The following is a 71,881-nucleotide window of genomic DNA, read 5'->3' on the forward strand; positions in this document are numbered from 1 at the left end:
TCAGTATTTAAGCTGTCATTATTTAAGCCATTTTTCATCAACCATAACTTCTTTACTGTAAGTTACTGTACCTACAGGCAGTGAAGAGGCTGCCCACACTGGCAGCAGATGCAGCATGGTCTGACGCATATCAGCAGTGCTGGCTGTGACCATGGCTGGGCTCTGCCCTTCTCCCTCCCTGTGCCTGTTAGCTGGGGCAGAGCCCTGGGTGTGTGTGTAACCAAAACACCTTTGTTCTTTGGCTGCAAAAAAAGCACAAGTTATCTGGCAGGGCCAATCCCAGGCCAGAGGGGATTATAAAACCCCCAATGTGTGTCAAATATGGAAACCTGGGTTGGCTTTTACTCACTCTGAAAACACAGGGAATAACGTGTAAAAAGAGAGGGGAGATGTGAGAAGAAACCAGGTTAAAAACTCCAGTTTGAAGCCATTTGAAGCAGATAGGATAACCTTTCTGAATGAGGATCATGGGAGGACAGCAAAATCTTTTGTGCAAAAGGTACTTGAAGGCACTTGGTGCTCCTGGGCAGGAATTTCTTCCCTGTGAGGGTGCTGAGGCGCTGGCACAGGGTGCCCAGAGAAGCTGTGGCTGCCCCATCCCTGGCAGTGTTCAAGGCCAGGTTGGACACAGGGGCTTGGAGCAAGCTGCTCCAGTGGAAGGGGTCCCTGCCTGTGGCAGGGGTTGGAACTGGGTGAGCTTTAAGGTCCCTTCCAACCCAAACCAGTCTGGGATTCTATGTTTCCCAAGCAGACCACTTTTGGCAGGGCAGAGGGAAGCAATGAAGCTGCATTTACTGCAGGTGCTGCTCAGAGGACCCAAACCACCACTGTGATCCAGTGATTTCACACAGGCTTTGAGCCAGCACTGCAGGGCTTTTTCCATCGCAGTCTTCTCATTTTTGCATGTGTTACTGTGACATTCCTCCCACTAATACCTGAACCTGCCGCATCCTCCTGTGACAAAGGGTATTTTAATCTCCTTTTTATGGTGAGGGACTCCAAAGGCTATGGAATTTGTCCATAGTCACCTTCTAGGGCTCTGAAAGAGCCAGGAATAGGTTTGTTTCCCCATCATGGGCCTTAATCACCACAAAAATCCTTCCACTCCAGTGAAGCTGCTTTTGCTCCTGTGAGCATTAGTCCTGCAGTTCCCAGCCCTCCCGCATTTAATGGTCACATGCTGCACACTGAATGCCAGGCTGATCTTCCAGCCTTGTGTTCGCAGGCTGGAAGGGCGAATGCTGGCATGGAAAAACTCAGCTTTCATTAGGCACTGCCTGAACTCAGCTTAATCTCGTTGGAGTGAACATGGAAACGGCCATGCTGTCAACAGAGCTTTGCTGCTTTGGGTACCACTGGGGGATACGGCCACAGCAGAGAGTGTGCTGGCTCTGCTGAAGCCAGCAGCAGGCTCCCACTGGCTGGGAAAGTGTTTAAGCAAAGCCAAGAGAGAGCTGGAACTGCCGAGCTCACAGATACCGACAGCTGGTAAATAACAACCCTGCTTGGAAATGGTACATGAATAAAATGCAAGCGACCTTTGGTATCCTCAGGGAGCTTTGTGCTCCCTGGGTAGCTGGAGTTCAGGTGTCACTGCCAAAGCAGGGAGGGTTATGATTGTTTTCCCTCTGGTACCTGAGCTAGGACATCCTCACAGTGTGCCTTGCTTTATCCTGACTCCCGTTTCCAGGCCAGCTGTGGGACCTGATTTTCCACTGCGTTGGGAACTGTGCCCACACTTGTGTCTGTATTTGTGTGTGTATTTCTATGTACCAGCAGCTGCCTCTGCACTGGGTTTATCAGCAGCACTGGGCGCAGGCCTCCTTGCTGCTCTGGAGTGGAGTGATAACTGATGGTAGCAACCTGTGCCTCTGTAGAGTCATCGCAAGGAGCTGAACCATCCCACATCAGCCCAGGGGGTCTTCAAGCCCTTGAGGTTACAGGGCACATGATGGAGGGCCAGAATCGCCTCAGAATCTCAAATCTTCATTGCTTCCCAGCACATTGGAGCTGACAATGGTCTCCCTCTGCTTGTCTTGCAGCACAACATCAGGGAGATGTAGCTTGGGGCCCCTGCCTGTGTGTTGATGTGCCTGGGGCTGGGGTAGCTCAGATGTAGCTGTGGGTGCAGGACTGCCAGGTCACCGGGACCCCAATTACATTTGGGGTGTAGAGGAAAATAACTCACATGTGAAAGGAACATGTCTTCAAATGAGTGTTTTGCTGAATGCATTCACCTCTCTGATTCATTGCTCCAGTGCAGGCTTTCAGCCTCCTCAGAGGAGCTCATTGTTCACTCATTTTTGCTCTATTAATAAACATGCACAAGCACTTAAATAGAATAATGTACCTCGTGGAGACAAAAAAAAAGAAGAGCAAAACAACTTCGTGTGGCTACGGGGGGAGAAAACTGCACAGAGGAAACCGGTGCCATTCGGTAGATCCTTGGTTACTGAAATAAACCTCTCGCTCAGGCTTAGCTCCTCCGGCTTTGCTGTGTGGGGCAAGGGCAGTTGATACACTCCTCTTGTTTAAAGCACATAGCATCTTGTTCCCCCCAGATCTTTCCTTCATATGTTGTTATATTTCATTTCTAACTCAAATCTAGTGCTGGTTTTCTGAGGTTCTGCTTGAGTTGAGGTTAAAGCAGTGTTTAACAGGGGTCTGGATGACTCACAACACTCACTGTGAACAGTGGGAGGCCAAAGAATGTTGGAGCGGATTGTATGTTCAAAAGCTTATTTATGAGGTCTTTGTCCTTTTAGGTGAGGTTTCCTCTCCTTGAATGGCTCTAACGTGCAGTCACATCACTTGTAGGGGTGTTTGGGGAGTTACCTCCCCTTTTCTCTTCTCCGCAGGTTGCTCCTTGCACATTGCAGGGGGGGTTTCCACACTGGAAGAAATCTCAGAGCTGCACTGAAATGCTCTCACCCATTGCAGAATCACAGAATCCCAAGGGTTGGAAGGGACCTCGAGAGATCATCTGGTCCAACCCCCCTGCAAGAGCAGGGTAACCTAGAGTACATCACACAGGAACTTGTCCAGGCGGGCCATTGCAGGAGGTTTTCTCCTGGGCTGTGAACAGCTCTCAAGGGACCTGTCTCCTCTGAGCTCCTGGGTAGAGGTCGTATTTTGTACTCATGCTGGATTATGGCAGTGATGCCACTTTTGAGGAGTTCTCTTGTTCAGCTGTGTTTTGTTTCCAGTCATGTGCGTGTATAGGACAGAGGCACAGCCCTTTCCTGAGCACCAGCCATTCACATCCCTACTGCCTTGCCAGGGGCTCTGAAGAGCGGAGAGCACCTATGGTTCATCTTCTCCCTCTTGGAGAGTCAGAGCTGTCCTCTGCCACTCATTGCCAACAAAGACTGTGCCCCTCCTCTTCCTCTTCTGCAGCAGCCAGGGCAGCCTGGAGCTTCTCTGCTTCTGCTTGGCTTTCCCTATCCTCTCCCACTGTCTTCCCAGGGTGGTGTGCAGGAGGCTTTGCCTATCAGGATGAGCAGGAGCATCCTCAGCACCACTGGGAGCAGCCGGCTGGCTGCCTGTGGGCTCCCCTTGCAAGAGGGAAAGCAAAGGCTCTTGAAATGAGCGCAGTGTATTAATAAGCCAGGCTGCCCCACATAGCAGGAGCAAAAGTGGGACAGGCAGCACACTGCTAATTTTACACAGGCCCAGGGGGATTAGGGTTTTTTTTCCAGGGAGTGTGTTATCATTATTTTGTGTCCTAAAGGGCCTGAAATGAGGGCTTGTCAGAAGGAAGCCGCTATTAGAGGCTTCATCCCCAGCATCCCTCGCCTAGGTAGGGCTGGGTCTCATCACATGCCCTGCCCCAGGAACACCTCAGCCTGGCAGAAAGAGGTGTAAACAGAGACGCTGACTGCAAATCCCTGCCTGCAGCCCCCATCCCTGTCCTGTGCTTCTCCCAGCCTGGCATTGAGGAGGTCCATTCGCTCTCCTCTGGTCCCCAGGGGCACCCACACTGCAGCAGGGCTTGGCTGCTGCTTCTCTATCCCGGAACCAGGCTGCTGCTGCGGAGCGGGAGCTGTGGCCAATGTTAAGCGAGGGATGTGCTTCTGAGCATGAAGACTCTCAGTCAGTTAATTACAGAGAACATTTAAAGCTTCCATTTAAATCCCAGCGCTGCCTCTCTGCACCCTCCGACACAGGCAAACTCGGATGCCATCCAGGAAGGGATCAGGGGACCCATCAGTGGATCCCTGCTCTTCCAGGGCTCCTGGCTCCCCCACTGCACCGCTGGCATCAGCTAAGGATGCTCTGGGGTGCCCATCACTCTGCCCATATGGCCTCAGGCAAGTCTGGGATCCCAGTTATCCCTAAAACCTAGGCTGAAGGGTCCCATCCTGCAAGGAGCCAAGTGTGCCAACCCTCAGTCTTTAGTCAATGGGGTTGTTCACATGCTTCAAGTTAAACACTTCGTTAACTGCTTTTGCTTAATTAGGCCAGCCCGTGGCTGTTCCTTGTGGGACTGAGTGCCAAGTGAGGCACACTAGATCAGAACTGATATTTTCAAGTGAAAAGCTAAAATTGAAGCATTTAGCCCCCAGTTCTGCAAATAATTAAGCACATGGGTAATTACTGATTTCATTCCATTCATTGGTTTGTTGGTTTCAGTTGGGCCATGTGATGCTGGTACTTACTCGTCTGTGTAAGCATATGCGAAGTCGGGCCCGCAGGTTAAAAGATCTCATAGGCTGGGGAAATAGATCTTTGTATAGTGTCTAGCACATGGGGCCTGCAATGCCTGTCGTGCCTCCCTGGGTAGGGTGATAGGAATAATAATGCCATGTTTAAGTACTACTGACTTTTAAAGCTGCTGTGCTCAGAAACGTGGCTTGGGCTTTCTGTGCCAAGCGAGCCTCATTGTTAGTGGTGCAAAAGAAACAGCATATGATATCTGGGCAAGGAAACCTGTAGCTCTGTATCCACCTGGGCTATTGTTTTCCTGAGTGTGGATGTTAAAATGCTATCACCTTCACTTCCGCAGCCCCTCATCCAAAAGGAACAACCTGAAATGTGGGCTGCAGTAGGTGTTGTCTCAACAGGTCAGCAAGAAAGGCTTTTGCCGCTGTTCTTTTGTCTGTTTGCTTTTCCCTGTGTATGTTTCCTTTTAAAACCAGCCACTTATCAGCTAGGAAAGACTTAACTCTCGGTATCTCTTTGTTCCTCTGCAGAGGATTTGTCAGTGATGTTTACAGAGCTCATGATGGAGAAAAAGAGCTCATGATGAGGGAGGGGAGCATAGGAGGGAACTGAACTCAGGTGACCCAGGAGAGGGTCCTGCCACTCCACCAAGCAGCTGTTAATGATGCCTTTGATAATGTGCCATGCTGAAGGGACCATTACATGACTTCTATGCTGTATCCAGCCTTAAGCTGACTGTGTGTGCCCTCGGGGGTGGGGGGGTTCCAATGCCATGCTTTCAAACAGAGCCACCAGGAAGCACCTTGTGTCACAAACAAGGCTCATTAGCGTAGCTCAGCAATTAAACCCCGCTCAGCCTGCTGTCCTGAGATCCAGAACTCCCAGTTTATGGCCCGGGTGACTTTCGCTGGAGAGGAATGGGCTGACAGCTTGGAGTGGTGACATCGTGTCTCATGGGCAGGGCTCTTCGCAAGGGTGATCTTGCAGAATGTGACTTTTCCACAGTCTAACCAAGGGTATTAGCACTGACTAATTACAGGGAGAAGCCAGGGGCGATGGCTGTCTAGGAGAGGGAGCATCACAGGCCCCAAACAGCTGGGTAGTGCTGATGCTTTTCTCTCTCTGAAGACAAGAGCCCTGCTGGAGGAGAGCTCCCCATCTGGCAAGCTCTTCAGTTCCTGTAATAAATGCAAATGATATTTCTCTTAGTTCTTTTTTGCTAGACTTTAATGAAGTTTAGAAGGGACCGGATGCACGTGGCAAGACGTGTGCCTCCTCTTCACAGCAAACGTAGCATTTGGTTAGTGGCACTGTATTAAAGGAGCTGTCACCACATCAGTTTGTGTTCAGCTTCATGAACATTGTTTTCAGGAAAGAAGTTTCCCCCTGTTTGCTTCTCAGCCCAATGACGTTTTGCTGTTTGGCTTTGGTTCTAATTGACTGAGCTTATCTAGGAAGACTTTCAATGAGTTTAGGTATTGGCGCTGCTGGTTAGAAACTGTTCATCTTCATACAATATTATGCTTGCTGCTCTTAGGCATAAAGAGAATAAAGTGGCTTGAATCCCAAAGCAACTTTGAAGCAGGGGTTCTTCATGTAAATCAGGAGGTGGAGGATGCTCTTCAGGATCCAGCAGAGAGGGAAACACAAAGGAAGAGTTCCTGGTGGAGCAGTGGAAAACGAGTCACTCCAGAAGCCTAGGGAGGAAAAGGCACTTGTCAGGGTCAGGTCCTACCTCAGCTGGGAATTCACTCTGTGGGAAGTGTGCTCCCAGGGCCATGCCTTAGACAAATACAATAGCAAATGTGAGCTGTAGGCTTGTCATCACCTACTTCATATCAGCTGCAGATCCATGTGGACTGCTCACATCCAGTGCTGTCGGAAGTGCAAGAGAACTGCCCCCTATAGGTGGTGTGGTTTGTTCTGCTAGTAGTAAACACAGTGGGATTGCCACAGGTGACTGTGAGGGTGTTTGGATACCAACAAGCTTGGAGGCGCGTCCTTAAGCTTGTTCCAGGAGTTTGTGGCTGGGATCTGGGGTTTCTGAAATGTTAAGTATGAGCCTTTGTTGCCTAAAACGCCTTGGGAAGAGGAGGGGTGAGTTGGGATTGTGTGTATATATAGATACACACATTATATAGAATAGACATTGTGCATATATAGATATACACCTATCTATATATGTATATATGAAGCTGGGTGTGGTAAAAGATGATCAGGTATGGAGCTGAGGACTTGAAGAAGCATTGTGCTAGCCTCCTGCAGCCTCCTGCGTGATGGCACCTCTGCATCTTGTTAATCTATTTGCATCAGAGCTTCACTACTTGGTGCCTAAAAGGCATTTGTGGAGCTGTGATGGTGTTTTCCAGCTCTGTTGGCATGCTCTGTGTGCACCTGAGGGGGGTAAGAATCAGACTCAAGCTTCAGCACTCTGTGTTTTTGGAAAGGGTCAATGGTCCAGCAGGAAAAGGCTGACAATCTGGTCAGTCAGCATGGAGGGAGGTCATCAGATGCCAAGCTGGTCAGCATGCATGGGTACAGTACATGCAGCGGGTGCTGTGTGCAGGAGAGGAGCCAGGAAGGTCCATCTTGGAGGGTGAGGTCTCTGTGCAGTGAATGTCTGCAGAAACCTTTCTTTTTCCTTATTAAAACCCCTTTCCAGTGAGTGTGTGGGTCCCCATGGAGCTGATTTAGGCCCGTTAACAATAGACTCACTTTGCTTAATTAACCTTTGCAGCGTCATCCTGGGATTCCCAGGTGACCATGGCCACAGGTTGAAAACTGTATGTAGAAGGATAAGGTGCCTGGTGGTGATTATGGGTATAGAGCACAGTATCTGAATGAAGGAGGATTTACGGGTGTTTGTCATGTGGTAATCCCTCTCGTTTACCCCAGCTTGTAACTCTTTAGGAAACACTGTGTTCTGAGTGAGAGCCAATAATCCATCCACAGACCAGGTGGCCACAAGTCCAATTTAGTTCTGTGTTTGCTGCAGATGACATTGGGTTTGAGCCTGGGCCAAGCAGTGAGCCAGCCTGGAGTACATAATGGTGAGGCACGAGACCATGAGACCCCGATCTCTGCTGCCAAATACACGACAGCAGGAGCCGTGGTGTGTCTGGGGCTGTAAGATCAGCTTGTGTTGACTCTTCTAGAGCCAACATAAATGCTGTTTAATCTGTGTGTGGCTACTTTGAAATGTCACTGCCTTCTTGGCAGCAGTGACTCAAAGGTTCGGATGGATGGATGGTGGTGGGGAGGGAGCAAGCTGTGTGCATTGATGGTTAACTGCATGGCTTATCCCTTCCCAAGTGCATAGGATGTCCCAGTTTCTCTTTCTGTAGCCTGCTGCTCCCAGATGCCAGTAAATGCCTGAGGATCCCTTAGCTCCATGTCTCTGCACATGTTCAGGGTATCCATATGGAACAGAGATGTGTGGCCAGCGTGAACTCCAAGGATCAGGACTACGAGGTCCACTACAGCATCCGCCTTTGCTGCTGCGCAGACACAGACATTGGGTTTTCTTCTTTGCTTAGGAGTAAGGTTTTTGCCCTTTTTGGTTGTGCTGGACAGGACTTGCAAAGAGCACTGTAGTTTGCCTGTTCATGACAGGGAAATGCTGGTGAAATGAAGAGAGAAAGAACAAGGAGCATGAGAGGAAAGCCTGGTCTCTGCTTTAGGATGATGGTGCTGAAGGCTTGAGCAATCCTTTGGATTGTTGAACAACTCCTGTGATTAGCAGTGATTTTTATGGTGTCTTACTGATGTATTTGTGCTGCAGAGGGGGAGGCATTTACTGATGCTAAAGCTGTTTTTAATGAATCTCTGAGAAATAAATAAAATCATAATGCTATGTATGTGCACAAAGCCTACAGAGACCCCAGGCTTCCTTAGGAGTTCCTCAGGGTGGACATCATCCATCAGCACGGGTATGCAGGTGAGTGTAACCTATGCATGGCTTGCAGAGGAGCATTGGTTGGCTCCAGAGAGGCTTCTGCAAGGCGCTTGTTCCACCGATCATGTTTGTGAGAGCCTGGTCTCTCACAGGGAAGTGTTCCTGACTCAAGCTTTGGCTCACTTGCTGCTCAGTCTTTCAGACCTGTGTCACTTGGTGTCTGGTGGTGTCCATGCTCTGCATCCATCTCTGCAGCCCTACTTCGTAGCTTCCACAGGAGGCTGTTATTAGCAGTGCAGTTCTGGTGCGTGTTTGCTGTGCTGCCAGCATGGGATCAGCCATGGGGAGACCACTCATGGAAACCACAGTGTGTGTAGGAAATGAGACCATTCACGCTGTGCAAGTGTCCTGGGTTCATGACCAGGACCATAGTGTGGGGCAGGGCCCTCTCTTAGTGTTGCCTTAGCACCTGAGTGTTGAACCTCTCATTGCAGTGAGACAGGAAGGTACTGCTGTTCCCTGGGAACAGGACTCAGGCCTGGATGTAAAGTGAGGTTTTAGGTGAGTTAAGGGATTGAGGTCCCCAAAGGTCTCTCCTGCAGCAAGGAAGAGGTGGGAGCTCAGGAGCTGAGGGCTGGCAGCTGTCTGGGGCCAGGATTTATGGGCATTCCTTGGGCTGGCAGGGCAGGATCCATCCTAGTGCACCCAGCCAGGAAGCAGGACAAAGCACCAGGGGCAGCCCCCAGCCCAGAGCACCAGGCACCTCTGAGGGGATAGAATGGGCTGAGGCCATGCCAGGATGTCAGCCTTTGGGTCAGGACCAGGATCAGGCCTGTTTGACCCTAAGCCCCTGCAATCAAACCACCAGGAGAGGTGATGATGCTCTCATGGCCTTAGAGGTCCTATTCACTGTACTGCTTCTCATGGGTCCTTAACTTCCCAGCAAGGACTTCTTTCTCCAAGAATCTGCAAATGACAAAAGAAAGGAGGACAACCTCAGTGTTTGTTTAGTCAAGGAAAAGATGGGTAACTTCTCATCAGCGGGGAAGGATATTTGTCATCCCAAGGTGAGGAGGAGACTGGCGTGTTTCCACATGGAATCCAGGCAGGCTATACTGATATTATCACTTCATGTTGCAGAGTGGGTATTGCCTGGCAGAAATGTTTCAGGAGGTAGGAAAAAGCAGGATTGAGCCTAGCAAAGCCTCAACTCGGGCTCAGTGAGCTCTCGAATGTACATTTGTCTTCATTATTTCTTCACTGAAGCGTGCTGGTGTCTGATGGAGCATTATGGATGGGCAGGAGGAAGGAAGTGGTAGCAAAGCCTGAAAGCAAGCTACTGCTCTGGCTAATGAGGCACAAAGGAAATTGTGGCTGTAGTGGCAGTGAAGTCCAATGGGAGAGAATTGGGTTTAAGGTGGAGTGAGGGAGTAGAGCTTGCAGAAAGATCCTACTGGGTCAGACATAGAAAACCTTTCACTTTACAGCTTCTCCCCATATTCTTATCTAGAAAATGAATATTCACATGGGCATAAAGCTCAGAGCCACCACTGCATGGACGTGAAACACATTCAGCTGTGCTGAGGGTGATTGCTATAATTTCTTGTGGTTTTGATCCAAGGATCTGTACAGTCTTTGGAAGATGAGGAAGAGTAGGAACCAGCCTCTCACTGCGCGCTTGGGAAGGGCTGGAGACAGGTTAGTTATCCCCCACACCAGAAAGCAATACATCGTTTTTCACTCAAAGCAGGTTTGTGAAGAGACGTTTTGACTTTTCCAGTGTAATTGTGAAATCACAAAGCAGTAGTGAAGGCTGAGATGCTCTGCCCCTGTGGCACTAGTTTCCTAATTGCATTTTGGGTAGCTAGGATTGCCCCAGACATCACTGCTGGAGAATGATTCCCTGGGGCAGGACATGCACTGGGGCATACCCAAGTGCTGGACCCACAGGGAATGAGGGTTACATCTACTGCTCTGCTGCAGAGCATGGATCTTATGGTGTGAGCATCACAGCAGCCCAGTGTGGGTGCTCTCAGCGTAGGTTGCAGGAGTGCATCGTTTGCAACTGTCCCAGTTCTTCTCCAGTGCCTTAGGAGTCACACCGGTCCCCAGGGTGGTGACTCTCTGGCTGGTTTAAAACAAGATGGGTGGGAGATGGACCTGTTCTTTGTGGGGTGTGAGGCTGCAGTGCCTGGTCAGGAGATGGTTGTTGAAGGGGGCCTACAAGGAAGCTGCAGAGGGACTCTTCATCAGGGACTGCAGCAATGAGACAAAGGGCTACGGGTTTAGACAGGGGAAGTTCAGGAAGTTCTTTACTGTGAGGGTGGTGAGGCACTGGAATGAGTTGCACAAAGCAGCTCCATCCCTGGCAGTGTTCAAGGCCAGGTTGGACAGAGCCTTGGGCCATGTGATCTAGTGGAAGGTGTCCCTGCCCATGGCAAGGATTGGAGCTGGATGATCTTAAGGTCCTTTCCAACCCAAACTAGTCTGGGATTCTGTGGTTCTATGGTTGTGGGTGCAGTAAAACAGAATATGTTGCTCTCTGACATTGATTTTCTTGCTAGAAAACAGAGACTCCTGTGTGACTATTATCACACACTGATGAGCTGAGCATTTAATGCTGGCCATTTGTGGGCAAGAGATAAACCAGCGTTCATATCCCCATCGGCCGTATCAGGTAGAACACAGGAATAAATGAATAGTTTGGATCTGGCATGGCTGAGTTGCCAGGTCTCCCTGTTGGCACTGGTGTGGCAGTGCAGGGAGAGGGCTGTGCTTCCAGCCTGGCATTCTCCCAGGCAACCAAATTCATCTGCTCTCAGCACAGAGGGGCTGGTGCAGACTCAGCCATGGGCTGGACAAAGCCTTGCAGCGGCAATCCTGCTTGCTGATTGTGGAATTCCACACCGGAATATGGTGCTGCAGAGGTAAAACCAGCTGGGTGTCATGTGAAAGGGGGGGGGATTAGTGAGACTTGACAGCCCCTGCATACAACCATCAGCCTTGAATTTCATATTCCTTTAGAATGAGGAGATCAAAGCGCTGTGATTTGGAAGCAGCCAGCAGCCCGTCATGGTGCATTAGGAGTGAACAACAACGCTGTGTCCAGGTGAAAACAGCTTTTGTGTGATTCGGTATGTGGGGTTTAGGATGGGAATCCCCAAATGCCCAAGGATTAGGCACACAATGCACAAGTCCTTTGTGAGCTTGACTAAGTGCTCTGCAGCCTGGTGGAATTTGCCACCTGGGTTACATTCCCCAAAACAGGGAATGAAGAGAGGGGCACTTGTGGGGATACACAGATGGGGATGGTCAAGGGGATGCTGAGCTGCAGTTGGCACCTCTTACTCAGGAGCAGGTGCTTAGCTTGGGATCACATCTGCTTTGAATTTACAGCTGTGATGGAGGAGCTGGGATGGACAGGGCTGGCCTGGACAGCTATGAGAAGAGGAGGAAGAGGCACACAGTGAGTCATCAGGAGCACAGCAGTCACGTTAGTGCTGACCTCATGCTTCTCCATGTATGGCCTGGGCTACAGGTGAAGATGAATACACAACTGTTGTAGCCATCTATGCAAGGATTTCTGTCCCATGTTATCTCCACATTTCTTTTCCATGTATTTATGCAGTCTCTTTTTGAACCCATCCACACTCTTGGTGCTTGCATCCATGGGATTAGAAGTGGTGACAGTGTGTTGAAGTCTTTTAGAAGGACTAGCCCTGGATGCCAGAATTCCTGTGAGACCTCTATGCTTAAGTTACCTCTGACAGGATGCTCGAAAGTGCTTAGTACAAAGGCAGAGCTCTGCTTTTATTAGAGCTGCAGGTGCTGATGTGGCCGTTTAACAGGAGCAAAAATAACTTAAGCCAAAGATGTCCTTTTATTAAGCCATCACTATATCCTAGGTGAAGTGTTCTTATTCTATAAATAGATGTCACTTTGCCCTAGGAACAGCCTGACAATTTTGTTAACATTGTCTCTTTGCCAGCACCTACCACCTATTCTGTAGTGCTAAACCTGGAAAAGATCTTAGCTTATATACCCTGTCTCAGGTCTTTTGCATTCAGGTGCCTGTAAAAGCATCACATTTGGTATAAGGTCCAGTTATCACCTTATAAATGGACACTTTTTGGTTTTGTTTTGACTTTTCCCCTCCCATTGACTTGCATTGCTACAGAAAACAACAGCTGAATTGCATTTGGCTTCTCCTGCTTCCTTTCTCTTCGAGATGAGGTTACAACGACCTCATCTACCTAAATCAATAATCTGCACCCAAATCTAATAAAGATTTAGCAGGGCCTGTAAAATAGCATGCAGCCCAGATGGAAAGGGAGGTCCTAATGACCAGTCCTCTCATTAGCTATTTGTCAACCATTAATGATGAAAACAGGAGCAGTGTGTGGGGGAAAGGATGCAAAACAAGAAAGCAGAGAACCTTCCTGAATGTGAGGTGGAGACAAAGACTGTAAGTTGCGTGTGTACAGGTTACAGCAGAACACTGGAATGGGGAGAGGAAGGTACCTAAAAAGTGGGATTTCCATAGGAATTTACTTGCAGAATACCAGATTTTTATATGCAGAAGCCATTATCTTTATCCTACTCTATAAGAGAACATACTGAGGAGCTGAAATACATTTGGCTTCCCATTGGCTGGGCCTTCACCCCTTTACAGGTGTGAAAGTGCTAAACCAAAAAGCACTATTTCCTGGAACTGAATATTATATCCCCTTCCCTTTCCCCCCCATAAAAGAGAAATTGCCTGCGTGATAATGGGCCTGTCTCTTGATTTGTGGCAGTGAGGAAAAACCTGCAGTTTCCCAGTTCTTTGCTTTAATTCCAAGGCTTTTCATTCAGCTGAAGGAAATGAACATGGGAACTGGCCATCAAAGTTTTTATCTCCCACCAAATTGCTGGAGCACGGACTTAGGCAGTTGTGTGAGCAGAGGAATGTAATTCTTCATCACCGTTTATTGACCAGAAGCTGGCTTTGGGACAAAATGGGGCTTTTCACTAGTGTCAAGAACATGTTATTTTACATTTGAAAACTAAAACCACTTTTCCCCCCCTTTAGCTTTAAAAGAAAACTGTTTGTGTTTAAGTGGTTAAAGGTTAAATATTTTTATGCAGTTTGAAGCTTTTGTGCTTTTTGGGGAGGGGAAATACTGTTTTCAGGAGCTGGAGTAACAGAACAAAAGGGAATCGAGCATCTCTGGAGTCTGTGGTATGCATAAATATAATAACGTTCCATGAAACAATATTTCAGATTCCAGCAATGCAGAACATAGCAGCAATTCTGAAGAAAACAGGAAATAGAAGTAATTAGGCAGAGAGGAGGAAGAATCCCAAACATGACTTGGATGCCAAATGCTTTATAAAACAGTAGCCATGCATCTTCTTTGAGTATTTGCATCTTCCTCTGCAGGTGGAAAGTCAGAATCAGCTATAGTAAACTTGCACTCTCTGTAATGAATGCTGACTTTAAATTTGCCTATTAAATAGTTGCTGTCAACTCTTCCCCTTCTGCAGAAGGAACTATTCCACACACTATAGACCTCATCTCTATACCCTGCACTGAAGAGAGCACAGCCGCAGCCAGGGGCTCTTTGGCACGGTGCTTGTTGGAGCCAAGTCCCTCTTTAACAGCATCTCCTACAGCTTGAGCTCTGCAGCGTGTGAAGGAGAAAGGTGTCAGCAGTGCTTCTTGCAGGGCTGGCCCTTGCTATGCATGAATGGAGGCAGCTGTGCTGCATTTTCCCAGCTGCACTGAGGAATCCACAGCATCCTTTACCAGTTTGCTATTAGTGTTTAAAAGCTGAGCTGTGTTTCCTATTTGAAGTTGCCTGAATTTAGCTTCCAGCCATGGGTTCTCCTTAAGCTTTTCTCTGTAGATTAAAGAGCCCTTTACAACTGGTATTTTTTCTCCATGGAGGTGCTTAATACCCTGTAATCAAGTCACCCTTGGTCTTCTCTTTGATAAGCTAAACAAATCCTGCCCATCAAATTTCCCACTGGAAGTAGTTCCTCCTCCCCAGCCTTTAAATGCTTTCGCTCCCAGATTTCTCCGTGGTCTCAGTATTTTCAGTTTCCTCCAAGGAAGTGCAGATCCCAGAGCTGTGCATGGTCTTTCTGCATTAATCCCACCCTGGTTTATGGAGAAACATGGCTGCAGCTCCACAGCGGTGCCAGGGGAACACGTGTGCCGAGCTGTGTGACTATAACAGCAGAGATGACAGGAGAGGCACCTTGTTCCCACATAGACTTGCAAGGCATTGCCTGTATTCCTTGTTCCTCACTGTATAACTGTAATAAAAGCATTGTTATTAATAAGCCCAGCTTACAAGGAAAGCTGTGGATTGTCCATAGCAATGAGGACCACTTGCGCAGACCTGTGGGAATAGCATCTTTCTCAAGGACAGGTTGGACAGAACAGGTCTAACGTGAGGCATCCCTGCCCATGACAGGAGGCTGGAACTGGGTAATCTTAAGGTCCTTTCCAGCCTTGATGTTTTACAAGCAGATGTTCTCCAGGCAGTGCTGGATGAGGACGGACCCCACAGTGTGCTCTGTGAGTTCTGCTGTTTTGTCCTGGTGAAACACATCCTCTCTTTTGGCTTGGTGCAGCCAGCTCTGCTGGGGCCTGCTCTGTAGCTGGTAGGGTTTGCATGCCTCACAGGAGAGGTTCTGGATAAAACGTATTCACTTCCTTCTGCAAACACACTCCTGTTTGCATGATAAGTTTTCTCCAAGTTGTCTTTCTCCATCACAGCTGTGAAGGCTGATTTGTTTCTCTTTTTCTTCCCCTGCAGCACTAAATCAACAGGCAGTGATTAAAGAATTTAAGCAGCTCATTCATTTGCCAGTCCAAAATGTAATTTTACTGAAGCATCCCTAACTAGCTGGCAGCCGAATCACACATTTTGTAGTTCTGTTCTCCTTCATGGAGCAGGACAGACAACTGGAGACACCATGTTCAAAGACGTGTGTGGTTGTTCCCCCTCCTTCTTTCACAGGAAGGTCTTTTCCATTACATAGCTCTAGACCTGTATTTTTCCATTCACTACTTGCTACCGTTGTTCTCCCTTTGTTTCCGAAAACACACAAAATAAAAGGGAAAAATCCCAGATGGCTTTAGTGTTGTTTACCCCAGGAAACATTTCGAGCATTCAGTAATAAAACTGGGAGGAAATCCTTCACTTCCTTTATGCCTCCTAGCAAGTAACCACATCAATATGAAGTGAGGATGTTTTTGGGTACTGACCCAGTGTCACCGACCAAAACACAAGCATAAATACTTTCAAGATGCAGTCTTGAATCAGGCTGGTACATAAGGAAAAGCCACTTCTGTTTTGGAAAGGAATTCGTTCCTTCTGCAACCACTTTCTAAATTGCACTGACATTTAGCAATTAACATACAAAAGCTTTTGTATCCGCAGGATCATTTTTCATGTCAATAAACACATTCCTTTGCTTTTCGGTGCGATGTTTAATAATTCTCATTTCCTACAGTGGAAGAGAGCCCTTGTACTTTATTTGTATTATACAAATTACATGGGAGAAACAAAGCTATATCTGATCGCAGTTATTAAATTAAGAACATTTGCATAAATCCTTTTTCTTTCCCCCCCTTAATCTAGTTTGCTGTTGGTAAACAGTGTGTTATCTAGGTTTAGCAAAGCCTTTGGTTTCCAGCCAGGTTTTGGCTTTCCCTCTGTCCCTTTTGAAGTTCTCTTGGCAGGCAAGGTCTGCTTCTCCTAAGCTATCTGTCATCACACAAAGTGGATTCCAGCTTCAGACAATAAACGAGTTGCTATTCCAGATTCATGGGCTGAGCTGTCATTAAATCCCTGCTCCACTGCTCCGGGGTTTTAGGATGTGTCTCTCTTCCAGCCTTAGGCTCTGCTCTGGGAGCTCCTTTGAGGGCTCTTCATGCATTGCAGAAAGTTAAGCACTCAGTTCAGTGTTGCCCTTAGTGGTCTCAGGGCAGGATGTGTTGCTGTGCCCCATGGCTGCTTGGCACTGCTCACATGGAGAAAGGACTGTCTGGTCTCCATGGGTCCTAGAGTGCCCAAATCTGATTGAGGAGAGAAGAACAAATGAAGCATGATTGTTACTCTTTTCTTCCCCCCATGCCTGGAAGGGGGGTGTGTGTTGAGAGAAGCAATCCTTCCAGGATGTGGAGACCATGTCCTACAGAACAGGAGGCAGAAGGAATCCCGGACTTATCCATGAAATCTGTGTGCCTCTCAAAGGGGACCCCTGTCCATGGCTTGCTCTCAAGGTACTGTGAGACTTCTGCTCTATCTCTATGCACCATGAGGGGTGTTTGTGGTGGCACAGGGCAAATGTAAGCAGTGAACGTTGGTGTCTGCTAAACTTCCTTGTTAGAGCCTGCAGAACTGGATGGCCTTGAGGTCCGTTCCAACCCTAACGGTTCTATGATTCTATGTATATGGAGTGTTGATGGGAGTCTCCAGTTACCTTGTTTTTCCTTTCAGGTAGGTTGCCTGGGCTGATGGAGGGGTTGTGGATTTCAGTTGATGAAATACCCACCTGGATATGGCTGGGGCCGTGTCAGGGCTGGTGCTGCATGTAGGGATAGTCAGGGATTCTGGGAGATTATTCGTAAGATGGTTTGGTGGCTCTGTGTGAAAGGATAAGGACTCCCTTCCCATTCCCAGTGCAACTTGCTTTAGGACAGCCAGATTTCATTCTACTGCAACTACCTTCTGCTGGAGAAGTCCATCTTCCCCTCAGCACTGCTGTTGGTTATTCATGTTCAGTGTTATTTCTTTCATTACAAGGGAGGGAATTCAACAGCTATGTCTCCCATGCATGTCAGAGGTTTTTTAAGGAATGAAAAGAAGCTTGGTGCTTTTGACAGTAACCTTGATGACCACCTTGTAGACAAATAGTGGTGCTTCCCTCTACTGCTGCAGAGAGCCCAGTCAGATGCCAGTCTGGAAACATTTTGCTTTAAAAGCTTGTCATTTCGTTGCTTACTTTTCCTCACTGGAGATGCATTGAACTTCCAAAATAGATGGTGGCAGCCACAGCAAAGTTGCTCTGCTAAGATGTGCATATCCCACGTGGGACATTGCTCTGGCCTTGGGCTTGCTCCCAGGTATGTATGTCCACAGTGCTGTGCCGTCAGCAGCTCCTGGGTCTGCTTTATGGTGCCTGGTGCTGGGGTGATGGGCTGTGCTGCCTTGCAGCCTCTTACTTAGCCAGGGCTGGGGTCTGTCATGTGTTCCTTTGCTGCTCCATGGCATGGAGCTCTGCCCTGCTGCATGGGGTAGGAGGAGGGGGTTAGACATGAGGAAAATCAGGTAGCTGTATCTATCTGGACAATACTACCTCCAGCCTTGCAGGTATGGCTCACACAGTGTAGGTGTCGGGTCGTATCTCCATAGTGTTCACAGTTTGGGACTGGACCAACTGGACACCATGAGCACAGCCAGCTGATGGATAACCTGCTTCCCAAGGGCTAAGCTTGCTTAGAGACCAGCCTTGCAGGCTGCCCCCGAGCATCCCCATTGCCTGGTGACAAAAGGAGGAATTGCCACCACGAGGGACTTGACAAATCCCGGAAAGAAGGGTCCAAGAAGTGAGTGCGAAGGGAGAACTCCTGTATTTGTGGTGTCCAGTCCAACTGCCTTTAAAGGCAACAGGCTCACATTGATTTAAATGGGATCTGGATTGGCCCTCAGTAAATGAGACCATTAAACTTTGCTTTTATCCCCCTTTTAATCAAACATGAGGCAAATTTGAAGCCTTTTTTTATTTGCTGGATAGGAGCCTAACTGTTGGTGGGGTCCTGGAGACAGAGATCCAGGCACTTCACTTGAAAATGACTTTGCTGCAATAATGTCATTACGTTTTATTGACCAAGCATTTCCACAAGTGGTGAAAGGGGATTATTGGGAAATTGGAATGAATGTGCATTATGTCACTTTTGAATCACATCCTGTACGTGGGGAAGATGTGAGCCCTCATTAAGTGACCCAGCAGGCAGAGGGGGTTTGTCTGTGGTTGCTGTACTACTGTGTGCATGGGAGCTGAGGGCTGCTATAAGGAAAGGTTTTAGTGGGAAGCTACAAAGCTGTATTAGAGGAAATGCTTTCAATATATCTAAATCAAGATGTATGTGCTTTGATTTCTGCCTGCGTTACATACCCCTGAGCTCTTTTTGGCCAACTGATAGTCATTAGATAAAGCTATATTGGTTTGCAATTTGCTCATTGCAGGACTATGACTTAACTGCTAAGAGAATAATATTTTCCCTCATATGTAGCTTATAATGTGCTGGATGTGCATTCAGCTCCTGTCATGGATTAAACTTCCAGAGGTGTGCCACTGCTCTCCAGGCACTTACAGCCTTCAAATGGCTGTTGAGCACAGCCAGATGCAAAGCGTTAGCACAAGTGCTTGCAAAGACCTTTTCTCTTGCATCCACACTCAGCTAGGAAATGAAATACAAGATCACTGTGACATCAATAAGACTTGCTGTCAGCAAGACATGTAAGTTACCTGCAGCTGAATTCCATTTACAGGTGGCAGTGGAGGCTACTTCATGTGGTTTTTTGCCCCCCAAGAATCACTTTGGTGATGGATGGCGTTCGTGCCATGTGAATTCCGTTTCCATTTCTGGCATTTTTGTAGGGCTTGTGAAAGTGAGAGATCTTAAGGTTTAGGAGAACGGATTTCAGGCAGAAGCAGTAAGACTGGAAAAGATTTCTTGTGTTTGTTAATATTTAGCTGGGCTTGGGAGTTTAGGTCCTAATACTCCGCATAGGAGGCTATTCCAGAGCTTGTTGCTCATAGGAGAGTCTTTTGGTACATGTGTCTAAAAATACCAAAACATTTCTCATCAAAACTAGCTAAATGACCTTTTCCCACACTTTTGTGCCTCTGATTGCACTGAACATGCCAACTTCAATGATTCTTACAGACAGAAATTCCTGCTACGGTCATCAGAAGACATATATCCTGGAATACCTAAGGAACAGCTCAAGGCCAGAGCAGAGAGCTGTGAGGAATAGCCTGGCAGCAAATAATGCTGGGTATCCCATTTCAGCACAATTTCTCATTCAGTGCTAGAAGGGATTGTCTCGGATGTTGTCATTGCAAAGTCAAGAAGACATTGTCATCTTCATCTTCAGGGGTTGGACTGGATGATCTCCAGAGGTCCCTTCCAACCGTAATGATTCTGTGATTCACTTAAAGCTGATAAAGCAGAGGCAAGTACCTCCCACTGACTTTCTAGAAGGAGAATAGTACAGCTGAAAATCAAGTCTCTTTTATTCAGATGCTTAGAATGTGAGTTAAATGTCATGATTTCGATAGTGCAAATAGAACTAAGATGACTGGTTTTCTCCTCGCAGGCGAAGATTAATAAATAGCAATGTGTTCCTATTTCTTCTGTACTTAATCTAGTCCTTGAGACTAGTAATAATCTTCTCCCCCTACCCAGGCAATGTGGCACAGTGGAGGGCTCCATGCCTGCATCAGCCCATGTTTCCTGCCCCGATCTTGCCCATCTCTTTGCCTGTTGTGGCCACTGGCCTTGGGCAAACGCATTGTTTGCATGTGGCTTGCAAGGACACCCATTGCCAACCAGTTTGTGCAGCCTAATCCATGTTTGTGGCGGGAAGTCGCACATCTCCCAAAGTGACATTTCATCCAATCCATTGCCGGGTTTAAGCAGATTATCAATTCCTTTCACTGAGTTTCTCTTTCCAGAGAAATAAAAAGAGACTCACAGAGGAGTTTGAGCTAAGATTTGTGTACGTGTGTGTGTGTGTGTGTGTGCATTGAGGATTTATTTATTGGATCTAACCACAAACAGTTTAATGTTTTTGAATTACTGCTCAGTCTCATTTAGTTTGGTTGTGACCTTGAGCCATACATTTCCAGGGCTCTTGCTAATGGGCCTGTTAAATGATGACAGTGAAATACACCAGGCCCTTTGATAAGGGGACCGTTGCTACATTGCGCATTATTTTAATGTTATCCTACAAAAATAACCATTATAATATCGTTATTATTTTTTAACTCTAGTTTTATTTTGTCACACCAACATTACAACAATCCACAGCTAAAATATTTCCCCATTTGTGCAAAGCACATTTCTCTGCCAGGGGTAATGAAATGACCAAGCAGTGACCCTCATTTTTATGTTTCTCCTACTGTGAAGAGGAATTTAAGATGAAATGTAGAAGTTAATAGCTGTGCAGCCCCAGTGAATCTAGCAAATCTAAAGAGCCCAGCCATGGGATACATTTAAATATTAAAGCAGTTTTTATGTGCTCTAAACAATATTTGATGCAGCTCTCAGTATGCTTTAATCTGCCTAAATGGTTATTGTGCTATGTGTCCTCGTTGTAAAACTGTCTTTCGTGGTCAGGATACTTCCCCCCTCTGCAATTTAGGTTGGCTGTGGATAAACATGAAGGACCATTCTCCAAAATGTATCCTGTACAGGTTAATCCTGCATGGAGCAGGGTGCTTAGAAACCATTCACATTTATTTGATACTCTCTTCCTGATGTGCATCGTGACAATTGCTTGTGGGATATGCAAGGTTATGGTTTAGGGGGGAAAAAGTAAGAGGAACTTGACATTAAGCTCATTCCTATAGGGAGAGTGGCAGCCATCAAGGTTCTTGAGTCTTACCTTTGCCTGGCTACAGTGGGAGTTGTGTGTTTGCGTGTTTGAAATCTCTTCTTGCCAGGTTCAATCCTGAACACCAGTAAACACCATTTTTGGGGGGGGGTGAGATCCTTCTCTTTCCCATTAACAGACCTTTTGTGCACAGGCACTCCTGCTGTGCCCATGGGCAATGCTCAGGCTCTTGCGATGCAGTGAGGATGAGGAGGCAGCTTGCCATCCCATCCAAGTGTCAGGTCTGAAGCAAGCAAACCTGGACTAGTGGCTTTTCTTGATTGTATGGAAACAAACACCTTGATTTCCTCTGTTCTTCAGACCGTTATGGCTGGTGTATCTGCTCTGGAAAGGAACATGCTGGAAGTTGGCTGCTTCAGCTGATGGAGCATCTCCAGGTAGAGGCATCACACTGAAAGTTGTTTGCATGCATCAGGGCTGTGACTGAATTTCCTACAGGTCTGTGTATTTTGTGGGGGTTATGCAAGGCTTACAAAGGTGAGGATGGAATTTTCCTGCTTGTGCACTCTTCCTAACTGAGCTCTCTGTGTCCATTCATGGCTGAGCTCAGGTTGTATTGTTTGCCCAAGGAGCAGTAATAATGTTTCTGCCTCTTTTCAAACTGCCTATTTCATGTCAATGAGATGTGTTAGAATCCCTTTGCTATTGCCCTCTCTCTCCCAAATGCGGTTGAAATAGGTTAGTGCCCTCAAAAGTGAAAAGGTTAAATATTATATGCATATATACATATAAACATGCATATAAGTAATATAAAGGGTGCCAGGTTGGACAGGGGCTTGGAGCAAGCTGCTCTAGTGGAAGGTGTCCCTGCCTGTGGCAGAGGGTTGGAACTGGGTGAGCTTTAAGGTCCCTTCCAACACAAACCAGTCTGGGATGCTGTGATAAAAGCTTCTTAGTCCTTTCTTTAGGAAACCAGGGTAAATACAGGGAATATACACATTCTGCTTTTTTTTTCTCCTAATCTTTCTAATAAAACCCCCACCATTATTTCCTCTCCCTCCTACCCCTGAAGAACAAATCCAAGCCCCAGTGCAGCGTGGTTGTAGTAGTAATAAGGGGACAGAGCGTTTAGTAACCTCTGGGAATGGGGTTTCTGAATTATCTTGGAGTCTTGAAATTACTTTAGCAATCTCCTCTCAATCCCAGGTGGGCAGTGATCCATATTGTAAACCCTTCACACGTAATTTGACACAATTAGCAAATTCTGCTTCTGAGACTGTCTTGTGACTTGTGCTGGAAGTGTTTGCTACAGAGGAGCTGTGGGCTGACTGGGTCTGGATGAAGGTAAATGAATCAGCTGTGGGGAAGGCTGGTATTGTTCAGCTTACCCCAGGCCAGGATGATGTTGATGAAAGAAAATCTAGTTTATCCACTGTCAAAGGATGTTTCACAGGTCAGATATTATAGATCATAGATTGGTATGGGTTGGAAAGGACCTTAAGATCATCCAGTTCCCACCCCCTGCCATGGGCAGGGACACCTCACACTAAACCATGTCACCCAAGGCTCTGTCCAACCTGGCCTTGAACACTGCCAGGGATGGAGCATTCACAGCTTCCCTGGGCAACCCATTGCAGTGCCTCACCACCCTCACAGGGAAGAGCTTCTTCCTCATATCTAACCTGAACTTCCCCTGTTTAAGTTTGAACCCATTACCCCTTGTCCTATCACTACAGTCCCTAATGAAGAGTCCCTCTCCGGCATCCCTATAGGCCCCCTTCAGATACTGGAGGACTGCTCTGAGGTCTCCATGCAGCCTGTTTGTTCCTGTTTCCCTGCATATGTTGCACAAATACAGCAGAGCATTGCACACAGCTCCAGTGCAGGTCTTTTCTAGACTCCGAGTTTTTCCTGCTCTAACTTGTTTTCCTTAAACAAAGCGGTTTCCCAGTGTCTGCAGCTGACCATCCCATCGCCAAGCCGAATGATCTCTGTCAGTGTGACTCTTTTATGATCTTGCTAATGAACTTTCCGTTTTATGCTTCTTGTCTGATTAGTAATGCCAGAGATTTAACCAAGCAGAGATAATTCATTAGCCTGAGCCATAGCTCCAGGGGCACGGTGTCAGACCCTCCCTTCCTGCTCCATGCACTCCATTCGTTTCTCTGTGCTCCGAGATCTCTATGTTTATTTCTGAGGGAAACGTGGAAGTCTTCTCCTCCTGCAGATTCCTTATGTATTGGTCATTCCTGACTCATCGACAGCAAAATGTATAGGATCATTTCGGAAAGTCTTAGGCAGTGGTTTTCTTTTTAAATCCATATTAAGTTTCATGCAGATCAGTGGAAACAGAGAAAACCATGCACAGAATCTGACTTGCAGTATAAAGAAGTGACTAAGTGCAGTTTGTTGATGCAGATATGATTGTTTTTGCTGCAATTCCTTTCCTTTCTGCTGCTGTTTTAATTTGCAGCCCTTGAAGTTCAGAAAGGAAATATTTAATCTGTTACTGAGTAAGTGTTGAAGTCAGTGCAGTGCAGTATAGAGAAGGAAGGAGATTTCTATGAGAATGACTCTGTGCATGACTCACTGTGTTGATTTGATCTTGTGCTTCTCGTCTGCTGATCCCAGAGGGGGTGTTTCCTTTCTAGATGTGCTCTCAGGGACTGGGAAATAGATACTCAATGGGCTAATGTATGTGCACGCTGCTGACACATCTACACTGGGTTAGTGGGCTGTCAAGGTTTGACCATTGCTTGGCCACTAGCAGGTTGTATCAGTTCCACATCAGAAACCTGGTTCTGCCAAATAGGTAGGCTGGGGAGTAGGCAGCAGCTGGTATGGTGGGGATTCACCTGACAGAGGGATTAAAACCATGGAAGGATAACTCCCATGGCAGAGCACCTTCCTAGGGTAAAGCTGGCTGCAGCAGGGAGAATTGCTGGGGGGAAAAAAGAGACTCATTGATGAGGCTAAGTCATGTGTAGGAAGAGTAGGAGCAATTGCAAGGAAGATACCTTGGAGTAATGTGGGAATGATCTGTAGATCACTATTAATTGTATTGTATGGATCATGCTATTCATATATGCTCATATGGATCCTGTCACTTTTTCAGGCTAAAGCAATGGAAGAGGTCTGTTACTCACAAGGAGCGTGTCTGCTCCTGCAGAGTGCCTGGTGTCACAGAGAAGACAGCTGATGCTTCTGGGAGATGTGCTAAAGAGATCAGGGCCTTTTCTTCTGGAAAGAGAAGCAGAACCAGGCTTTGCACCAACTCTAACAGAAAGGCTCCCATCAGAGTGAGTGGGACCTTGCAGGGAGCAAGCATAGATATGGGTGTGAAAGTCCTCTGTGTCAGCACCTGCAGCAACAGCCAGGTGAGGTTTTGGTTGGTAAGTCTCTACTAAGACAGCTTGGCCACTCTAGTTCCTTTCTTTGGACCTTGTCATTAGTTTTTACCCAGTTTTGTAACGGCTGCAAACAGGGTAGATTCACTGCAGTACTAAACTGTGCCAAAGATGATTTTGGTTATTCCCTCGTAAGCAGTGGGTGCAAGCCTGGATTCCTTGTGTACCCACAGCTACCAGAAAACCCAGTCCTTACTAATCTGTCAGTGACCTGCTCGTTGCAGCAGACAAAGAGACTTGGGGGATTGAGCACAGTGTCATGTGCTCCATCAAAGTCCTATGTTTTGCAGCATGGACACTATCAGAACTGTCTCTTGCTGCTGTTTTTCCTCCCCATGTACAGCATGCAGGACATGCCAGACAGTGCACATGGGGATCTCTTTGTGATCATTTCCCCCCTGCCTAACATGTGCCCTTCTCACTTCTACTGCTGTTGCTACAGAGGGTAGGCAGGATCTAATTAAGGACAAGGAGGGATGGGTCTGCATATGTTGCTTGTGTTTGGGGACTGTCTGGCTCGGAGGAGTAATAATTGGCTACAGGGCCTTTCACCTCTGTGGCATGGCTTTGAATGCAGATCAGCTCAGTGACTTTTAATGTCATTACCATGTGACAGCTGTTTTCTGGCTGAAATTAGCTGGTAGTTTGAGTGCTCTTTCTACAGGAAGCCAATATCAATAATTACCACATCAAATGGTGCTATTAGCACCCTTTAAAATATATATAATCTGAAGTTTAATGAATATGCTTCAAGTATACATATTGGCATCTGCTGTAACAACACTGAGATCAATATAAATCTGCTTAGCTCCGTAGTTAAGTCTATGGGTATAAATATATGCTTGTAAGTAGTTGGAATACATTAAAACTGGCTTCTAACTGGAGGACTCTAACAGCTTTCTGCAACTGCTTTTGGGGTTCCATTATTACATAGGACATGTAAGCTCATAATGCACTTAGAGTTAGATTCTGTGATTATCCCCTAAATGTGTAAAAAAATCACAGTGAAAAGGCAGCATCAACAGAAAAGGTCAAGGTAGTGCAGGGAAAAGTCATTCTGGATGAATGACTTCCATTTCCATGGTGAGAGCTGTAAGGAGAGATATCTCTTATTAGGCCAGCTGATACAGCTGAATGAAACAGATAAGCTTTTGGGCACACGGGCTCTTGTTTTTCATGTGCCAGCCCTAGATTAAGGCAGCTGCCCAGCTCTTATTAAAAACTTCTGCACTTTGCCAGCTGTAACTGGTTTGTCTCAAGAGGCACGGTGCCCATCCTCCTGATTTCACTGGCCATGCTGGTGGCTGTGGTCTCAACTGGAGCCACTTGGAGAGTGAATTTTGCCCCTTATTCAAAGGCAAACAGCAACCCCACGAGAAACACCAGGAAAAGTGCTATGGCTGAAGGCTGACCCCAGATTCTTTTCTTGTGTCCTTTGATGCCTTTTGGAGCCCTGTTCTTCATTGCAACCCTACAGCAGCAATAATATCGCTGTGAACCCTTCAGCTTCATTCCCCTATTGGAATGTTAAGCTAAAGAACAGGCTGGAGATGTTGACTACCTGTATTTATGCTGGAGAAAAATGGCTCATCAAAGCTAAAACCTTCTGTGGAAAAGCGCTTTTTAAAACAGAACTTCTTATAGCATGTTCCTCCTGGATCATAGAGCCAAACAGCTCCAGCAGAAGAACCCATGGCTTTGCAGTTCACTGGTGGGTGGGAAACCCATGTCTGTGTTACTGCTATTCTTTGCTTGGTATCATATATTTATGCAAAGAACAACAGATCCAAGAGAAGAGGCTTGCTGAGAGAGGCAGTGTCTCACCCCACTCGAGGGATGAATATCTGACATCCTGACATTTTTCATAATATGGAATTCTCTTCTCCCAGCGGGTCCTTCTCAAGGTGAAGGACAACGTTCTCAGCATGGCAGTTCCTTGTCTGTGGGCTCTCTAGAGCTTTCTGCTCAGTCAGTTCTGTAGATTTGCATGCAATCCCTTCCTCCTGAAAATCTTGTAACACCTCTATACTCGTACACTGTTACGGTAACTTGTTCTCCTTAGGGTGAAAATGATTAAATCCCCCATAATTCTGCAGTCCCCCATAATACAGGTAGCCCCTCCTATTAAGTAATGAAACCATTATTCACTAACAAATTAAACATGCAGGTCTGTGAGGTTTTTTATAAACAGATAAGTGTTATCTGTTAGGGAAGAGAGCCTTCAGGCTACCGCAGAAGAGCATGATTTACATACAGCAAAGGATGTTCCTGAGATCCTGCAAAGGCACAGTAATAGAGACTTTCTTTACAACAAGAGGGGGTCCTCTGGCCCGGTTTCCTGGGGGTCTCCATAGAGTGTGTTTAGTATAGGTTAAAGGTGTATCCATCAGGATTGCCAGAGCTCTTGTCCCTTTCTGGATAACATCCTAAACCCCCCTCCAGACCTCTCTCCTATGGTTATGTGATAGGTTTATGCATGGGCTTTTATTATTGACCTGGGTTTCAAAAGGTCTGACTTTCCAGGTGAAGTACTTGAGGTGGGGGTCATTTAGAACGAAGAGCAGAAGCAATGTCTTGTGTATGGAGAAACTTAGTGACCAGAATGGGAAGAAGAAACCCAGGGACATGCGTTACTCACACAGATACACCATGTCTCGGTGCAGTTGGGGTCTTTTTCATTACTGCATCGTGAAAGAAGCAGCCTGTCTACGCCAGATGTGTTTTATACCTTCATCACAAACCTCTTTCTGTATGAAAAGCAATTCCCCTCACAAATGGCCCTTCATTAGCTGCGGGGTCATGTCAGAAACAATCATCAGTGTATTGCTGATGTGGCCGCCGCATCTTACGAACTCCCTGACCCCAGCAGTCAGCAGGATTTCTTTATGTGAAACACTAATATGAAAAGCATTAGCATTAATGAAAGAGCTCTCAACCTGGTTGGTGTAAGGGGTCAGCAGAAGTTTACAGACACCTTTGCCTAACATTCCTATCGTGCCGGGCAGCTTGGCTCTCCTCTTGTTTTTCACAGGCTCTGATTAATAACGTAATTCTCCAACTCTGCTGCAGCCTGTCAGTAGAGCAGGAATCCAGCAGATCTGGAAGCCACCCTAACTGCAAGCCCTTGGGATGGTCTGTCTGCCCACATTCACTCCTTTACGGTGGTGTGTCCATATTCCGTATGGTGAAGAGTTTGAAGAAACTTTCTGAGGAACCTTACCCTCATGCTTCTCTTGGCCTGGTTAAGAATCTCCTCGGTGGATGGGACAACAGTTTCCCAACATCTCTCGATCCAATATATTCTTCCCAGAGGATGCAATGATAAAAGTTGGAGGTCATGAACAGGCCTTAGTCATTATCAGGAATGTCTGAAAGGATGCCAACAAATGGTGGTGGCAGAAGCTGTTGTGAAGGGTAGAAGCCCTTTCTACGAATGCCCTTTTCTCTAATATGAAAAGTCACTTTCAAAATGCAATTGTAGATATCAACCTGATTTTCACTTTAAAATCTAGTTTGGACTCGGATTAAATTCATGCTACATATAGGTAGACAGTACAACATACTGACTTATATATAGGGTAATACTGTGCATTAACTACAGAGCTTGAATTGCAGGATGTTTTATTTAGGAACCCCAGGAACATTCAGGTGCCATGTGAGCACTGTAGCTTTTCCTGTGCTCATGGGGATTGCAAAGGGGAATGTCAGGTACCCATGACTGGGAGCTAAAGCCTTGGTGGCCCTTCAGGGATGTCTCAGCTTACTGCTGAGGGGAGAGGACTGGAAATGTAAGTGACAAAGCAGCTTCACCTGCAGAATGAGCTACCTGTGCCTGTGGGAACATAGGTAAATGTAATTTGGCATCTTGCATCAATTTGGGACTCCTAAATTTGATCTTTACAGCAACAACTTATTGCTATGAGCATATTACATTTCACTTCTGCCACTTGCCTTATTCCAACTCCAGCTTTGATTCACAGCATCACCAAGCAGTTGTGAGTGGAAGGAGCTGCCCGTAGCTGTTTTGTCAGCCTTACAAAAGCGGTGGGATGTGTATAAGGTGGGAACAATGACTGTGGCGGTCCCAAGACAATGGTATCATTTTGTTTGCAGCCTGGAGTGCTCTCCTGGCTGTCTGGCAGCTCACAGAGCTGGTTATGTTTCAGAGGAGAGAAATAGATGTGGATGCTTGGCTGAGCTATGGGGCTAAAAGTTCATTTCAAAACAAATGGTATTTCAGCTGTCTGGCTTTTTGTAGGAGATGTTTCCTTACTGCAGGAAGGCGATTGTATCAGCGAGGGTGAAATTTCAGTGTTCTTAACAACGTGCTTTACTTTGATGGGATTAATTTACTTTATTAGGTCTGTTGGTAATTTTTTCTTGCCCAATGAAATTTTTCATTTGCTTTGTTAGGGCAGCCAAATCCCAGCTGTGTTGAAGACATGGGACAATAGAGAGGGATGGTGATTCCTGCTCACAGCACAGTCCTGTGATGGGGTTGACAGTATCTATCAGGCCTGAGGTCCAGATTCATATGTATAACAGGGATGGGACTGACACATGTACCTTCATCATCACAAAGCCTGCACCTGCATTCAGCCCACAGAAGCTGCAACCCTTCCAGGGTCACAAAGAGTAGGCTGGAAAGGTTGAACAACTTGAGGGTCCAAGGTGGGAATGCAGAAATGGCATGGACTTTTGGCTCTTTGGTCATTATTATCCACAGTGTCATCGGATCCCACCTTAAGAGAAACAGAAGGGGCTGCCTGGAGAGAGGTGTGGAATATTTCATCCTCCGCTTTGGGTAAACATTGGCTTCTGTGGGAGTTGCTTTATTCCTGGATTTGTTATGCTTGGTTTGTCTCGCTGGTTTTAAATATTTGTACAAGTGACTAGAGCTATGCAAACTGTGCCTGAAGGAAACGCGAAGCAGAGGGCAAGAATTAGCTGAAATTAGTCACTATCCTGACTGAAAACATCACCAGGGAAGCTGGAAAAACGCGGTGGAAGCACAGGGAGGTGACTCCATTCTTCTGACCTGTGGAAGGGGATGTTCAGGCAATGTATTAGTCTGACAGAGGTGAGCGGTGAGAGCCTGTGTTTAATCAGGTCTATAATTTACAGTGTCTTTAAAAGCACTCTGTTATTTGTGTTTAGACATACCAGTACGTAGGCAGACCCCTGTGAATTTACTGTTCAGACACGTTGGCTTCTGCTGCCATTTTTGTTTGGGCAGTGTTGTAGGGATTAGAAATACCAGCGCCTGGGCTGCAGCACCTTACACCACACACATGGTTTGCCATCTTATATATCAAGCTTACATTTACAAGTGTAATAACTCTATGTGAAAACAGGTGGACGCCTTTCAAATAATTGATTCCTTCCTCTCGGCTGCTGTAGTGGAAGACAGTGCTTGCTAAGAAAAATAGAATACTGCCAAATGGAAACCCCTGCAAACCACTGATCATAGAATCATAGAATGGTTAGGGTTGGAAAGGACCTTAAGATCATCAAGTTCCAACCCCCCTGCCATGGGCAGGGACACCTCGCTTTAAACCATATCACCCAAGGCATTGTCCAACCTGGACTTGAACACTGCCAGGGATGGAGCATTCACAACCTCCCTGGGCAACCCATTCCAGTGCCTCACCACCCTAACAGGAAAGAATTTCCTCCTTATATCCAATCTAAACTTCCCCTGTTTAAGTTTTAACCCATTACCCCTTGTCCTGTCACTACAGTCCCTAATGACGAGTCCATCCCCAGCATCCCTATAGGCCTCCTTCAGATACTGGAAGCTGCTATGAGGTCTCCACGCAGCCTTCTCTTCTCCAGGCTGAACAGCCCCAACTTTCTCAGCCGATCTTCATATGGGAGGTGCTCCAGCCCCTGATCATCCTCGGGGCCCTGGTTGAGGACACCAGAACTGCACAGAATACTCCAGGTGAGGTCTCACGAGAGCAGAGTAGAGGGGCAGGATCACCTCCTTCGCCCTGCTGGTCACACTCCTTTTGATGCAGCCCAGGATACGGTTGGCTTTCTGGGCTGCAAGCGCACACTAAAGCCAGCTCATGTTCATTTTCTCATCGGCCAGCACCCCCAGGGCCTTCTCCACAGGGCTGCTCTGAATCTCTTCTCTGCCCAGCCTGTAGCTGTGCCTGGGATTGCTCCGACCCAGGTGTAGGACCTTGCACTTGGCATGGTTAAACTTCATGAGGTTGGCATCAGCCCACCTCACAAGCGTGTCAAGGTCCCTCTGGATGGCATTCCTTCCCTCCAGCGTATCAACCTAACCACACAGCTTGGTGTCATCGGCAAACTTGCTGAGGGCGCACTCAATCTCACTGTCCATGTCAGCAACAAAGATGTTGAACAAGACCGGTCCCAACACCGATCCCTGAGGGACACCACTCGTTACTGGTCTCCAGCTGGACACTGAGCCATTGACCACAACTCTTTATGTGCGGCCATCCAGCCAGTTCTTTATCCACCGAGTGGTCCATTCATCAAATTGATGTCTCGCCAATTTAGAGACAAGGATGTCGTGTGGGAGAGTGTTGAATGCTTTACACAAGTCCAGGTAGATGACATCAACTGCTCTACCCCTGTCCATCAGTTCTGTAGCCCCACCAAATTGGTCAGGCAGGATTTCCCCTTAGTGAAGCCATGCTGGCTGTCACCAAGCACCTTGTTGTTTTTCATGTGCCTTAGCATGCCTTCGAGGAGAATCTGCTCCCAGATTTTGCCAGGCACAGAGGTGAGACTGACTGGTCTGTAATTCCCCGGGTTCATCCATTTTCCCCTTCTTGAAAAGGGGCGTTATATTTCCCTTTTTCCAGTCGTCGGGAACTTCACCTGACTGCCATGATTTTTCAAATATGATGGCCAGCGGCTCAGCAACTTCATTTGCCAGCTCCTTCAGGACCCGCGGATGGATTTCATCAGGACCCATGGACTTGTGCACGTTCAGATTTTTAAGATGGTCTCGAACCAGTTCCTCTCCTACAGTGGGAAGAAGGTCTCCATTCTCACAGTCCCTGCGTCTGCCTTCCAAGACTTGGGTGGTGTAGTCAGAGCCTTTGCTAGAGAAGACCGAGGCAAAGAAGTCATTCAGAACCTCAGCCTTCTCCAAATCCTGGGTAGCCAGTTCACCCGAGAGCTTCCTGAGGGAGCCTATGTTCTCTCTAATCTGTTTTTTATTTGCTCTCTTGATATGCAGAGAACGGTGGTGGTGGTGGTGAGTAGCTGCTTAGAATGTAAGCACACTGGGGTCTGCCTGTACTGAAAAACTGCTTTATTATTGCTGCTGCCTTAACTGCTGGTTAAAAACAACTCAACTGACAGTATTAATGGCATAAACCTATTAGAGTGTGAGAGAAATGAGGGCATAGGTTTCCTCTAATGTCATTGTTCTGTAGACAAGCGCCTGAAAATCACTTGTTTGCTGAATGGGGAGGGATGGAGAGATCATTTTGATGTGATGCTAATAAGATTTAGTTGCTGAATATCATCCTCTGGAAGAATGAGGGGCGATAGCTGAGTGCCAATGATTCTTCAGCATTCATGGCCACGCTTGGACAATCCAAGACTTCCTACTACGCAGTGGTAGAAGAGATACTTTTATCTTTTCCCCCTTACTTGTCACTCACTAGAAAAATAACCAATCCTACTTTAAATTTCTTTTTTAAGCAGAAGGAAGGAGAAGAACAAGAAATGTGTGTTACTTCTGGGCACTGCAGAAACAAAAGTTCCTCTGCTTCATTCCCAGTTCCTCGACTCATCAGTTCAACTATCTGTAACTGTATTTTAATGTTAATCATGCTTTTATTTGGTTGGTTGTTTTCAGGCTGTTCACTGATTCTGTTGAATACAAGCGAGCAGAAATCTCATTCAGTTGAGATATTTCCTATTAGAATCCCAGACTTGTTTGGATTGGAAGGGACCTTAAAGCTCATCCAGCTCCAACCCCTGCCACAGGCAGGGACACCTTCCACTAGAGCAGGCTGCTCCAAGCCCCTGTGTCCAACCTGGCCTTGAACACTGCCAGGGATGGGGCAGCCACAGCTTCTCTGGGCACCCTGTGCCAGCGCCTCAGCACCCTCACAGGGAAGAGCTTCTGCCTAAGGGCTCAGCTCAGTCTCCCCTCAAGCAGGTTCAAGCCATTCCCCTTGGCCTGTCCCTGTGGGCCCTTGTCCCAAGCCCCTCTCCAGGTTTCCTGCAGCCCCTTTAGGCACTGGAGCTGCTCTAAGGTCTCCCCTTCAGGAGCCTTCTCTTCTCCAGGCTGCCCCAGCCCAGCTCTCTCAGTCTGGCTCCAGAGCAGAGCTGCTCCAGCCCTCGCAGCATCTCCATGGCCTCCTCTGGCCTCACTTGAACAGGTTTCATTAAAGTTTAAAGGAGATTAAAGTATTCAGCAGAGGGAAGGACAGATCTGTCATCCTGCTGTTCTCTTACAGAGGCCTCTGACTCTTTCAGCTCCAATGGGAACCTCAATCTATGCACCAAACTCTCCAAAGGATTAACAGCTTGTAAACTCCTGCAGACATTTCTGTAAGCAGCAACAAATTGTAGCTGGCAAAATCAAAGCCTGCTGAAACTTGCTGAATAAAAAGGCAAGATATTCTTCATCTCTGCTCTTGCAAAGCAGATTGTCTCCTGCAGCCTCTTCGGCTCTGCAAATGAGCTGGGCTTCATTCACTTGCATACATGCAAATTTTCCTCATAGGAAAACACGCAGGGTTTGGAAGACAGCGCCCGACAGAAAGGGCTCTGTCTGTTGGCTCTCACTTCCAAACAAATTTGTAAGCATGAGCAAAATTATGCCTCAGGAGGTTTAAAAATAGTTCCCATAGCTGGAATTTTTTGGCCGTATTTCTACATAAGGTTATCCACTTGTACTCCCCTGTTAAAAATGGCAATGGGAGGGAAACAGCAGAAGCAGCAAGTGTTATCTGAGAACTGTTTAGGGTTGTAGTATTGCTATCTAACAGCGTTGGAAAATGGGGTCTGGGAGAAAATCCTAATTTTCAGGGGCTGGCAAACAGTTTGCTGGGGATTAGCACTGTAGTTACGGATGGAATACAATCTGCATCGCTCCCCAATTTTCCCTTTCATATAGCACATTATGTTAATCACGCCGCATTCCATCTCTCAATAAAAGGTCAACAGTGCGCTGTTTGTGCAGAATGCGCAATTTAAACTTCATGTCTGTCATTAGAGATAATCTAGGTTTGCTGTATCAAGTGAGGTTGTCATAGAAACTAGACCTGAGATCTCTGTTTACAGCCTTTGGAGAATAAACACTTTGCATTTATTTGCCTGAAAAAAACACCCCAACCCGTCGCTGAACAATTAAATAAGGTTTGGAAACAAAACCATAATGGCCCGGAGAGAGATGTCATTCATCAAAAATCAATATATGTTATGCAGCTGGTAAACTCCGAGCGTTCAAGCAGTTGACTGACAGCAGTAGTGAAAGATTTCCCGGGGGGGCAAGGGAGGAACTGATAGTGTATCAGAACGCCTGGAGCAGAAGTGATTTCAATTTGCTAATAAGTTTTGCTCTAGAATTTACAGTATTTGTTTGAATTTCTTGCTTTACGTCAGGTACGGCTTTTTGTGCTGCCTCTTTGGGCGTTTTTAATAGCATTTGGAGATGTGTTGGTTTTTATTTGTCTGTGCCTTCCTATCATTGCAAAACTTTTCTTTGTGGGTTATTATACCGAGGTTTGCAGGCAGCCTAAAAATATCTCTGTAGCTGCAGCTTTGTTAGTGAGCAAAAGGTCTGCAGCTTCCAGCTTAACACTGAGGGTTTAGCTGGCCTTTTCTGTGGCATGCTATTAACTTGCAGGGCTCACCTTTGTCAGGCAACGGACTTTAGTAATGTTTCAGGAAAGGATTAGAGAAATATGTGGACAAAGATGGTTTCTGTTGTTATAGCACAGTCAAATCACCAAGACTATCAATCCTTTTATCCTCAGGGCGTAATCATATTACCAGCTGGGTGTTTGTGTGGGGGGTTTGTCAATGGCATAGCATTACTCTACTGACAAGATGAATGATGTGGATTGTATGTTTTCTGAAGCATCTCAATGCTGCCTGATGTCCACATGCACAGTGTCTCTTAAAAGTATGAATGGGCTGTTTGTCTACCCCATCCTTAGGCACAAAGGTGTCTCCAGAAGAGGTGGTCTGTTGCCAGCTTTTGAGAAGAAAGTGAAGCACAAAAGTTAACCAGATGTTGAAGTGAAATGGGAAAACTGGCAAAACTCATAGTGAAGGTGTGCTGAATGAGAAGCTGTTGACGTTTTGATTCTGTGTCAGTTGGGACTCTTCATTAGGGTCTGTAGTGATAGGACATGGAGAAATGAGTTCAGACTTACACAGGGGAAGTTTAGATTGGATATAAGGAGAAAGTTCTTTACTGTGAGGGTGGTGAGGCACTGGAATGGGTTGCCCAGGGAAGTCGTGAATGCCCCATCCCTGGCAGTGTTCAAGGCCAGGGTGGACAGAGCCTTGGGTGCCATGGTTTAGTGTGAGCTGTCCCTGCCCATGGCAGGGGGGTTGGAACTGGATGATCTTAAGGTCCTTTCCAACCCAAACCATTCTGTGATTCTATGATTCTCCCCCAGCAGACGGGACAACCAAATTCTTCCAGGCAGGAGGTGCTAAGACAAGATGGCAAAGCCAGTTGTTTTCTGCTGGTGGAAGCTGTGCACAGCTCTGTTGGCTGCAATGTATTTCTCTTCATTTCTTCCAGCCAAGAATGTGATCTGTTAGTCCCTAAGGGTTGTCCCTGATATCTCATCTTCCTAGGAAGTGAGGGAACAGCTTGGCTAAGGCTGCCCACGTTGTGTTATGCCACTGGTGAATTTGCTGTTTTGGGTCTATATGGAGCCCCATGCTCAAACCCCAAAAGAGCAACTGCAATGAGTACAGGCTGATATTCTGGTATTTGTAAGCCTTCAAGTCCTTGTTTTTTGGTGGATGCATTTTCTAACCCATGCAAAGAAAGATGCTCGGCTGCTCCTGCTAAATGCAGCTTCTCTACCTTTCCAGGGCAGAAAATCTTCCTGTGCCTAATGTGTTTGCTCAGCAGCATGCACTTCCCTTCTAATTATCTGCTCTATTTGTAGTTCTTGACCTCAGCTGCATCAGTAACATGGCAGGTCTGTGAATCAAGTCCTGGCTTGTTGAACTGCCATTCAGGCCATTTTTATTATACAATATAAAGTACTTCAGTATTAGCAGGAAAACAGACCTTGATAAGTACTTTCTATTGTGCCTGTACTAATGCTGAGAGTCACAGACCTGCCTGTCGGTGACTGGCATTGCATTGGTGGAAATAGTGGGGAAACCAGTAACTAATAACTTGTTCATCCTGGTTTTAAGCTTCCCTCAGAGGTTTTCCTGCAACAGTGCTGCATTAGCACAGACGCCCCAAGTGTATAGACACCTTCAAACACAGAGGCTAAAGCAGTGTCAGGGACTCATAGACAGCATCTACACTTGACTGAGCAGTCTCAAAGGCTTGGAAAACCATGGGGGGCATCTGCCAGTGTGTCTGCAGGCGCGGAGCTCAGGCCAGCCCTGGCTTTGCTAGTGAGGTGGGTTGTCTGCCTGTTATGTTTCAGGTTTAATGGGCTCTGCTTGTAACACTTCAATTTCAGCACATTGCTAAAGTCTGGGTCTGTGGGCTTATCACAACTCTTTATCTGAGGTGGGAAGGGAGGTTGTGTTGATGATGTGCCTGGGTTTTGCTTGCTGATGGCCATGACTTGGGCACAGGAGCAGGAGATGTCCACAGTGTAGAACATGATGTGCTTGAGCAGCCTGTGCTGTGAAGGAGGTTGCCTGCAGTGTCTGGCCCTTCTGGTCTCCTTTAATAAGTGCAGCCATGGGTAGCAGTAACAAACATGCTGGTAGCAACGGCTGCATCCAAGAGGGATGTTGGTGCCCCATCCCTGGCAGTGTTCAAGGTCAGGTTGGATGCAGCTTGGAGCAACCTGGTCTAATGGAAGGTGTTCCTGCCCATGGCAGGGAGTTGGAACTGGAGGATTGTTAAGGTCCCTACCAGCTCAAGCCAGTCTAGGATTCTATGACAAGGAGGTAGCCTTGTCTGCTAAAGCAGTAGAAAGCATTTTCCTGTGATGTGACCTGCCTTCCGTGCTGATGGGGTATACTTTGAGGCTTGGCAAATGACTATCCAGTCCTTTCAAATGGCATCCTGGCCAGCTCTTTGGTCTAAGCATGGTGAAATGAAATGCATTTTAAATGCCCTGGAGTGAAATCTGGTCTCTGACATTGTCTGTGAGAAAAGTCCAATTGGTTTTTCATTTTTAGGAGAACAGGAATTAGCTCTGTATATGCACTGCATGCTATGTGTTGTTATCCTTCTGGCTGGAGGAACACCAATTAAATGAGAAGGAGCATTCTCACATAGCCCTCTGCTACTAGCCTTTATGTATATGGCAAAAAGTATGTAACAAAAAGCGCTTGGTGAGGCAGTTAGTTGAGAGTTGCTTTCCAAAGGCTTACTAGATAGGACTCACTTTTTGACCTGTGCTGGGGCAGGTTTTTTGATTAGGTATGGCTCTCTTTGCCTTTTACAGGAGATGGAGTGAATATCTGAGTGCACCCTGAACAGTCCTTTAGTTAGAGAGGGAATCATGTTGCTGTATTTCCCTCCAAGTATCTTCTAGTTTTCATTTGAGCATCTATAGTCATGTTCTCCCAGTAAATGATTTTCCTTGTAATTCTCTGCATAGATAAGAGCTCCATCATGCTCAGCATGGATTTTTCCGTTTCCAGTTTCAGGCCACTTCTCACTTTTATCCTCTAATTCCTCCTCTCTTCTCCCTGGTATTTATAGGATGCTGTCACCTCTTTTATTCCCCAGTTTGCAAGCTTCATGCATCCTGTTCTTCATAGTCCCTTTATGGGAAATAGCTACTATTGCTTCTGTAGGAGGAAAGAGAGTGGAAAGAGGTTGTAGCTGTTTGCCAGTGTCTCGTTTCAGGAGGCAGCATTCTCTGCACTTAGCCTGTGATGGCCTGAAGTATGCAAAGTGAATTGTAGCTGGGGTCATAGACTTCGTTGATCTATGATTTATGGAGTGAGGCAATTTGGGCAGTTGTCAGTGTTTTGTTAAACCTGGAAGCAAGATTTTGTTCACAGAATGAATGAAAAAAGGAGATGTGTTACAGCGTCATCCTTTGCATAGCTCTCCAGGTCTTTTGAGTGGGCTTTGCTTGAGGGACTTTACGGCCCTATCCTCTTGGTGGGAACAGGGACTGCAGGGTCCCAAACATTGTACAAAGACCCCAATGAGCAGTCTGAACCTCAGCCAGTGCCCCTGTGTGAGCAGAGCCAGACGCCATGGTTTGCCTGCTGCTGTGTTAGATATTTTGCTTACAAGAAACCTGGAGAGGGGCTTGGGACAAGGGCCTGTAGGGACAGGCCAAGGGAAATGGCTTGAACCTGCCCGAGGGGAGACTGAGCTGAGCTCTCAGGCAGAAGCTCTTCCCTGTGAGGGTGCTGAGGCGCTGGCACAGGGTGCCCAGAGAAGCTGTGGCTGCCCCATCCCTGGCAGTGCTCAAGGCCAGGTTGGACACAGGGGCTTGGAGCAAGCTGCTCTAGTGGAAGGGGTCCCTTCCCATGACAGACTCTCCATCTCCACAGGCTCCCGAGCTAGCTGGCTGATCAGTCCTGATTTTTACCCTGATGGCTCTGCCCCTGTACCCTGCAAAGTGCCCTACACACAAGACAGACATGTATGTGTGTGTAAGTGTGTGTGCAAGACCACCCTTCCTAAAGACAGTGCTTGAAACCTTCTTACGAACCTTTCAGTCTTCATTCTTGGTAGGTGAGGAAGAGCAGAGCTGGGCAATAGCTGATGTGGCTGGAGGCACAGGGTCCCTCCAAGGCAAGGATCCCCTCAGCAGAGCATCCATCCCTGTGCACAGGATGCTCAGCGGTACCCGCAGCACTGCCTGTGAAAGTCAGGGCTGTCACTGCAATAGCGTGATGATGAAGCTTAATCACCCTCCGTGTTCAGAGCTTCCCAAACAGCTGTGATGCCTACAAAACTGGGATGATGGTAATGGCTCTTCCGCAAGGAGCCAAGGTTAATCTATAGCGCTCGCCGCTCGCACGTGGGGCTCTGTTATTTGTCACGTTTGCTGTGCCTGTTTCACCGTGACCTCCTCTCCCTTTGTTTGGCTTTGACTCCTGCGAGCGCTGGGGAGGGACAGCTTTATCTGAGCTCATGTGGCACCTGCCTCTGCTCCTGGGTGCTACCGGAACAACAATAGCAACCCAGTGCCTAATTCTTGGGCTTTTCATTCAATTGCTCCCAAGTGTTAAAAACAAATAGTGTTTGGACTGTTGTGAAGGAGCTGATTGCCAATGGCATATATTGAAGGGGTCAATGATATAAAGCAAAATGGCCATTGCAGATTGTGACTGGAATTCACTGGAAACCTTTTTAATTCAGATATTTTTAATAAGAAAAAGATATCCCTACAAATTCTCTTCTGGAAGGATGAGGTTATAATATTACAGCTTATTGCTGCCTACCTCTGTCTCAAAGGTTTTAGTTTGAATTTCTGATTTTCCCTGTTGTTTTTGTTATTTTCATGTTCTATTTTTTTAAGGTAAAGAATTGAGAACATCCACAGGAGGGTTTCACTCAGGTTTACCTTCCAAGACAAAACAATTCAGAAGGACAGCTGGTGCTTGGCAAAACCAGCATCTATGAGCTGCGCAGACAGCAGAGAGCTCATGCAACTCCAGAGCTCAGCAGTCAAATGGTTCTGTCTCCAGCTTGGCCCAGCGTATTCTGTACAGTCACTGCAGGGAGGGAGCAGTGGGGGAGGAGAGGGCAGAGGCTGGTGCTAATGGTTTTAATTTCTCATTTACTATCAGGCAGCACCATATGGAGCAGGATGGAGGATGCAGAGGGAAGAGGGATGCAGAGCGGTTTTCCCTCAGGCTGCTTGCTGGAAGGCAAGGAAAGTGAATTCTCTGCAGGTACCCTGAGCCTTGCCAGAAAAGTGGCTTTTTATGATTGCTAATGGTGGTGAGGATATTTCTTTTAATCAAATGCGTCAGTTTGGGGTATTTTTTTTGTTGTTGTTTTTAATAGGATGAGTGGGATTGACTTCTGCCACTCCAATGTTTTCATAATGCCAGTGCATTATTTTCCTGCAGCATTCACAAGTATGCTAGGCACTTGTCCCAATCAAACAGTATTTGTTTGGAGACCCAGTAGGGTGCCCAGGCATCTGAATGCCTCTAAAAGAAACACCGCTGCTTCGGCTGATTGTGCAATGGCACTTCTCCTCCCAGCTGCATCTGAATACCTCCAATTGCCAGCAGACCTGTGGTGAACAGAGACTCTTTCCCCTGCTTGACTGCTCCTCTGACATCTCTTCCTCCCACAGGTTGCATCGCCTTTATTCCAGTGGCCACTCAAAGCCGAAAGCTTTGCACTTGCTCAGAAGCCAAAGGCTTTGAAAGCAGGTGGAGGGAGGAGAAAAGCATGCCAGGAAAGTGATGCCCTTGACAGTCTCGTGTTGTAACGTTCTGTGCAGAGGGTGCTTGAGAGCTCGTGGGAGCTCTGAGCTCCTTTGAGAAGCATGAAAGGTATGAGTAAAGGTGTGAGTAAAGACTTGGGACGAGCTGTTTAGTAAAACAGCTCCTGACGGGTGCTTTGGAGCTGTGACATCCTGAACCTAACGCTGTGCCTGGTCTGTAGGAACCAGCCTGCTTTGTGTCAGCAGGGAGGCCCCCAGCAGAAAGCCCTTCTAGTCCCTGGGTGATGAGACCAGAACTTGTGCGTGCCTATGTGTGTGTTTAGACAGACAGTGTTCATCCAGCTCTGGTGCCTCTGCTAGCAGGGTGCCTCTCGAGCCTCAGGGAGCACATAAATCTATCGGCACTTCAGCTCCCCTCCAGCCTCACGCACCCTCGGCTCAGCATGCTGCAAATTTCAGTGATTGAAAAAGCATTATTTGCCAGCTTCTCTCTCTTTCGTTTATCTTTTATCTTTTCCTTGCGCTGAGGTCATTGTTTCATAGCTGCGAGGCTACAGCCTCATGACTCCATCTCTTAATTGTCTTTTAGGACTCCTTGCCTTATCCATAATGGATTTGCAGTGCAGTCAGAAATGAAAAGTGATGTTTGTAAAACGTTGGGTTTAGGGTAGCTCAAAAAAACCCCCTTAAACATCTCTATGATGAGTCTGACTCACGGCTCCATTGACAAAAAGTACGCATAAACGTGTCAAAAATGTTCTTCTTGGTACGGTTTTGAAATGAAGAGGTACTTGATGTCCAACTATTGATCTTCCTTTAGAAGTTCTACCTTCTATAATCTGTTCTCAAAAGCCTCACTGTGTTCTTCCCAAAGGGAAATAGGCATTTAAATCAGGTGATTGTGCACTGAGCATCTTGGCTATGCTGCATATTCATATTGCTTTGAGCAGCAGCAGATAACTGAAGAACTCTTAATGGAGGGGTGGTGAAGTGCTGTGGTTGGTTTCAAGCTTCTGCTTCCCCCTTCGGGTCTCTGTAAACCCGAAAGAAGTGTCAATAACCTCCAGTGAGAGATAGTGAAGGAATGTCTGGTGCCCCTCATGGGAACAGGCTGGGGGAAATTAGCACAAAACACATAGGAAAAAGCCTGCTGTGTGTATGAAGCCCATCCTGGCTGGTCTTGCTTCAGGTGAGACAGAGACCCTTTCCATCATGTCATTGGGCTTCTCTCTTATAGAGCCTAGCACCTGTCTTGGTCATGGCATTTGAGACCTTCTGACTCTGTCTTTGGCCCTGGCCATGGCTTAGTGTCCCAAAGTAAGCAATAATTGGCATGCTTGGATATTAAACACATAGAAAGCTGCTGTCAATCTGCATACATGCGTATTTCTTACCTCTCTCTGGTGGCTGTCTCTTAATATTTATGCATTACATCCTAGGGTTGGTATAAAGGAACTTGTTTTCCTTTGTGAAGAGAAGCATGCACAGAGGAAAGTATCTCCTGATCAAAGCAGAAGGCTTGGATTCAGGGTTCCTGACTTGCCTCCCATTTGAGCTGGCTGCTCAGTACCTTATTTTTGTGATGCTCACACTGCAAAACGGATGCAGTACCTGAGTTAAAGCAGTGCAGTGAGTCATGGCCTTTACAGGGACATGCTCAGGTAGCACATACCAGGGTACCTGATGTGCATATTTGTGAAGGTGAGGGAGACCTGAGCTGAATCACTGAACATCTGCCAATGCAGATGAGCTAAATCTGCTGCGGAGTGTTTAGTGTACATGCAGAAGAAAGGCTTGCTTGGAGTCCTTGCTAACTGCTTGCTTCCCTTGTCTGGATGGCAGCCTTCCCAGGCGGTGCATCCAAGTCCTGAGGCAGCAGCCACAGATCATGTCACCTCAGGGAAAGGACCTGTGCTGTGCACAGCACTGACAACAGTGAGGGAGGAGGTCGGAACACGGCTTTCAAGGAGCCGAAGAGGACGGAGGTAGGTGACCTTGAATTGAAAGGGTCTTTATCCTGTTTCAAATCTGAACCTTGCTGGATCAGGACTGGCTAAAATGATTCTCTTCTGCTGGTTGCTCAATGGCCTGCGTGAAGCATAATTGACAGATTTGGCCGTGATGTTGCCAAGTCTTCAGGCTCCCTGTGAGTAACACAATTCTGGCTCCTGCTGTGCAGAGCCTCTCTTGCTGTAACGTGAGGCATTGCTTACTTTCCATGATATTTTAGGGGAGGAAGGCAGTTTTCAACCCCACACAATGACTCACAGCTGAGAGAAACACAAAGCCACAAGCTCAGGGGCTAAGTTTAGTCTGTTGTTTAGTTTGATGCATGCATCTCACGAGACTGCTTTCATACAACTTGTGTTAACATCTGTCCTTCGTTAAGATGGCATTGTGGGTTTTTACATAACATAAGTTTATGCCAGATGATGTTAGGAATAGGCTGCAGGAGCTAGAATCATCCCACCTAGCTGTAGGTGCCTGATGAGGTAGGTCTCTGCTCCTTGAGTCAGAGGAAAGAAGCATTTGTACTTCGAGAGGGTGACCGTTGTGGACACTGCAGAGAGACATCTGGGTCTCCATTGTCAAAAGGGAGTGAGAAGGGTGATGAACCTCTTAACTTGAGCCCTTGGGTGATGAATCTGAACTTGCACTCAGTGAACTTGAGCTGAGATCTCCATAAACGGAGGTCTCTCTCTGCTACAGACCCTCACAGGGGAAATCACAGAGGTGGCTGTGTCCCACTTGGTAGCAGCGGGTCTGTGTGCTGCCCCATGTGGCTCTGTTGGTACCTCCAAGGGGATTAGGACAAGGTGTTGGCACCCCTGCTGTTGCTGACCCAATATGGGGACAGGATCTTCAGCTCAGCTGGATTCTCTCAGCTTTTTGCATCCTTGAGACCCAGGCTCAGGACATTGGATATTGTGCCAGTGCTGGTTTTACTGCAGTGCTTTCCATATTTAATGTGGCTAAATGAGGCTGTCTCTTTAGGAGCGTCTCTGTAGGAAAGATGCATCCTGTGTGCCTAGAAACTGCCTAGCTCTGCTTGGACAAGATTTGAATGGTTAAGCCTAGAAAAGAAACTATGTTTTGAGGCAGCAGGTACTGCTTTCTACAAGGTATGGAGAACTGGCTCAGAAATGGGGCAAATCTTAGTCAGTGCCAACTTACTGGGTAGTATTCAATGCTGGCTCTCCAGTCTGAGCCTTGACTAGTTCAATTATGTCTAGAAATTACCATTCAGTGGATGTTTAATATTAAGTGAATTTGCATGTCATTTCCAAGTCTTTTTCCAGTACTACCATCTGTTCCATTCCCCTGATCTTTTTACCTGACCTCTAAATTGATCTAGTCCCTCTGTTTGGAGGTGAGGACTTGCCGCAGTTCACTAGGGATCAAGAAGGGCAGCAGTCTTCCAGGGGTTAAGCATTTACTGCAGCTAAGACATGTGATTTGGTCAAAGGTTTTATCCCGTGGTGTGAAAACACTGCTTTCTTGCTCCTGCGCAGGAGTGTGGCTTGGGCACTGATTGTTCCCTGCACCTGGGGCTTCAAACCAGCAGTGAGGGGGCAAAAAAAGTGTAGTAAAGCAGCAGGAGCAGCAGGTAATGAGAGAGGACGCGTATTTGCTCTGTAAAGTCTTGGAAGACCTTTGGATGACAGAAGAGGTCGCTGAGGGATCCCTCCTGAAGGTACCCTGAAGGTCAGACAGTGAAGTTCAGCCCCGTGGAGCACCACAGCCTCTTGAGGAAGCCCTTCATTACCACCTCCTCATTGCCATCTTAGCATGGAGTCATCAAATCCTAGAATGGTTTGGGTTGGAAGGGACCTTAAAGATCCCTTAAAGATTCCACTCCCCCGCTGTGGGCAGGGACACCATGCTCTTCTTCCTCTCCCCAAGGCACCTGACACAAAGCAAGCCGAAGGCACAGCATTTTTCCATGGATGCTGCTGTGCCGACTGCTGAATATAGCTGCCACTTTGGCAACACCTCAGTGCCTAAATCTGTCTAAGGAAGCCTCCATGTGGTCAGGGGCAAAAACAAACAAGTCAAAGGCCTCATTAGGGAACAAGTTCATCAGTTGTGGCTGGGGTGAAAGATAAAGCCCTTTGCTTTCCTGGGGCTCCGGAGCAAGCTTTCCTGTCTTGTAGCCTTTGCAGTCGCCTCACCTTGGAGTTGTTGCTGTTGACCCTGGTGTAGCTGCCACGCAAGCATAAATTGGATGAGAGCTAATTAACTGTCAAAACCCAGGGCAAAAGACAATAAACCCCTGCTTCACCTCCTGGTGGGTTTTAGTCTTTTCTCTTTGATGTGACAGCTTGTCCTCCATTCCTTTTGCAAACAACTCGCCATTGCAAAGGAAAGGCAATACAGCAAGGCAATCATTTACTGCCAGTGACAGCAAATAAACATGAAAAATGGGCTTTGAAATACTAAAGGACAATGATCAGAAAGGTTTCTTCTTTCATCCTAAATCATGATGTTTAGCACTTGGCTGTAGTATTAGAAGTTATTTATAAATGTCTTGGCTTGTTATGAAATATATGTTTTTATATAAAGATAAATAATGTTTTTTAATCAGATGATAAATTGATGTGTTCTGCTTGGGGAGGGGGAAAAAAACCAACATAGGCTTTGTGTAATAGCCCCATCTTTATGGGGAGGCACCTCCTAGGCATGTGTAAAACAAACGTGTTTCTATTGCAGGAAAGCTAATCAGAACTTCTGATGGAACAGCCTTCTGTCAGAAAATGCTGGCTAATCAAAATCAGGGCGTCTTGCTGAGTGGTGTCAATCACAGATATGTTCAACTGAGGAACATTCCTGTTTTGCTTTGGTAAGGTAAAAATCCTTGTTTCCGTGTTTGGATCCTTCACATAACATGTTGATATACCCGAGCAGGATTTAATTTGTTACATCGCTTTGACAGCCTCAAAACAAAATGTTTAAATGTGTCAATGCAGATGGGTTCAAAATGGGATGTGTTTTTTTTGGACTGTCACTTCCTGAGAAATTTTAGATTATTTGTTTTTGCTCTGATTCAGTGTAAAACCAGCCAAAATGTCAGTTTCGCATCTGCAAGAAACTCAGTTTTTCACTCGACTCCAGTTATGGGACTTGAATTTTGAAACTCAAAGAAGCAGAAACAGGAGGCAGGAAAAAGATGTGTTAAAATCACCTTTCTTTTCCCCCCACATAGACACATGAGTCAGCTATGTCAAACTCAGCATTTTCCAATGTTGTTACTGGAATTAGGATATCACTGTGTTATTATTTCCATGTTATTGTAGGCACATTCCTAGCTGGGCCCTGTGAGGTTGTATTTCTTCTGGGAAAGCTCAGTTCCCTCCACCTGAACGCGGATTCATCCTCCTTATCCCTCTGAAGCAGAGGTGTTTGTGGATCCTCATCTCTGCGGCTTAAGGGTCTTGGATCATTTTGCTGATTGAGTGTTTAGAAGTAATGGAAGCTGCTGCTCTCCACAGGCTCTGGAGCATCCTGCTGACTTGGGGGACTGTATTATGGAGTTTCAGTGTCCAATGTACAGTGAAGCAGCGGTTAGAGCTGCCCATGACAACTCCACAAGTGAGAGGGCTCTGAACGCCCCAAACAGCAGTAATGGTGCATCTGCTGCGCCAGCAGCTTTCATTTAAAAACAATTCCCAAGCCTTCCCCATACCGTTTAACAGTGTGAGCAGGCTTGTGTGTGGTTTGTTTTCTTTACAAAGAAGTTGTGACATGCTTTGGAGCAGCCTGTGAACAGTTAGAGCTGTGTGTATTTGAGCTTTGTTTCGTCTTGTTCTGAGGTTAATAGGTGTAATGCTATTACCTTTTGCAAACACACAGGCAAAGCAGAACTGCAGAAGAAGCCAGGCTGGAATCCAGGTGACAACATTGTCTCAGCACCCCATTGCCACTGTGGGCATTTGTGGGTTATTTCAACTAGTCTGAGGTTAGGGCAGCCTAGCTTAGAAAGCCTTTAAGGGGGAATGTGAATCATGCTGGAAATGAGGGTTTTGACAAATAAGATGAAGACAGATTTACTTCACATAGGATGATTTTGGTATTTGAAGCTAAATCCTGTGCAGCAAAAGCATTCTTTTACTTAATTACAGGAATTTGACAGGTTTTGTTTCAAGAAGAAAATAATGTCACCAACTGTCACAAGCCAGCCTGAACAGAGCCTTGTTCATGCACTCACTCCTTTTCAGCACTGTTTTGAATTGTACTGTAGTAGCAGCTCTACTGATTTCAGTGGGAGGTGACTTTGGTTTTATACAGGTGGGATTCAGAAGTGATTTGGCCTGTTGCATTCAGATTGTGGCCAGTTTAAGACATCTGGCAGGTTAGCAAGTGTTTGCTATTGCTAATCTGGACTACCAGAAATGGGAGCCCACACTAGGTAATAATACTGGGGAATTGATGAGATTAGGGAGAAAGATGCTTAATGAAAATGTACCAGTATATCCCAAGCTTTCCAATCCCCATGTCATCATCATTAGTGCTGCTGAAAGATATGATGGAGGAGTTGTTCAGCCCTGCCCACATACTGGACTGAGGTAAGGTTGGTATGGATGTAGTGCAAGGCCCTAATATAAATATGTGGTACCATTTCCACCTCTTCAGCAATAGGTGTGTTACTAGTAAGTAGTAATAGAACAGTAGCTAATAATTGGTCTGTTCTTAACTATCAGAGTCATGTGTGTTTCCATATAAAAAATAAACCCATAATAACATGTAGGTGTTTACATATGTACGTAAGTAAGGTGGCTCCTTGTGTGACCTTTGGGACTTACTGTAGGAAGTTTTTGGTATCATGCAACCCATTGCACTTCTCCACTTCATAGAAGGCTCTGATTTGCTTTGTGTTTCAGGGTTCATTTTGCTCTTGAGGGAGGGGGGAAGACAGTATTTCACTGTGGTGAGAGGAGGGGGAAACAGCGCCTACATGCGTCTTCACATGCAGTTTTTGTGGTCTTTAGATGGATGGGGAAAATGAACTTGGATTGCAAATGGTTCATGTTGTAGTAAACTGGCCTGCTGGGAGCCACTTCTGCAGTAAGCCCTCCAACCTGGAATAGCTTCATATGGAGCACGTGTTCAAGTATGGGGAAACAACCCTGCAGCAGCGAGAAGCTCTGCTCCTTTTGCACTGTCTTGCAAGGAACAGTGTCGAGGTGCACTGATGGTGAGAGGTGTCAGGGTTCATGGGGTGTGCAGGATGCTTGATACGCCTTGAAGGCTGAAGTCCTGTTCCAGGGAACGGCAGTGGTCAGAAATCAAGCTTGTCCAGGTTTTATTGGCTCTGTTGGCTCCTTCAGGGTGACTTTTGGTAGCACACAGCTATTAAATGCAGAGAGTGGCTCTGACTCCCAAACAGAAGAGTGACGAGAAGGCATGGTAACAGGCTGTGAGGGCAAAGACATGCCTTGGTAAAAGATTCCTGTAGCTGAATTGGAGTTGTGTTAAGCTCTTCCCTGAGGGCAAATACTTGATTTTATTTATGGCTCCTGAGTTGGAAGAAAGCCTTCATTTTAGAAAGGTTTCAGAATGATTTCTCTTCTCTCTCCCACTTGTTTTATTTAACTAGCTGTGGCACTCACTATGGTTTCACGTAATAAAAACACTCTGCTGTAGAAATCGGAAATCAACCTCCTAATAAACTAAAGCTATCTTCCCACTTCTTGGTTTCCAAATCAGGCAGCTGTGGACGTGTTTATACCTCAGGTCCTTTAAAATTCCCATCACTCCAGTCCCCATATGAGACTCAAACCATTTTAAACACATTTATTTTCTGAAGATAACCAGAGAGATTTTTGTGCCCCAACACTGGTTACAACCTCAATAACAGCGTAACCATGACAGGTAAAATTCCCCAGTAGGACTAACACTGGGAATGGCTCTAATCTTAAAGTAAGGAGAAATGTTGCTTTCTTGCAGTTAATGCTGAAATGCTGGACACTGTTCCTTGACCTGCAGGAGATGGCATATGATGCTGTAATCTGCAGTAGGCTCTGGCTGATACATCATGCTTTAACAAGAGCTAGAAGCCAGCACGCTCCTTACCTCCCTCTGCCCACAGAAAGTCTGTATGGATGCTACTGGGCTGCATAAGGACTTGACCTTCCTCTTATTAAAATCAAACCTTGACTAGAAGGTAAAGAATACCGAGCCCTATACCCTTCATTATAGATACCAATGTGATGTTGGGAATCACAAGGGGCTGTCCACAGTGACTCACAGATAGAAGGAACAGGGCTATAGGGGTTGTTTTTGGATAACTAAGGCTATTTAAGCCACCACAGGTTAGCTCATGAAGCCAGAATTGCTGCTGCAGATCCAACACCCTGTCACTGCTGTGTGCTCTGCCATGTCTCTTGATGTTGCCATCTTCTTCAGCTACTGAGGGGCTGCTCTTTCAAGCACTGACCTCTGCCTTTTAGTCCATTTCTTTGATTCAATCTGAGCTTGAGGACCAGAAAAGATAATGGTGATAAATAATGGGAATAGGAAAAACTGAGGTAACCGTGTGTCGCTGTTCAAATGGGCTGGAAAGGGGAGTGGGACTTCTTTGGGGCACTTGAACAACCTTTTGGTCAAGTGCATCTTTCAGAATTGAGAAGGGGAAGTGTTCTGTTCCTCACAGGTTTTGTATTGGGTCTGCTCTTGGCTTTGTTTCAACTCAGGTACATGCCCCTGCCAAGCAGCTCCTGGTTTTGCTCCACATGGGAATGCCAGTCCTCCTGTATTATTTCCCATGCCACTCCGCTCTCGTTGCTCTGTGCTTTCTCATTCAGCTTGGCTGTATGCACATGGAGCAGTGTTTTAACTGCAGATGATGTTACTCAGTCAGTTGAACTAAGATGTTCCTTTGATGTCCCAGTGCAACATGTCCCATCAAAGTGGCATGGCCCATTTAACTGTATGTAGCCCTGCTGAAATACAGAAAACTTAAATATGCCCCTTCCTTACAGTGCCAGCTCCCACTTCTCCACTGACCCTTCTGTTGTTTCCTATTGAGAGCAAATAGGTGGGATAACCATGTCCTAGGTTAATGACATCTACCCCCATGCTGCATAATGAGAGTCATGCCTGTACTCAGAAATACGAGCAGAAAGTGTCAAATGGGCATAACATAGATGAGGGCAGAGCTAGAGAAATCTGAGTTTACATTCTTTCCTCCCCCTTACTAGCATCAGTAATATGAGGAGCCCAAGGGAGAGAGCTGCCAGGCAGGTTTTGCTCTTCCTCCTCTCTCTAAAGCAGCTTTTAGAGTCCAGGGTGTTGTTCTCAAGACACTGATTTGTGCTCAATCCCTGCAAATGGCCCCACCAACCTAGGCCTGCTTTGTATGTTTGTCATTGGTACAGCCAGAATCTAAAGTGTTGGTTCACTTTGATAGTGTTCAGCCTGTTCAGCCTCCCCTTTGGACCACTGCCCTTTCTCCACTGCAGTGTCAGGCTGGAGGGGCACGTTGCATGGAGCTGGCTGCAGAGATCCAGCAATGAACTGATGAATACTGTATGGACCAGTGATTTGGTGCCTACACCCTGCACAATACCTGTAATAGAGCAGAACACCAGTGTGATTATCTGGTGGCTTCCCTAATGACCTTGGTGCAAGACTTCTCGCGTGGGGAATGGCTTTTTTAGTCTATGTTCAAGCTCATCTCTGAACCAGCCTTTGTGGCTGTCTAAGGCTTAGCTTTCTGCACCATTTATTTGTTGTCTGTTCCCTCTTAAATTGCCAGTCTTGATGCCATATGGCTCACTTAATAGATAAATAAGCCAGTGAGTGTGGTGTAAATATTTCCTTACAAGTTAGACTGCAAATGAGGAAGCTGTTATTTCATCGGAGGAAATTGAGCTTTCAAAGTGAGATTAACAAAAGAAGCCTGCTTGAATACTGCTGGACTTCACCCTGAAGCTTTTGAATGCCTGATATAGTTAGTTATTTAATAAACTGACTAGATTTTTAATTACTGTTTAAACCTGCCCTTTGGTAAGGCTCTCTAAGATCTATCGGGATGTTATAAATGGCAACAAAAGAGGCAGCTCTTTTTTAAGGCAGTGGATATGGCATAAAGAAAGTCAGGTTTAAGAGTACTAAGATTATGTGATATAAATGGTGTAATGGAAAATACTAGGCAACTTGCAGTGCATTTACTGCTGTACAGCCTAATACCCTCAGTTCAAAGCTTAACAAAGCCACAAAGGCTAAAACAACAACCGCCCCTTCTCTCCCATGAATGTGCTCTGGGAACAGCATGTAGCTTATTAAATTATTACAGAGACTATAAAAGGATGTATCTCAAAGCTCATCTCTCAGATGTACTTGCCTGTATGTGTACGTTGAGTTAGCTTGCTGACAGCTTTGCCAAGAAATAAATGTATATGGGAAGGAGAGGAGCATCCTCATATTTATTACCCCTAAAACACTTGGAGGATGAAGTGGCCCCATCCATTTATTTTTTTTCCACAGTCTGCTTTAACCTGACTCTGGGAAATAGCTGTGAGACCAGAGGTGTTTCACTGGTATAATGGGAGTCAATGGGAGCAGAACAATTAGAAGGGGGTGGGTGGGTTACAAACTTGTCCTTTTAGCAGAAAACTGGAGTAGGACTGGTTGTTCGGTATGGTCAGATACATGAACACATTTCAACGTTGTTTTAAAAGCAAGTATTTAGTGTTGTGCCATATTCCAGAGCTTAGTATTAAATGGCTTATTTTGCTTAAGAAAAGCTCCCAGGTATTAATGATTAAGCATGACTCCAATATGGTTTCATAGTGGGGAGTGGGGGGTACTGTGGCAGTGCCTCCAAGGAGACTGAAACCCTGCGATGCTGCAGCACCTTGCAGGAGGGCAAGATAAGGGAAGTAACATTCAGACCATCCAAACAGAAGATCAAAGTAGAGCTGTTTGTGAAACATGCTGTAGCCTCAGGTGAGTTAACATCTCACTGCATGTAAGTTATGCTTGGAAAAGGTCTAGCTCTTATCTAATGGAATAAATTATTCCTGACACCGAGTGGTGAAGCACACAAATATGAGGAGCATCTGTTGAGAGCCCAACTCTTGTGCATTTTGGTGCCCTTGAAATGAAGGATTCTAGTTCAGCTGTTGGCTTCTGGAGATAAGCCCTCTGGCTGAGGCAGGCAGAGAGTATTTCAAGGGAGAAGTACCTGAAACAGCAAAGCCACCAGTGATTTGGTCTAGTCTGCCTTTGGGAAGCCAAATGGGCTTTCAATGGCTTTCAGAGGTGGCTGCCTGGGCTGCTGCGAAAACCCGCTTGAAGTTTGCTCTTGGAAGCAACAGTGACTCTGTGTTTGAGGGATATGCCTCCATTGCTGCTGGGACGGACTACTTGGTTTAGTCTTCTTTGGACAGGACATGCAGCTGGTTGGGGTTTCTTGGGATTTAGCCACAGAGGATTTTGCCACTTAGTGTGAGCAGTAAGTGCTGCAGAATGGGGATCTTGGCTGTGTTTGCAGCTGAGTTACTGACATGATACTGTCTTGGTCCTGCCTCCTGTTGGAATTAATGTGAGTTTTGCCATTTTTTGTTCTTTCTCCTGGGCACACACAGCTTCCAAACACTGCTGGTACAAGTAATGCTGGGTTTTCAAATCAAATGTCCCAGAGGCTGTGCTCGCTGCAGGGAGCTGCTCCCCTGTGGGTGCTGGTAACCCAGGATAGCTCTGTGGTGCCTGCACCAGCTGGGAATGTGCACTCCTGACACCAAATTCTTGGTCTTGTTACAGCTACACGATTAAAAGCAGGGTCATGGGGAGGAAGAGTCCACTTCTGAGGATGCTGAGGGTTACAAGGGAGAGTCAGGCTCCCAAGAGGATCCCTTGGTGGTGAAGACAGTAAGGTTGTATCCTGTCAGAAATCCCAGCATTGTGTTTCTGGCTGCCTTTTTTCCTCCCAAAGCCTGAAGGTGTTTGAGTAACGCCCTGGTATGCTACAACGACTGCAATAATGCACTGTTTGTGTGGCACGCAAGGCCAGTCAAATACCTTCTGTCTTAACTTCTGCCTCTGTGAAACTGTCTCTAACAATCTGATTTACTTTGCTACTTCCCTATATAAATGCAATAATATTTAACAGTAAGAGCAACGTCTAAGAACCATTTGTCCAACCCCCATGGGGCTCAGTGGCTATTTCACAGCATATCCAGTGACCTGGAGTATTGGTGGGGCTCCCATTGTGTTGTTTGCAACTCAGAGGGTCTCCGGGTTGGATAAAGAGTGTAGAGAAGTGAACACTTTCGTGCTCAGTGTCATATGTGCTTTGGAATGATGTGCTGGCAGAACTTTAATTTTGTTTCCAGTAATTTGAGGTTATGGCTAGGATTACATCCCCCAGTCAGAGAGAGATATTAATCAAGAAACAGGCCTCTTAATCCTCCTTTCAGGTCTAATGAAACACTGTAAAAATGCCTTGCACCGGGGGATGTCAAGTATCAGTTGTGCTTTGATTAACATGCTTTTGTGATGGGTTTACTGTTGTACCATGTACCAAGTTATTCAGCAACCTAATTTAAGCTGTCTGTCAGGAGGAAAGTACAAAGAGAGCATTATTTTCTCCCTGGAGTTGCAATAACAGACTTGTGTATCTACAGACGTTGGGGTTTTTTTTAGGTGCTGGTTCCTCTGCACCCCTTGTGACGTTTTTAACCTTCAGAATAAATGGACGTGACACAAATCACACTGTCCCCTGAATGGCAATTAGGAAAGAGATAAGAAATGGGAAATGTTTTTGCAGCTGATATAAGTTAAGCCCTTGCTTTCTCACAGCAAAATGGAATTTGGACCAACCCTGCTGGAGTATAATGGGTGTAGATCTGGGCCAGTTGAGAGGAGCATTGGGCTCTGAATCGTTAATCCTCTCTCCTTTTTTCCTCCACCCCCCTTCTGAAGTCAAAACACATTTTCAATGGAGGCTTTGTGGTTTGAGTTGCATTTGGCTTCTTATCTTCTCCGTTCTTTCTAATGTGGCTTGATTATATTAGATATGAACTTCCACGTGGCTGGAAGCCAACACCAGACAGGCTATTCTCTCTCCCAGTTGCTGAAACCTGACAGCGGAATGCCAAGCCTTTTCACAGGACTTGGTTTATTTTTAGAGGAGGTTTTTTTTTCTTGCCTCTTTAAAAACTGACCTCTTGAAAAATAATGTCTCCAGATCATCTCAAAGTAAAATATAGCCGGAGCCTGGGGTCTTCCATGCAAATGCAGCCTCTTCCAGCTAATGTGGCACCAAAGCCCACAGGCTGCACTCACCAACCTGGCACCCACCGAGGTTTAGCAGCTTGGTTAACTGAGAGAAGTTTTCTATGTGAGTGGGTGCAATTGCACTCCCAACCCTGGGAATACGGATTAAAAGCTTCACAGTGCACTCTTTTGTATGTTGGCTGCTCTGCAGACAGAAGAAATCAATCACGAGATGGGCTTTCCCTTTGCAAAGCTTATAAGGGGGATTGTTCAGCCTGGAGAAGAGAAGGCTCCTTAAGGGGAGACCTTAGAGCAGCTCCAGTGCCTGAAAGGGCTGCAGGAAAGCTGGAGAGGGGCTTGGGGCAAGGGCCTGTAGGGACAGGCCAAAGGGAATGGCTTGAACCTGCCAGAGGGGACATTTTGATCGTGCTGTGGCATGTTCTTGCATGTCATGTTTTCCATGGCACTGTGACCTGCTCAAGTCCCCAGCCTCTAACTCCCTCTGCTAATCTGCCAGGGTGCTCTATACCTTGTGGTGACATAAGAGCCATTTGTAACACTTTAATGACCATATTAACACCTCTACCTGTAAATGACAGGGCAGTTAGTGTCAGCATAGCACAACTGAACAATTATGAACAATTTGAACAAGCGGCAGAATGTTCATCAGTGGAATAAGAAGAAAAAGAAGCAGTCTCCTGAGGCTTTGTCCCTCTGAGGAGTGTGGCCTTGGCTGTTTGTCTGCTTTCAGTTTCTTTAGAAATGCAAGTTGGGGTGCAGCTCTTGCCAGAAATGCTCAGCTGTCAAATCCATTTATTCCATGAAACACACTCATGACAAGTGTGTGTCTGCTCTGTCTCTGATTTGCTTCACAAGGGAGAAATTGAAGCGTGAGAAAGTGACTCAATCTCTGCCAAAGAGTCTTGGTGCCTCTTACTTAAGTCCGCAGGTAATAAGGTTACTGAAGTAACCAAGGTGCATATATTCGGTGTCAGAAACTGCGCTGGAGGTTGTGCCAGGGCTGAAAGCTTTTTAGTATTTATACAGCTTCTATGCTCGAGGTCTCATCTAAAAGCAGAGGTGTTTCTCTAGAGGAGACTGTGTCTCAGTAGAGCCAGTCCCAGCTTTGAAGACCTTGTTGTCTTTACCAAGACAGCCAAAACCTGACGTAGCAGAGAATGAGGAGACCTAGGCTGATGGCAAGGTCTAGGTCAGATCTCTCCATGAGATTTCCCTGCTATTAGGCAAGTAAAAGCACAGGCAGTTTGATTTTGGCTATGAGACTGTTTTTCCCTTCAGTGGAAACTGCAAAATAGTGGGTCTGCCTTGAGTAACTTGCAAGAATTGGGCTTGAAACTCTGAAACTAGCTTCCTTTACCATGTTGGTTCAGTTACCTGCTCGCTTTCTATCTCTTTCGCAGTTGACATGGCACAAGTACTAATTTTCCAGGGGTGTCTTGTGATATTTCCATCACAGGTCTGAGGCATCCCATGGGATCTCTTTGGAGCTGGGGGCTTGCTCAAGATATTGCAGTGGGACTTCGGGGCAAGTGGAAACCCAAAGGCAGCCTCATTTCCCCAACCACGTTTGTGTGCTATTGCTATCAACCAACTTGATTGTAGCTTCACCATGCTCTTTAAATAAGCCTGTGCAAGCTTTGTTTTCAATGCCTTAACCAATGAACATCCTGGTACTTGGGATGAGGAGGCCCTGGATTTCTTTTTTTCCCAATAATTGCATCTGAAATCAGACCAGTGAGGTGGTCATTGTTTCCAAATAGCTTCACTCCCAAGTGAAAGCTGTCATTGCTAATGTGTTTTAGCTCAGTGGAAACATCAGGACTGTGTTTGGGACTGCAGGATCATGACATCTTTTTAGGCACAGTGGGAGACAGATGGGTGAGCTGCCAACTTGATGCAAAAACAATAAGAACAAACGAGCTTTTTAAAAATAGAACAATTGCATTTGGAAAGGGAGCTGGAGGGGGGTGAAGTTGAGAGGGAAATAACTCTCCCATGATCCTATCCTGGTTTTTATATTAAACAAAACATGTTGCAACACTGTCTTCATTAGCAATGAAGTGACAAACTGGAGCCTTTCCAGAATGGCTGGCTCCAAACTGCTTTCATATTGACCTCAGACGTCAGCTGCTATTATGTTCTGCTGACCACTGATTGCTTCCAGAGTAGCATTTCCTTCTTTGAAATGAAAGGAGTTTCATGCCAGTGATCTCAGTGTCTCCTGGTGTTTCTGAAGTATGATAGTCACTGGAAATGATAGTGCCTTTGTTTCAAACCACTTCTCAGCTCAAGTGAAATGAGTTGTTAATCTTGAGGTTATTTCTACTGTGAGAGTGTTTTGTGCAAGAACACTGTATTTGCTCATTTACAAGATCCTCCACTTCACCTTCTCATAGCCAGCAAACCAAGGTGGTGAGTACCTCTGATTTATTTCCCTATCTTCACACACACATACCCAGAGCTGGGCTTTAATGTAGCAACACTGATATCAAGCTCTGCAGGCAAACTTTTATCTTGTCTATGGAGCTATGCAAAACCCGTGACTATTAAGAAAAGTGCATTATTACTGCACTTCTGTAGCAGTAGTTGAAGTTCTGTGATCAGTCTCTAACGATATGATGGGAAGTGTGTTTTGTTTTATTTTTTAATCCTTTTTACAAGACAGGAAGATGCTCAGGTAATATTTCATTTCACATAATGCAGGCTGAAGGTTATGTTAAAACATGAAAACTCCTTCATCTCTGTCTGGGAAATGAGCCAGGTGAGATCTGTAAGATCTTTTTAATCTTTCTCTTCTGAAAACGTGTGTAATGTAATATATTCATGTTCCTATACCCTATTTTTCTACAGTTATCATTTGAAAAGGTCTCTCCCAAGCCAAAGTGAAGGAAGTAGGTCTATCTTTTCCCAAAAGATAAACAGGTCTTTTATCTGCTGAAGACCAGAATGAAATATACCGACCAAATAAACCTTCTAAAGTAACAGCAATGAAATGATCTGTAAAATGTATTAATGTCTATCAGGCAGATATTCCCCTGCTGGAAAAATCCCAGCTGTTGGGTCAGGCAGAATTTGATTGCTTTACTTGTTTTTTGTGATAACCAGTCTTCAAGAGGAAGCACGTTTGAAAGCAGTGGAAGTGTGCAGCCTTGGTAAGGTATTGCTTGGGCAAAGGAGAAACTAGCCCTTAAAACTCTACTAATCGGTACCCCTCAGGTTTTTAACATGTCTTTTCTGAGAAGTGACCATAAGTAAATGCAGCCAAATCAGTTTGTGGGCTTTCTAGAGGGCAACATAGATGGAGTGTAAGGAGACGGCTTTGGTCCACTGCTAGTACCTATTGATGTACCGTTTTCCTCCTTCTCATTAAGGTCCTACTTAACACTTGTATTTCCTTCATTTGTGGAAGAACTGGAAACAATGAGTTTCCTAAAAGAAGGAGGAAGAGAAATGCAAAGAAGAACGGGCATGGAGAAAGGACTTTCCTCTGTTTTGTGTGTCTTAAGAATTGAACAATGAAACCTCAGCAGTTTGGCTGCTGCTTTGTACAATGAAATCTCTGACAGTTTTGTCCATTCAGACACATTCTCTCTTTATTACCTCCCACTTAAAATTATACTCAATGCTTGGAAGGATCAAGAGCCTTTATGGGCATTAGGCTATTGTTTTTCCAATTATTAAGAAGCAAATAAAATCTGCAGCATATATGCTGGTTCCTAAAAGAATGCTGAAGTATCCCAAATACAGGTAGAACCAGATTCCTGATGGAGGAGTAGACGAAGAGTTGGATTTTGGCAGGACATTAAAAAAACGTTGTTTTATACTGTGCTTGATGCTGAATAGGTAGGTAAATAGTTGAGGTGAAAACTTTAAAAAGGAAATCTATAGCATGAAACAGAAAAGTAAGTAGTCCCCTGATAGATCTGCATGGAGAAAACAAACAACCTTCAACCACAAGGAGGTTTCAGTAGGCCAGATGCTCAAAGGGTTTTGTGACACCCAAGCAACCACTCGAGATGTTCTCCTTCCATACAGACAATGAGTTATGTGACTTGATTAATGGCAGTTTCCACGCCTGAATTTGTCACCTTTCCCAAGCACTCCAGCAACTGTCACCGTACTTATTAAGTGATGCAGCAGGGACCTGTGCAGACAGCCTGGCTTTCAGGCAGGGTGCAGTGCCATCTGCGCATCCAGCCTGCATCCCTGCCTGGCTTCCCTGTCTGACTGCTGTCTGCAGCCACAGTGGAGGCCAAATTCCCTGTTCTGATTAAGATGCTGGGAAAGATGCTCTTGGCAGCTGGCTTCCCAGTCTGAACAGAGGGGGATCTGGGTCCCAATTCCTAACTGGAACATTGTGTATCCTTATAAACTATAAAGCCTTTTTATTTTCTACACAGTGTGTGTATAGTTTGCTAAGCAAGTTCTTCCTTCTCCTAAGCTCTCCTACCCCTAGCGGTTATTTGTTCAGTTTGAGCAGTAACTTGTCCTGATGGCACTCTCCAGGTCTGGCAGTCCATCTATACAACCTGTCAGAAGTATGTTCTTCCTAATGCAAACAAGTCAAATGATTTATAGCCATCCTTATCATGAGTCAGGCAACCTCTCTGGGTCTCAGGGAGAGCCTGGGCTCTGGCTCTGTGCTTGCAAAGCCTGTGGTTTGGATTCCCTTGGGGACCTCCAGATTGTTGCAGCTACAAGTTATTTGGGTTAGTCAGGGAAAAAAGAGAATTTTTAGAGGTGGACTTCATTTTTCCACTTAACTTTTCCCTGGCAGTGGGTTAAAGGTGCACCTCTGTTGGTACTATTTTGGATCAGAAGCAGCATTTGAGATTTCTTCTAATTTCAGATCAGTTTATTGGAACAAATTGGGTGCAGCTTTTCTTGTCACCTGCCAAGCTCGGATGGCAGAGAAGGCTCAGCTATTTTCTACCACTCTGCTGAGAAGAAATCTGTTTCAGGCAGCTGCTGCTTTTATTATTGCAATAATCTGCAGAGAGTGCAAACAACAGCACTGGGGTCTGGATCCTGTGTGCTGGGTTTCAGGAGATGCTCTTGACTGTAAAGGGAGCGTGAAAGAGCTGAGAGCAATGGCACAAAGGGCTTTGTGGAGGGAGCTGGGAAAGTGCCTTGGTGAGATACTTCCCAAAGTGAACAGGTTGGCTGAAGAAGCTGTGGCTGCCCCATCCCTGGCAGTGTTCAAGGCCAGGTTGGATACAGGGGCTTGGAGCAAGCTGCTCTAGTGGAAGGTGTCCCTGCCCGTGGCAGGGGTTGGAGCTGGATGAGCTTTAAGGTCCCTTCCAACACAAACCAGTCTAGGATTTTAGGATTCTATGAAGGGGCTCCTGATGAATGAAGCCATGACTAACTGGTGGCCTTTAGGGAAGGAGATTGGTGCTTTCTAAGGATCTCAGAATAGCTTTGTTTACAGAACTTGCAAATAATTAAAACACAAGCAACATGATTGTGTCATAGAGAGACGAAACGGATTAACAGCTGCTGTGATGGTGCTTGTGAACCTGCAGGAGTTTGTTTGCCTGTTGGGAATTTCATTCTCGATGGTAGAAGTAGCAACTCTCACTATGAGTCAGGGCCCACACTTAGGGAAAGACAATTAGGGCATTGGTAGCTTTAGTAAAAGTGAGTTAATGCAACAGCAGGAGTAGACCACAAGGCTCCTGCCATAGCCAAGGTCACTACCCATCAGTAAGCATCCCTGTTTTCCTGAAATCCCTTGGAGCCTACCCCCTGTTTCCTTTCAGTTTTGTCACAGGCATGCTCTTTCCCTTTTAAATGGACTGAAATCCTTCAAGGAACTCGAAAACAAACCAGCAGCCCTCCCAAAGCTCTTCCCAGGAGAAGGCAGTTGCTCAGCTGCCTTTAGTGATGCTCTCCTGAATTGTCTGTCCTACAAGCCATGCATGAAGGGCACCGGGAGGAACGATCCCTATCTTCTGGGAACAAGGGGTGTCTGTAGAGCAAAGCCAGGCTTGAGGGATGTAATTCTTCTCCCTCTTTGGTTCAAGATAGTGGCCCTTTTGTTTAAATGCAATACAGGTGAATAGATTCCCAAGGGTGAGCCTGTCCCATCCTGGGTTTTATCACAGTCTATAGAGCCAGCAGGAATTTTGTTGAATCCCCTTGTTAAAATATTAGCTGCAATTCACTGAAAAGCTTAATGTTTTAAATTGTGCTTTAAATGGCCTCCCGCCCCCCGCAACTGTAGGGGGAACAATTCTGGCCAAATAAAGGATCTGTAAAAAGAAACATCTCTTTTTATATGACACCCTGTTAGCCCTAATGACAGTTTTCTCTTTGTAAGTGCAGTAAAGTATGGAAATATTGCTGTGCTCCATGGTGCAATTTTCTGACTGTGATTTTCGTTGATAGAAGCCTTCAGAGAGCGCGTTTCCCTTCCCACTTATCTGCCATCAAAAGGCAGCAAATACATGAAAAATTCAGCTGTCACTCTAAACAAAATACACAATTACTCTGGGTTGATGTTTTAAGCAGAAATAATTTCCATGGCAGAAAAACCTCCAGCTATTTTCTAAACGCTCTGATGTTTGCTTCCAGCTCTGTGCTATATGCGTGTATCACCTGTTTTAGATAAGTGAATGCAACGATGAGATAGCGCGAGTTAAAACTTAGCACTTGCCAAGTTCAATATTTGCTGGGCCGAGCCCTGAATTTGTTCCTTGACTGCTATTTTGCACCAGAGAATGAGAAATCTTTTCTAACCTGCCAAAGGCAGTTATTTTAGGAAGCTGACGAAGAGGGCAGATGTTATTCAAGTGGTTGGATAAGAAAAGGGAATAGTGCATGTTAACTCTTCTGGAATAACCAGATAGATGAAAGCAAGTGGAAATGTTCCTGAAATGTGCTAATTTGTTTGGACAAATCTAAGCAGAAAAGATAGGGTGGGAAATCTGATACTTCATCTTCCACAACTTGAAATACTAAACTGGGGTTCCTTATGTCTCATGTTGCTTGGAATGAATTTCTTTAGGGGTATCCCTGAACTCTGAAATCACCCCAAATCCAGAAAATGTTCCTGTGGTTTGATTTAATTTCTAAATGTATTTAATACTGTTCAAAATTGAGATCAAGAAGCCTCTAACCTTAATGTAGCCCTATTTAGAAACAGAGATTGAAATATTTCTTATTTTCTTTCAAGGGGTGAACCTAAAAATAACAGTAAGAAGCAACTTATCTTAGCCAAACAAACAAAATGTTTTCTTTCTGACTCAGACTGGAAGACTTCTTTTGAAAGTTGCTTAGGCTTTATTCCTCTTTTTCTCCCCTGCAACTTAAACAAAACATGCTTTAACTGTGCCATTCTGAAATGCAAACTCAAAACTCAGTTTAACACATCACAAAGTTGTTTTAGCACTCCTAAACTAGAATTGTTGAGTTTGGAAGAGAAAAAAAAAATCCCCCTGCTCAAAGCAGAAACACTTCAAAAACATGAAGAAAACCAAATATTTTGATACTCTTAATGTCACAGAATCATAAAATCACTTGGTTTTGAAGGGACCTCTGGAGACCATGTAGTCCACCCACTCTGCTCAAGCAGGGTCAGCTGGAGCAGCAGCTTTCCCATGTCCAGTTGGGTTATAACTGTCTTCACAAATGGAGATTTCTTCTCTTTTTTTGCCCCTCAAAGTATGAGCTAATTCAAATGCTAATGCTCTGGTAGATTTTGTCTCATCCCAAATTCCACCTCTGCAAATTCCTCGTTCTTCAAAAAGAATAAGCAAAAAGAAGTCTTCCACCTCACCATGTTACTCATGTCCCAGAAAATGCTGCTGTTTGTGCAAGTTTGGGTTTTGTTATTGTTGATTATGTATGTAAAGTTCCCTGGGGAGCACTACAGCATCTCCTGGTTTCGTACAAAGAAGCCTGATTCATTCTCCTTGTGCAGATTTTCATATTATAATTAAACTTGGCTTCAGTTCAGAGGGTCTTTGAGTGAAGATTCATATGTGCTGGTGAAGCCATGTCACCATTTAAAGTTCCTGCAACAAAAGAAAGTCCTGAGTGTAGATACGTGGCTTTCAATTTAATTATATACGTGGCATTCAATTGAACGATATTAATTCAGTTTGAGAAAATGAGTATTTAGCATTCCAGGGTGTGTAAAGATGATGCTTAATAGTGACAGAAAAAGTCATTGGCCTTCACATGCAAGTGGCCCAGCTAGTTACTCTGAGCTGAACTAGTCCTGCTCTCAGAATGGCAATGGGTCCACTGGGCTGGACTCTCACTGCTATGGACTTCAGTTCCTCTCAAGCTAAGGTCTAAACTGTAGCACCTCATTGATGTTTCCAGTTCTAGTCAACCCACATGAAAAGAAATATCCTGTTCCTAGAGATAGACCACTGACCTGCCCTTAGGGTTGTTGGAGCTAGTTCCACCTTTTGAGAAGTCCAGTGCCTAGCAGGGCTCAGCCTACAGAAGCAAGACGGTAAGCAGAGGGGAAAAGCAAGCCTCTTGGTGAGACTTATATCAAGTCAGCCGCTCTGCTGTTTGTATTTATACAGCAGCAGTGCTCAGCTCTACAATTCAAATCACCTAACATGCATAAAGGCCAGGCAGCAGCTGCTGCTTGTAGACCTGGCAGATTCACTGATAAGCTGCATTTCCAGGCAAAGCTTATAAGGAAAACTCAAAGTATCAACGTTTAATATTTCCAACAACATGTCCAACACAAGCATACATCTTAGCAGTGAGCTTGTTCGTCATGTTTTAGTAGAAATACACACTATTAAGTCTCAACCTTTTTGAAAACCATGCCCTGCACACTAAATAAAAAGGGTCTTTTAAATGAGATATGTGACACAACTGTGACTAGCAATTCTTCAACCACAGTCAAGTGTTTGCGTAGCTAACGGCAAATGAGATGTGTTCTGAAGAATGAATGGATATTGCACTAATATAGAGAATATCTTTGCATAGTAATAATGGAAGAAAAATCAAATTATTCCGGAGTCTGACTAGGCATTGAGTGGAGTTATATGAGAATGTAAATTGAAAAGAGAATGGGCCATATCTCTGTATTCTCACCAATCTTTTATAGGTAATGAATTGTTTAGAAAATTCAGCTAAGGAAACGCTTTTGAGTTGGAGCCTGACAGTCCTTCAGGGTATTCTTAGAGGTTATCTCTGCAAGGCAGGTGGATGAGGAAAGAGACAAGCTTAACCCTATAAAAATAATTATGATATATTATTAGCAAGTACTAGCAATCTAACGGTGTCTTTTCAGCAAAGGCTTCAATTTCTCTCTGTCATATGCATAGAAAAGCAGCTCTTATTGATACCTACCTTCTGGTAATTTCTCAAACTTGAAGTTAGCAAGAAACTTTCTGTACCTGAAACTTCACATATTTCAACATATTTCTATGTTATTATCAATGGGAATACTATTAAACAGGCAGCATGCAGCATGGTTCAACACTTAAATTGGCATTAGAAATCTGTTGAGACCACACGATCTAGTAGATCAAGCATGTACCTGTTTTTTTCCCCTTATTATCTAATTTCTTCCTTTCTGAGATTTATTTTTAACATGACCTTATGATAGTTTATATGTCAGAACCAGTTGTATAGTTTTACTTTTTAAAGATATAAGAAAATGGTCATGATAATTGTATCCCTACAGCCTATATGAGAAGAAACAGCTGCATTGAGGGCAGAGACATCCCCCCATAAAGTCAACAAGGGGGGGAAATCAATGGAAGAATGGAATATGCGAAACCGTGATCAGCAAATAAAACACCTCATGGATGAAGTCTCACTCCGCTGTCCATCACCTGAAAAGACTTAGGTAATGGTTGGAGAAGGGGCAAAGGAGGGGGAGAAGAGGACAAGGACAACATTAGCAAAACCTAGGGCACATTACGTAGTCAATAAGTAATTGCTGCAATTGGAGCTCATCATCGGCTTAGCACTTAATGTCTTGGCCTTTTCAGAATGAATTTTATTAATACTAATGTCTCAGAGAAAAATGTAGCAGTCATTATCTTTGTTGATTCTTGTGGTATTCGAAAGTGAAGCACTTGCTGTTGATCACTTGTCTCTACCAAGTTCTTCATGTCACCAAGGGCTGTACAACATCTAAATCGTGCCCCTGGGATCTCTGAGGGGGAGTGTCAGGACTACTGGACTATAAATCCAAACTGACTACTCCTGATCAGCTTCTTGTCCTTCAGATGTTTGGAAATGGAGCAAAAAATGCTGGGAACAATCACCTTCCAATGGATTTAGGTGGGGCCAACCACCCTGTAGTTTTCTGGAGCCTTCTGCTTGTCCTTCTTGAAGACAGGAGTGACATTTGGGTTCTTGTTGTCCTCAGGAACCTCTCCTAATCACCATGACTTAACAAAGACAATCAAGAATGGCCTTGCAACAACCTTAGCCAGCTCCCTCAGCATCTCATGATCACCTCTCATGGATTTGTGTACGTTGCTTTGTTTAAATGTTCTCTAACCTGAATCCATGTGTCTCTTCTACCAAAGTCTGCCTTGCTTCAGCCTCCCACTGGTCCTGGGGACCTGCAACTGCTGAAGGTTGGTGCTGCCAGTCACAACTGAGATGAAGAAGGCATTGAGTATCTTGGCCTTTTCTGTGTCCTTGAGAGGGAACTTTCAGCTGTGTTTGAGTGATGATGGCTGCTTTCTGATGAACTGTGCTGATGGATTGACCCCCTGGTGCCACCAAAATTGCCCTGGAACACTCACCAAAGGAAATGTCCCAGACATAGAGGAATGAAAGGCTTATTGCTTCCAGCATCCTCAATTCCACATGCTGCATTTCTTCCAGATCTCAGGATATGAAGCTGCTATTATCTCTGGTCTCTGTAAAAGCTGTTACAACACATCACCTCTCCAGTAGAGTTCTCAGGTGATGCTGAGAATGCCTCGCTGGTGAGGGATAGCTTTTACTCATACCCATTTCTTTAGAAAGCAGAGCATGGGTTTCTTATACGAATTCTGCTGATCTTTTGCTTTTATTTCTCTTCTGTTTCTCTGTTTACTTCCATCAGTTTCCCCAGTTAAGTGTAACTATTTGGGCCCTTGCATCAGGAGCAGAAACATTCGCAATCCTGCAGAAAGGCGGTTTTTGTTTGTTCTTAATTTCCTCTGAAATTGCTAGGCAGAAATGATTTGAAATGCTCTAAAAGCGAGGGTAGAGCAGAGGCCTCCGAATGATAACACTGCAAAGACCTTACTCTTTGTCTGTTTTACAACATTGCTTTCTTGAGGAAGGCAGATCATCAATAAAAGAGAATAAAACCCCAACCACACAACAAAACCCTCCTCACATGCTGGGGTGGGCCCATTAGGGGAATGCGGGCTCATTAGTCCTGCTAAATATGATACTGCACATGAAGTCAAAAAAGCAAAGTGAGGACTGGAACACTTGGCAGGAAAACAGCCAGGATCCATTATATTATCTTTCACGTGGCTCGTTAGTGGTGACACTAATTGAAGGCTGGGCCCTCTGTTTTGCTGACTGTCTAGCACAGGGCCATTTTCATCTCACCTGATTATGTTGTCCTATTATAAGAAGTGTGACAAGAGCAAGATTTGTGGCAACTCCTACCCCTGAGTTGTTGGGTCCAAAAGCTCTCTTGGCACCTAAGAGGTTTCTGTTAATGAGTGGACTGACCCATTTTTCACTTCTAAATATCCATATAAAATTGCTACTGTCCGGCTGCATTTCAGTTAAAGCCAGCCAGGTTCCTGCAGTTTATCAATCTGTAGTTATTGCGTGTGTGAAACTAAAAATGCCACGATTCCTACCCAATTCTGTAAGAAAATGGCTTGAGCAAGACTGCTCACCTGAGGTTTGCCAATGAGGGGGAGCAGACAAGAGCTGTTGTAGGTGAAGACCATAGAATAGTAGAATTGTTTTGGGAGAACTTTCTGTAGCACAACTTGGATAAGAACTGTGATGCTTTGTGCTGCGTTTATCTATGTTATTTCTAATTTCCTCTCATCGTTCCCTTGCTTTTTCTTTGCACTTCCCTAAGCACACAAGCTCAGCTACATAATAAGGAGCTGAGTTTTACCTCCCGTGTATCAGTGTGAATCTAAAGTGACTCTGTGGAAGTCAAAAAGATCTGACATTGGTTGGGGGAGAAATGGTTCCAGTAAAGAGCTTGTTAAATTCCTCTCCAGTTGTGGAACAAATTAACTATTAGAGCCAGCCAGCTGGATGCACCTCTCTGGGGCTGATGACCAGAGAGACTTAAAAGTCCATTAAGCTAATGCTTAAATTCATTCTTTGCACATAGCATGCACATAGGAACTGTCCTCACAAGCTGGGCTGTGGCAAGGTCCTGCGTTTCCACCAGGGAAGGGATTTACATCAGTGAGAAAACATTTGGTGATTATGACTACCAACTGTGTTAATCATCGGCTTGAATTAAAAGTCACTGACAAGTTGCTTTGGGATTCGCTTGGCTATGCAAGGGAAAAAAGCCAGAATGAGCATTTTTGAGTAAACTCCATGTTCCAGTGAGGGATCGTCCTTTTCCTCTGTTGGCTGATGACACATTGCACAGAAATGGGGCTCCATCACAACAGGACAGGCCCTTTCAAGGCAAAATCTGACCTTTAGCTTTCATTTGAGATTCAGCAAGGCAAAGTGCCGGGTCCTGCATTTGGATACAACAGCCCCATGCAACACTAGAGGCTGGGGGAAGACTGGCTGGAAAGCTGATCAGTGGGAAAAAAATTGGTAGTGTTGGTTGATGGCTACTGAACCCAACTTAGCTTGTGCCCAGGCAGCCAAGAAGGCAAATGGCATTCTGGCCGTTATCAGCAGTAGTGCAGTAGCAGAGTCAGGGCAGTGATCATTCCCCTTTACTGGGCACTGGTGAGGCTGCACCCCAAATCCTGTGTTCAGCTCTGGGCACCTCACTACGAGAGACACTGAGGTGCTGGAGCGGGGCCAGATAAGGGCAATGGAGCTGGTGGAGGGCCTGGAGCACAAGTGTGATGGGGAATGGCTGAGGGACCTGGGGGCGTTCAGTGTAGAGAAGGCTCAGGTGAGACCTTATCACTCTCTGCAACTGCCAGACAGGAGGATGGAGAGAGGTGGATGTCAGTGTAGGATGCTATATGCTAAGGGAGTTGGTCTGCTGTGGTCTATCCTATGCTTTGTCTTGGGTAAAGTGTTTGCAGCACTTTATGAATGTACATTGAATGAGGGTGGGATTTTAGGAGAAAAGTTGAACTTTCCAGCCCAAAACCTCAGCTCGTTTTCTGATGGTTTATGTATCTGAAAAGCGGAAATAGAGTCTTCAGTAATTCAGAAAAGATTTAATGATCAAAGCTGCAATTAACAGGGTGGTGAGTCATCTTATGATTGTCCATGTGCTGAGAAGAACAGGCTGTGAGAGAGATCATGTTGTTATGACTGGTTTTGCTCAATGAGGATATAGGAGCTGCTATTACTTCCAGCTACAGAAGCAATCTCAGTTCTGCAGACCTATGTTTATAGAGCAGAAGAAAAGGCAACAGTCCTGGCTCCTGCATTTGTGTGTTTTATTTAGTAGTTCTCTTTGCAGCATCTGAATTCATTACGGTGCTTTATTACTTTTCACTTTCTTTCAGTGTCTGCTCTCAGTAGGCATCTTGATTTTTTCTTTTCAGTTTACACTAACAGATTACCCTCCCAAACAAATACAGAGCTGACCTTTAGAGTGTTAATATTCTTTTTTCCTTCTTCAGCATGCGCTAACAATGCAATATTTAACTGAACACATCCCAGTGTGTGCATTCCCTCAAATTAAAGTCGCAAAAGTCAAGGAAATGAAGATTAAAACATCCACCCACACTTTTTCTCAAAAATCTTCACAAGTAGTGTAATATTTCCCTTTAAATCTGTTGGTTTATTCTGCTTGATACACGAATTAGGGCTAAATACAATTTGGTTTAAGTATAGGAGAAACTCCTTGCTCCTAAAAATGTTCAGTCTTTCACACAGGAAAACAGCTAAAAAGGAAACAGGAGATTTTGTATCTTTCCACTGGAAAACCGTAGTAAAAGATGTAGATATCCTGCTTTGTGTCTTGTTTTCCCAGTTCCTCGGCTCCCTTTCTAGTGGCGGTGAGGTAATCCTCATGTTTTATTTCCAGACCCTCCTAGCAGCTGCAATATTCAAACTCTAGCGCACTAGAATGTGATTGCCTGCTTTACCAAAATCATTGCTGAGGCGCCGCTCTTAAAGATTTATTTGTAAAACAAGCTTTTTTATCTTGCCGTTTTTGACATCAAGTGCCTCGAGTCAATGACAGATAGCTATAAATCAATGCCAGCTTTTACAAGCATCCCAAAAGGAACATCTAATGTGAAATATAATGCAATCAAATCAATTGGTACTTTCATTCCCAGCTTTGTCTGAAAAGAGACCTGCTCTGTATGCTGAGAGACAAATCAGGTTATCTGATCTAGCGAGTCTTGCAAACAAGCAAATTCAAATATCTTATCATGGATCAAATCCATTGTGGTCACTTTATACAGCTGACATAATGCCCCTATAGAAAATGCTCTTAAATTCTTACATTACTTTACAAATGCAGTCGTTTAGCAAATGAGAAGTAGTATTGCTATCTTCTACACTTGCAGTGTGTTAGAATGGCCTTTATCTAGTGCAAAGAGTTGCCACAGTTTGATGGGGAAATAGAAGAAAGCCCTGTTTAGAAAATGTGGATTTTGAGCTGAAGGATTTAATGGGCTTTTTGTGGTCCAAGCAAACAGTTTTTGTCCTTTAAATTGGGAGGGAGAAACTTCCCATAACAAAGATGGGGAGAGACTTTTTAGCACGACTTCTTGTGATAGGATGAAGGGTGATGATTTTAAACTAAAAGAGGAGAGATTCAGGCTGGATGTGGGGAAGAAATTCATTACAGTGGTCTTGCTACCAGATATAATCATGAGTGGATAACTTTAATGTTGATGAGAATGAAAAGCTTGACAATGAGGAGGAGGACCTTTCAAGGCTCAGGCAGTGACAGAATTTGGCTCCATTCTATTTGCTCTTTATGTGTGCTCAAAAGAGGAAAAATACTTGCATTTTAATATCAACCCAGCAATCTAAATTGAGAGGGAAGTAATTAGACATGAAAGAAATAGAGTCTTTTGTAACAACATTTTTAAAGTATCAGTTTCATTCTGTCATATTTTTATGATTAGATTTACCTTCTAATATTTTAATAACTTCAGCATGAAGTAAGGAAGCCCTTTGTAGCTTATCTCACAAGCCTGACTAGGACTTCGCACTTAATGAGGTTTATAATTCAATATAACCACATCTGCATCTTTAATAATGCCTAACATTTAATCTTCATCACACCACTTGAATCAAAAGATCTAGAATTAAACCTACTGCAGCTTAATCCAATAATAAGCATGCGTGACATTTTGTGCAAGATGTGTGCCTGATCAGCACGGTGCACTCTTACAATTGTATCAGATGTAGAAAAACATAGTTTAATCAGCCAAGGTAGATGGTGACATTTAACTCCCACTGATGCATCTACTTTGGGAAAACTCGAAGATCCTGCCCATGGAAGAAAGGACTGGTTGTCAGAATGTTGGCAAACTTAGGTCCAAATCCCACTAGTTAGTGCAGCATTAATGCACACCCTTATGTGGTCTTCAGACCCTCTAACTTCAGAGAGGTGGCAGGAGCCTTGGCTTCATATGTAATCAGTGCTAAGGTCCTCCTAATTTCCCTGGTAATTAACTGGAGCATGTGAGCTCCTGAGGCACCTGAATGTTGTTTGGGTTGTCAATACTGCACGGTGAGTGTCCTTCCTACATCAGGTCTCTATTTCTCTTGCGAGCTGTTACAATCATAGAATAGTTAGGGTTGGAAAGGACCTTAAGATCACCCAGCTCCAACCCCCCTGCCATGGCCAGGGACACCTCACACTAAACCATGTCACCCAAGGCTCTGTCCAACTTGCTGAGACCAACATCTCAACCGGGCAGGTAAATCAGTCTGGGTTATAAATCATAAGTCTGTCAGCCATGGGTAGCAACATGACATTTGGTGTGGTTTGATAGCCACAGTTGTAGGGTTGTGCTCCTTCACTAAAGAATGTAGACTTTATCTGTGTGCCCAGAAAGGACTTTGCATAAGAAAGTCCATCTGAGTTAATGGGACTTCACACAAGCAGCCAGAGCAAAGGGGCCAGCTTCTGCAGAGCTTTTTGTGGACTCAGGGCTTTGCATGGGACCTATGGGTTGGAGTTGTTTCTTTTCAAAGGTGTTTCAAGGCCAGGTTGGATGGGGCTTTGAGAAACCTGGGGTAGTGAAAGGGGTCTCTGGCTGTGGCAGGGGGGTTGGAACTGGGTGAGCTTTAAGGCCCCTTTGAACTGAATCCATTCTATGATTCTATGTAAAGATTACTTTGTGGGTTGCAACAGTTCTGTCCCTGTGACACCAACATTTATCTCTGATAAAAGCAAGACAAACAAGCAGGACAGAGGATGCAGCATGTAGGCAACAATTTGGAAACAGTGTTAGAATAATCTATAACATGTTGAGATGAAATGATGAACTTATGAAAGATGAGCCCAATTATTTAATGAGAAGCTAAAACTTCTCATTTATCTTCTCATTTTCCTTAGGTCAGCTACACTCAAAACCACAGTTTTGATTCCTTACAGGTGCAAAAACTGGGCACAAGTCAGTGAAGGATTCAAAGCTTTATTAGACCTTGATTAAAGCTATATGTTATTGTACCTGTATTTAAGGGCTTTAGCTGTGATCCTCCTGGATTGTAGACCAGTCAAATGTATTTAGAATGTTGATATGGTTAACAGCAGTGCAGCATCTCCATGTGAAATGCCTTGTGGTTTTCAGAGAGAGCCCCCACCACAGATAAAAAGACAGTTCTTCACCAGGATCTGATCAGAGTAATTTGACATCAGCTGGGTCAAGGTAGGAAGCTTTGATCGGAGGAGATGAAAGTCTGGTGAAAACTCTGCTGGGCCTTAGAGTCCACTGCTGAAGCTGAAACTTCACATTTCCACTGGGCTCCATCTGACTTTAATTAAATAAGGGAAGATCAAAGTCTACAAATCACCCTGATCTGTATCAGCACTAAACTAAAGGTAAAAATTCTCAGTCTTTTTCTGTTCCTTTGAAGTCAATGGTGAACTTTGTGCAGTGCAGGAGGACACGATGAGTGCCCTTTGGGTAGCTGTAGGTTTACAATGATTTTGACACAATGTTTATGCAAGGAGAGGGAGAAAAGCTGCATCTTGAAATGATGCCTTCGCAGCTGTGGGTCCCTTCTCCTCCCCCAGATTGATTTTATCTTTAGGATTTGCTTTGTCTTTTGATGCAAGAGGCACAATTACATCTAATAAATCAGGGAAACCATTGTCTTAGTTTTCCTTCAGCTATAAATCGCAGCCTATTCCATTCCAACCACTTCCCCTCCTGCCTTCCTTGCATACTAGTGAGGTGAGCTGGAGACTCACTTGATATAAACATTGTGAACTAAACCAGCTGGAAATAGACGGTATAATAACACCAGCCTGCTGTCAGCCCTCATCTATTTTTGTTTGATTGGTATCTGATTGTGATTGAAAGGCTTACTCCCAGAGTTAGCCACCTTGAGACCAACCTTGAAAGCGTGTCACGTTTGGCTACTTCCTAGCATCTTAAGCATAACATGAGATCCAAGAGCACACAGGGTGCAATAAATAGAAAGCTGGCATCTTGCTACACTGCACAGCAAAGGAAAAGCAACATGGAAAGAATCTGACAGACATGCAAAGAACTGGAAATGCCGCAAGGCAGAAAGAGGAGCCAGTACACATGCATTAGCAGCTCTGTGCGGGACAAAACAATGACTTCCCCAGGGTCCAGGTTGGCCTATGTCTAACTGTTGCAAAATACAGCATCCCTTCTCTGCAGTGAGGACAGATTTGCCTGTGTATGGCTCAGGAGAGCTGAAATCAGAGCAATTCTTAAGTTAACAAGCTCTCACTTGCTGGAGTTGAGATGGAGAGTTTGTGATGCAGCTCTGCCAGGGCTGTGCAGGATGCTTATGTAAGACACATGAGCAGGGAAAACCAAATAAATTCTGATGATGTTGAATAGAAATTAGGGAAAAGGGAGAGTAACAGATCTGCAGCAGAGGGGAGCATTGGTTATTTTGATTTCCGTTTCTGTTGTCTGACTGACAGCCATAAATAACCTTATCTAGGTGTTCCTGCTCCGGCAGGGGGATTGGACTAGATGATCTTTTGAGGTCCCTTCCAATCTCTAACATACTGTGATACTGTGATAATAGCTGTAAGGCCAAAAGATACAGATATTCAAATCCTACCTCCCTGAAAAGAAGGGAGGGGTGCTTTTAGAGATTGTGGAGCTGAGGCTAATAGCAACAAACAGTGGCAATGAGGTCCAGAAGAGAGAATTAGGGAACTTGATACACCTGATGAACAGAGTGATGCTCCAGCACAGAGCCCAGGAATAGCAAGAGAAGAGTTGTGAG

General features: G+C 45.4%; 1 long non-coding RNA gene across 1 annotated transcript; it reads left to right on the plus strand.

The window, feature by feature from the left end:
* Positions 1-24,095: 24,095 nt before the first annotated feature.
* LOC133218129 (uncharacterized) lies at positions 24,096-39,637 on the plus strand. The gene is made up of 3 exons (XR_009727060.1): positions 24,096-24,205; positions 24,293-24,554; positions 39,507-39,637. It is a non-coding gene; the product is annotated as an uncharacterized LOC133218129 (long non-coding RNA).
* Positions 39,638-71,881: the final 32,244 nt, after the last annotated feature.

Source organism: Neopsephotus bourkii, unplaced genomic scaffold, assembly GCF_033783945.1.
Source record: "Neopsephotus bourkii isolate Nb327-2 ecotype Australia unplaced genomic scaffold, CSIRO-AGI_Nbou_v1 NB_1189, whole genome shotgun sequence".
Taxonomy (NCBI): domain Eukaryota; kingdom Metazoa; phylum Chordata; class Aves; order Psittaciformes; family Psittacidae; genus Neopsephotus; species Neopsephotus bourkii.